The following is a 72,089-nucleotide window of genomic DNA, read 5'->3' as shown; positions in this document are numbered from 1 at the left end:
GAAATGAATTAACAGTAGTTTGGATTCTGCTGAATGGGTACGGTTAAACAGAACTAGTAAAGAGGAGATTTGGTAGAAATATTCAAAATTAGGGATGGAGTTTGATAAGATAAATTTCACAAATCTATTACACTGGTCAGCAAAGTAGAAACTAAATGGGATATGTTTACCATAACAAAACATAGAGGGGAAATAAGTCTGAACAAATTGTGGGGCACTTCCGCTTCAAACAGAAAAACACGGCCATAAATTGAAAAACAAAACAAATATGGATGTTTGGAATCTAAAATAAAAAACAGAGAACGCTCAGAGTACTCAGTGGGTTAGGAAGTGTCAATGGAATGAGAAACAGTCAACATATCAGGTCAATGACATTCCACCACAACTGATATCTGAAGAAAGGTCACCAAAGTGAAATGTTAACCCTATTTCATGATTGCTGCCTGACCTGCTGAGTGTTTCCAGAATCTTCTGTTTTTTTTAAAAATATTCTCCTACCACCTCTTTACTCACATTTTTAAGGTAAAAATTATTGGTGGAGATAAATATGTTATCTGTTATCCTGTTTGATCATTTCAGATTTTTTTTTGTTTTCTTGTAATGCAATAAAAACCTATCCAAGCTCCTCTTTTGTGGAACTAGCCAAATCATAAGAATCAATTATGCAATGTTTGATTGTTCTAGCCTCTTCTGGTAACTGCTGTAAAATTTCAATCAGTGACACATCCCTTGTGTTCCAGCTCCAATTGAATCCTGGGTAATTTGTCTTGGATACTTTCTTCTCCAATTAATAAGGACATGGTTCAGAGAGCAATTGCAGCAATATTTAAGGTCAATATTTTTAATGCTTCATTAGATCTGGGGCCCAGATGGTTCAGGGCTTGACAGTAATTAACTTTGCAATTGCAGAATGTGTAACTAATTGTGAATCATAATCTTCCTCGCAAATCCTTTCATCCCCCTATAACCATGAAGTATGTGACAATTAGTGTTTTGTTTAAGAATATGATTTATTTTATGTTACAGTGTTAATTAGTAAACTTAATTATGAGTGTTTGTGTGTCGGGGTGTGTGTTTGTGGTTTGTGTGTGTGTGGGTTGGTGTGTGTGTGTGTGTGTGTGTGTGTGTGTGTGTTTAGTGTGTATTTTTGTGCATCTGTTTGCATTTGATTTTCTGTGACGGGAGTTGAGTTCTTTAATTATTTTACTTTATTCAACATTCCCAGCACCCACAACCAGAGTTTCTCCCTCTAATTTTTCTCAAAGATATTCCCTTCTGCTAATTACAGTTCCAGTCACTTTGACCCTTTAGGAACCTTAACAGTTCTTCATATACTGTATATCCTCCAGTAAAAAGTGTGGGCAGGAGACGTGAGTATCTGAGACTGAGGTCGGTGACGGAGCTGAGATTGAGCAAAGCTCAACAAGTCACAATATCCACCAGGGTCATTGATCAGTGATCAGGAATGGGATCATTTAAACTAAAGAGGAAAAGCTGTGAGTAAATGATTGTTAGGTTGATTATCACCTTTACAAAGTGGTCTGAAGAACTTGAGTATACTTTTAAAATGTCATTATTCCTTTCCTCTCACCCTCAACAAGGTCTTTATTTGTGGTGACAAGGCTCTGCAGATTTTCTGGTCCACAGCAACCTCCACTTCAGGTTCTGGCTCAGATGAGATAATCACCATGGTTCAAAGTTCAAAGTTCAAAATAAACTTATTATCAAAGTGCATATATATGTCTCTATATACAATCTTGAGATTCATTGTCTTGTGGGCATACTCAATAATTCTATAGAATAATAACCATAACAGAATCAATGAAAGACCACACCAACTTGGGTGTTCAACCAGCATGCAGAAGACAACAGACTGAGTAAATACAAAAAGGAACAAAAATAATAATGATGATAATAATAATAAATAAACAAGAAGTATCAAGAACATGAGATGAAGAGTCCTTGAAACTGAGTCCATTGTTTGTGGGCTCATTGATGGGGCAAGTGAAGTTATTCCCTTTGGTTCAAAAGCCTGATGGTTTCTTATACTGGTGGTGTGAGTCCTAAGGCTCCTGTACCCTTTTTCTGATGGCAACAGTGAGAAGAGAGCATATCCTGGGTGGTGGTGGTCCCTGCTGATAGATGCTGCTTTTCTGTGACAGCATTTAACGGAGATGTGCTCAATGGTGGGGAGGGCTTTACCTGCGATGGACTGGGCCATATCCACTACTTTTTGCAGGAGTTTCCATTCAAGAGCACTCGTGCTTCCATACCAGGCTGTGATGCAGCCAGTCAATATACTCTCCATCACACATCTACAAAAGCTTGTCGAAGTTTCAGATGTCATGCTGAATCTTCGCAGACTCCTACGGAAGTAGAGGCACTTCTGTGTTTTAGTCATAATTGCACATGTGCTGGGCCCAGGGTAGATACTCTGAAATAATAATACCAAAGAATTTAAAGTCGCTAACCCTCTCCACATCAGATCCTCCAATGAAGGCTGGCTCACAGACCCTGGTTTCCTTCTCCTGAAGTCAATAATCAGCTCCTTGGTCTTGATGACATTGAGTAAGAGGTTGTTGTTATGGTACCATTCAGACAGATTTTCAATCTCCCTCCAGTATGCTGATTCATCACCACCTTTGAGTCGTCCCACAACAGTGGGATAATCAACAAACTTGAGTAAGGCATCAGAGCTATGCTTTGCCACACAGTCCTAAGTGTAAAGTGTGTAGAGCAGGGGCTAAGCACACAGACTTGAGGTGTACCTGTGCTGATTGAGATTGTGGAGGAGATGTCGCCAATCCTAACTGACTGGGGGCTCTGCTAGTGAGGAAATCAAAGATTCAATTGCAGAAGGAGGTATTGAGGCCAAGGTCTTGGTTCTGAATGCTGAGCTGTAGTCGATAAAGAGCATCCTGATGTATACATTTTTGATGTCCGCATGTTCCAAGTTTAAGTGAAAAGCCAGTGAAATAGCATCTTCTGTGGACCTGTTGCTCCGGTAGGCAAATTGGAACAGATCTAAGTTGCTTCTCAGGCAGAAGATGCAATGTTTCATCACCAACCTTTCAAAACAATTCATCATTGTGTATATTCAAACTTCAAAGTAAAATTTATTATCAGAGTACATACATGCCACCTCATACAACCCTGAGATTCCTTTTCCTGTGGGCATACTCAGCAAATCTATTGAATAGTAACTGTAAACAGGATCAGTGAACAACAAACTGTGCACGTGCAAATGGAAACAAATAGAAGTAAATAACACGAGCATGAAATAGCAAGATAAAGAATCCTTAAAGAATGATCATTGGTTGTGGGAACACCAGAAATAGAATGAGTGTAGTTATCCCCTTTTTGTTCACAGCCCTGATGGTTGAGTGGTAGTAACTGTTCTTGAACCTGGTGGTGTGAGTCCTGAGCCATTGGCACCTTCTACCTGATGGCAGCAGTGAGAAAAGAGCATGGCCTGGGTGGTCGGGATCTTTGATGATGGATGCTGATTTTCAGTGGCAATGTTTCATGTAGATGTGCTCACTGGTTGGGAGGGCTTTACCCATGATGTACTGGGCTGAATCCACTACTTTTTGTCGGAATTTCTGCTTAAAGGCATTGGTGTTCCTATGCCAGGCCGCAATGCAGCCAATCAATACACTTTCTACGGCACATCTATGGATTTTTGTCAAGGATTTTGATGGCGTGCTGAATCCCCACTCTCTGCTGGGGAACTAGAAGGGCTGTTGTGTTTTTTTTGCAATTACCTTTATATGATGTGTCCAGAAGAGGTCCTTTGAGATGGTGACACCCAGGAATTTAAAGTTACTGACCCTCTCCACCTCTGCTCCTCTGATGAGTACTCTCTCATGGACCTCTGTTTTCCCTCTCCTGAAGTCTACAATCGGTCCTTTGGTTTTGTTGGCACTGAGTGAGAAGTTGTTGCTATTCTACTGTGATTATCATTGAGACATGTCACCACACTCTTCCTGAGCACTGGTATAATTGAAGCCTGCTTAAAACTGCTGAAGTGAGAGATTAAAGATCTCAGTGAACACTCCAGCCAGTTGATCAGCACAGGTCTGAATGACTTACCCAGCTACCTCTTCTGGAGATGGTATTAGAAATCACCTGCCTTATGAAATCCATCACAGATAATTTAACTTGCTATGATGTCACCATTTCAGAGAGGCTGGGATCCCAACCGACTCACACGTGCTCTAAAAGTTAAGAGATGTATTAACAAAGTATTTTTGAACAGTTAAAAAGATCATGGCATTTTCTACTATTAATGGTTTTTCTACTCTTGAATACCAGGTGTTTTAATTTGCAGATGATCTCCCACAGAAGATATTAACGTCCTCAATAATGATTATACCTTTTGTTTACTTGAGGAGTATAGTTGACCAGGTTGTTTTATACTCCAATCATGAGCAACTCATCCAAGTTCTGCTCAATAGTCGATGCTGCCCCCATGGATTTATTGTTAAATTTAGATAAAGGGTGCAACTTCAGAGGCAGAATGGGTAAACTATAGCACAGGGTATAACAACAGGCTACTCTGAGCAGAAATGTTCTGAATACAAGCTGTGATTAATGAAATGTTTATCAGTATTTGTGGCTACAACATCTTGTTGAAGATGTGTGGGTAAAATTTGGAAGGAGTTCCTATGGATTAAATAACTTAAAATGCAGTAGGAGAAGTATGATAATTACAGACATTTCTTTAGCCACAGATAAGTCAGACCAAAATTGTAATCAGTGCTGATCTGTAAAACGTTACGTGACCCCTGTGAGAGACATTGACATGGAATTGCTATCCAACATCTATACGGCTGTGTAAACATTGTTCAGATAACCATATTCAAGTTGCCAAGCAACTCTAAACCACCCTGCTAAATATTAGCACAGATCTGTACTTAATGCTGGTAACAATGTCAATAAACTTAGCTCATCTGAACAAGGATCAGAGATAACTGAAGAAAATGGTTAAACTAATTCATTATTTCTCACTCAATAACATCAAATTTTCAGGATGGAGAATATTTAATTGCTTGGAGCAAGGAAACTCCTGAACCATTGGTAGCATATAGTTATGTCAATACACCAGCAGTTTCATTGGCACCAACCTGCCTGCCAAGGCCCAAGGAAAAGCAAGGCACATTTCCTGAAGGAACGTACACTAACGAGGTTCGCTCACAAGTTTGAACCAGGGAAAAGGATTTCACACTGACAGTAATTAAGGAGGTTGCGTAGGATTTACAAATCAGATGCTATAGAGTGATACTTAATTTTTGAGTTATTTTCTCTTAGAGCTTATAGGTCTTCAGTTTCAAATATAATTGGGTGCAAAACAAAAGGTTCCTTTGCTTCTTTTAGGATGTTGTTTAGGCAGCACTGCCTATTGTTGGAAATATCACCATGCACCCCGATATTTATACAATCATCTCTTTTCAAACTGTGACATCTGATATTAGCGTCATCTCCCACTTTGCACTCCAGTGCACTGCTATCCCAAGACATGGAGTCTGCCTCACACAGGTATATGTCCTTCCAAGGTGATAGCGTAACATGACAAGTACTGTAAGCATTATGCTTTGCTTACTAAACAGCAGGGAGTTATTAGCTGTATGAACACAGTCTTGACCTAATGCTTACGTGGTTGTTGCCACAAGCAGTGCGCCATTAAGTTCTGAGCTCATTATTTTTGCCTTAGTTCATGTATTGGTTTTCTATGTGCATTTATCTCAGTTTATTCCATAATTACTGGAGAGGTGCAATCACATATTGTTTAAATATACCTGACTGATTCACTTGAAGTTGCCTGAGAGCAATGGATATGTTACTGATTGTGGCAACAAATTGACTGGAAACTTTGCTTCTTAGCTTAAAAAGAGTTTGGTTTTTTAGGTATTAGCGGAAGTTAAGTTTCTGCATCACCTTTTATCCACCCTGCAGAACATGCCCAAAGTTAATACCAGAGCCATGGCCTCTCCTGTCAGGAACTGAAGTGGGGTTCAAACCCACAAAACCAAATGTCACTAAGATGCAGGTTCTTAAAGAGATGAAGAGGGAAGTAAAAATAAATGGGAATCTGTAATGGAATCAGGGGATGGGATTAGATGGGGGTAGGGGTGATCCAAAGAGCTAGTTTGCCACCCAAGAAATAAAGGTGAAAATTCTCCAACTGGGTTTCTACATTTTCATTTGCTTATTTGTACTTCATCATGTTCTTCTAACCACATAATTTCAAGTCAGGGATCATCGAATAAAATAACATGCTGCTGGAAAGTCTTCCAAGCAGACGCAGGTTTATGAGGTTTTGCAAGGAGCAGAATTCACTCTAGCCATAGTTATGGTTTGTTTGACAACGTTGGCCATGATGGAGTGCAGGGAAGTTTAACTTTCCACTGAGCGCATGGATGAGATCGATGATTGAAGAGGGGAAGTGCTCGTACACTAAAAGATCATTTAACATCACACATGGCCCTCAGTTCATATTCACATGTACAAAATCAGAATCAGGATCAGTTTTATTATCACTGTGTTATGATGTGAACTTTGTTTCTTCTCGGCATCAGCTCAATAGAAAGCCGTAAAATCACTATAAATTGCAAAATAAATAATTAGTGCAAAAAAGGAATAACAATGTAGTGTTCATGGCTTCATAAACCATACAGAAATCCAATAGCTGAAGGGAAGAAGCCATGTCTGAATTGTTGAACGTGAGTTTTCTGGCTCCTGTACTGACTGCTTTGATAGCAGTAATGAGAAGAGGGCATGTTCCAGATGGTGAAGGTTTAGAGTGATGGATGGTGACCTCTTAAGGCACCAACCTCTTGAAGAATTTTTGGATGGTGGAGTAGACTGCGCCTAGGATGGAGCTGGCTGACTGTATAACCCTCTACAGCCTCCAGCGATCCTGCGCATTGGCGCCGCCATTCTAGGCTGTGAGTCAGTATGGGTAGAAGGGTGGGTTGGCAAGTTTACAGATGACACAAAGGTTGATGGTGTTGTGGATAGTGTAGATAATTGTCGAAGATTGCAGAGAGACATTGATGGGTTGCAGAAGTGGGCTGAAAAGTGGCAGATGGAGTTCAACCTGGAGAAGTGTGAGGTGGTACACTTTGGAAGGACAAACTCCAAGGCAGAGTACAAAGTAAACGGCAGGATACTTGGTAGTGTGGAGGAGCAGAGGGATCTCGGGGTACATGTCCACAGATCCCTGAAAGTTGCCTCACAGGTAGATAGGGTAGTTAAGAAAGCTTATGGGGTGTTAGCTTTCATAAGTTGAGGGATAGAGTTTAAGAGTCATGAGGTATTGATGCAGCTCTATAAAACTCTGGTTAGGCCACACTTGGAGTACTGTGTCCAGTTCTGGTCACCTCACTATAGGAAGGATGTGGAAGCATTGGAAAGGGTACAGAGGAGATTTACCAGGATGCTGCCTGGTTTAGAGAGTATGGATTATGGTCAGAGATTAAGGGAGCTAGGGCTTTACTCTTTGGAGAGAAGGAGGATGAGAGGAGACATGACAGAGGTATACAAGATATTAAGAGGAATAAATAGAGTGGATAGTCAGCACCCAGCACCTCTTCCCCAGGGCATCACTGCTCAATACAAGGGGACATGGCTTTAAGGTAAGGGGTGGGAAGTTCAAGGGGGATATTAGAGGAAGGTTTTTTACTCAGAGAGTGGTTGGTGCGTGGGATACCCTGCCTGAGTCAGTGGTGGAGGCAGATACACTAGTGAAATTTAAGAGACTACTAGACAGGTATATGGAGGAATTTAAGGTGGGGGGTTATATGGGAGGCAAGGTTTGAGGGCCAGCACAACAATGTGGGCTGAAGGGCCTGTACTGTGCTGTACTATTCTATGTTCTATGTTCTATGCTCTGCACTACACTATACATCTATAGCAAAATTCTTAGGTGATATACAAAAGCTACTCAAACTCCAAATAAATTTGAACTGCCAGCATGTGAATTGAACTGCATCAATGTGTTGGGCCTAAGATAGATACTCTGAGATGCCGACACCAAGGAAATTAAAGTTGGTCACCTTGACAGCTCTGATCCCTCAATGACAATTGGTGCAAGTTCTCCCTACTTTTTCTTCCAAAAGCTCACAACAAATTCCAGTAGGTTAGAATTCTCATAATTTCACCTGCAGAAGATCCACAAACAAAACTCAATTATTTTGCAATTTCACAAAATAAAATTAAACATATGGTATGGCAGTATATATTCATTGTACTCAACTTGAAATTTGCCTGCATACATTCCTTCAAACTAGATTTCAGGGGCAGAGTACAACATGCCTCACAACGATTAAATTCATGACAAGAGTTTTCAAAATAATTCTTGCTGCTGCTTGAATGCTGCCAATGGTTTTCCTTTGTTCAAGAAAGATAATAGGGATAACCCTGGAAATTATAGACCAGTAAGTATTATGTCAGTGGTGGGCAAACTATTGGAGAGGATTCTTAGGGACAGAAATTGCAAGCATTTGAAAAGCAGGGTCTGATTAGGGATAGCCAACATGGCTTTCTGAGGTGCAGGTCATGGGTCACAAGCCTGACTGAATTTTTTGAGGAAGCGACAAAACATATTGATGAAGACGGAGCAGTGGATGTGGTGTATATGGATTTTAGTAATGCAGCTGACAAGGTTTCCCTTGGTAGGCTAATTCAGACAGTGCAGAGAACTGTTATAAGTGAAGCTTATTGTAGTGAATTTTTATAAATGTACCTTATTATTTGTTAATTTAGTTAGAGTAATATTGCCTTTGTGTTGTGTGTGAGTTATACGTACTGTGTTGTGCAACTTGGTCCAGAGGAATATTGTTCCATTTCATGGTATCTATGTATATAGTTGAGTGACAATTAACTTGAACTTGAATTTTAAAGTTAGGAGGCATGGAGTCCAGGGACTCTTAACTGTGTGAATTCAGAATTGGTAGAGGATGGTAGTAGGTTAAGCGTATTCTGCTTGGAGATCAGTGACCAGTGGTGTTCTGCAGGGATCTGTTCTGGGATCCCTGCTTTTTTTGATTTTTATAAATGACTTGGTTGAAGAAATGGAAGGGTAAGTTAGTAAGGTTACAGATGACACAAAGCTCAGTAGTGTTGTGGATAGTGTAGAAGGTTGTCGTAGGTTACATTGAGTCATTGGTAGAATGTAGAGCTGGGCAGGTAAGTGGCAGATGCAGTTCAACCTAGTATTCACTTAGGAAGATCGTACTTGAAGGCAGACTCCAGGTTTAATGGCGGGAATCTTAGCAGTGAGGAGGAAAAGTGTCCTTGTCCATAAACTCCTCAAAGTCACAGAGCAATTTGATAGGGTGATTAAGAAGGCTTATGATGTGTTAGTCATCACTAGATGGGGTACTGAGTTCAAGAGCTGTGAGATACTGTTGCAGTTTTATAAATCAGGTGGTTCTATACTTGCAGTATTATGTTCAGTTCTAGTCGCCTCATTATTGGAAGGATATGGAAGCTTTAGAAAGGGTACAGAGTAGATTTACTAGGATGCTGCCTCAGACATGAACATGTTTTATGAGGATAGGATGAGCGAGTTAAGGTTTTTTTGAGCAAGTTAGAGTGAAGATAGATGAGAGGTGGCTCAATAGAAGTATACAAGATGATTAGAGGCATATATAGAGTGGATAGACTGCGACTATTTCGCAGTGCAGAAATGGCTAATATGAGGGGGCATGATTTTAAGGTGCTTGGAGGAAAGTATAGGGGGGAATGTCAGAGGTAGGTTTTTTACATAGTGAGTGGTAGGTGCATAGAATATGCTGCCAGGGATGGTGGTAGAAGCAGATACATTAGGGACATTTTGGGAAATTTTTAAACACATGGATAAAATAAAAATGGAGAGTTATGTGAGAGGGAATGGTTAGACTGATCTTGGTTAAAAGTTCAGCTAGAGAGTACCCCTGTGGCTGTCCCCCTTAACAGTAAGTACTCCTGTTTGAGTACTCTTGGGAGGGACGGCCTACCTGGGGGAAGCAACAGTGCCTCTGGCGCAGAGTCTGGCCCTGTGACTCAGAAGGGTAGGGAAAGCAAGAGGATGGCAGCAGTGATAGGGGACTCTATAGTTAAGGGGTCAGACAGGCGATTCTGTGGATGTAGGAAAGAAACGCGGATGGTAGTTTGCCTCCCAGGTGCCAGCATCTGGGATCTTTCTGATCGCGTCCACAATATCCTGAAGTGGGAAGGAGAACAGCCAGAGGTTGTGGTACATATTGGTACCAACAACATAGGTAAGAAAAGCAAGGAGGTCGTGAAAGCAGACTACAGAGAGTTAGGAAAGAAGTTGAGAAGCAGGACCACAAAGGTAGTAATCTCGGGATTACTGCCTGTGCCACGTGACAGTGAGTATAGGAATAGAATGAGGTGGAGGATAAATGCGTGGCTGAGAAATTGGAGCGGGGGCAGGGATTCAGATTTCTGGATCATTGGGACTCCTTTTGGGGCAGGTGTGACCTGTACAAAAAGGACGGGTTACACTTGAATCCCAAGGGGATCAATATCTTCGCGAAGAAGTTTGCTAAGGCTATTGGGGAGAGTTTAAACTAGAATTGCTGGGGGGTGGGAACCGAACTGAAGAGATGGAAGAAGAGGCAGTTGGCTCACAAATAGAGAAAGCTTGGAGACAGTGTGAGAGGGAGGGTAGGCAGGTGATAGAGAAGGGACGCACTCAGATCAATGGTTTGAGATGTGTCTATTTTAATGCAAATAGTATTATGAACAAAGTGGATGAGCTTAGAGCGTGGATCAGTTCTTGGAGCAATGATGTTGTGGCCATTACAGAGACTTGGATGGCTCAGAGTCAGGAATGGTTACTTCGTGTGCCAGGCTTTAGATGTTTCAGAAAGGACAGGGAGGGAGGCAAAAAAGGTGGGGGTGTGGCACTGCTGATCAGAGATAGAGTCATGGCTGCAGAAAAGGAGGAAGTCATGGAGAGATTGTCTATGGAGTCTCTGTGGGTGGAAGTTAGGAACAGGTAGGGGTCAATAACTCTGCTGGGTGTTTTTTATAGACCACCCAATTGTAACAGGGACGTCAAGGAGCAGATAGGGAGACAGATTCTGGAAAGGTGTAATAATAACAGGGTTGTCGTGGTGGGAGATTTAATATCCCAAATATCAATTGGCTTCTCCCTAGAGCAAGGGGTTTAGATGGGGTGGAGTTTGTTAGGTGTGTTCAGGAAGATTTCTTGACACAATATGTAGATAAGCTGACAAGAGGAGAGGCTGTACTTGATCTGGTATTGGGAGATGAACCTGGTCAGGTGTCAGATCTCTCAGTGGGAGAGCATGTTGGAGACTGTGATCACAATTTTAACTCCTTTACCATAGCATTGGAGAGGGATAGGAACAGATAGGTTAGGAGACCGTTTAATTCGAGTAAGCAGAAATATGAGGCTTTCAGGCAGGAACTTGGAAGCATAAAGTGGGAATAGATGTTCTCAGGGAAATGTACAGAAGAAATGTGGCAAATGTTCAGGCGATATTTGTGTGGAATTCTACAGAGGTACATTCCAATCAGACAGAGAAAGGATGGTAGGGTACAGGAACCATGGTGTACAAAGGCTGTTGTAAATCTAGTCAAGAAGAAAAGAAAAGCTTAAGAAAGGTTCAAAAAACTAGGTAATTATAGAGATCTAGAAGATTATAAGGCTAGCAGGAAGGAGCGGAAGAATGAAATTAGGAGAGCCAGAAGGGGCCACGAGAAGGCCTTGGCAGACAGGATTAAGGAAAACCCCAAGGCATTCTACAAGTATGTGAAGAGCAAGAGAATAAGACATGAGAGAATAGGACCAATCAAGTGTGATAGTGGAAAAGTGTGTATTGAACCAGAGGAGATAGCAGAGGTACTTAATGAATACTTTCCTTCAGTATTAACTACGGAAAAGAATCTTGGCGATTGTAGGGACGACTTTCAGCGGACTGAAAAGCCTGAGCATGTAGATATTAAGAAAGAGGATGTGCTGGAGCTTTTGGAAAGCATCAAGTTGGATAAGTCACCGGGACTGGACGAGATGTACCCCAGGCTACTGTGGGAGGCGAGGGAAGAGATTGCTGAGCCTATGGCAATGATCTTTGCATCATCAATGAGGCCGGGAGAGGTTCAGGAGGATTGGAGGGTTGTGGATGTTGTTCCCTTATTCAAGAAAGGGAGTAGAGATAGCCCAGGAAATTATAGGCAAGTGAGTCTTACTTCAGTAGTTGGTAAGTTGAAGGAGAAGATCCTGAAAGGCAGGATTTATGAACATTTGGAGAGGCATAATATGATTAGGAATAGTCAGCATAGCTTTGCCGAAGGCAGGTTGTGCCTTACAAGCATGATTGAATTTTTTGAGGATGTGACTAAACACATTGATAAAGGTAGAGCAGTAGATGTAGTGTATATGGATTTCAGCAAGGCATTTGATAAGGTTCCCCCTGCAAAACTTATTGAGAAAGTAAGGAGGCATGGGATCCTACGGGACATTGCTTTGTGGATCCAGAACTGGCTTGCCCACAGAGGGCAAAGAGTGGTTGTAGATGAGACATATTCTGCATGGAGGTCGGTGACTAGTGGTGTGCCTCAGGGATCTGTTCTGGGACCTCTATTCTTTGTGATTTTTATAACTGACCTGGATGAGGAAGTGGAAGGATAGGTTAGTAAATTTGTTGATGACACAAAGGTTGGGGGTGTTGTGGATAGTGTGGAGGCCTGTCAGAGGTTACAGCAGGACATTGATAGGATGCAAAACTAGGCTGAGAAGTGGCAAATGGAGCTCAACCCAGATAAGTGTGAAATGGTTCATTTTGGTAGGTCAAATATGATGGCAGAATATAGTATTAATGGTAAGACTCTTGGCAGTGTGAAGGATCAGAGGGATCTTAGGACACTCAAAGCTGCTGTGCAGGTTGACTCTGTGGTTAAGAAAGCTTACGGTTTAGGGGAGTTTAGGAGCAGAGAGGTAATGATGCGGCTATATAGTACCCCGGTCAGACCCCACTTGGGGTACTGTGCTCAGTTCTGGTCGGCTCACTACAGGAAGGATGTGGAACCAATAGAAATGGTGCAGAGGAGAATTACAAGGATGTTGCCTGGATTGGGGAGCATTCCATATTAGAATAGGTTGAGTGAAATCGACCTTTCTCCTTGGAGAGACAGAGGTGAGAGGTGACCTGATAGAGGTGTATGAGATAATGAGAGGCATTGATCGTGTGGATAGTCAGAGGCTTTTTCCCAGGGCTGAAATGGCTAGCGCGAGAGTGTATAGTTTTAAGATGCTTGGGAGTAGGTACAGAGGAGATGTCAGCAGTAAGTTATTTATGCAGAGAGTGGTGAGTGCGTGGAATGGGCTGCCGGCGACAGTGGTGGAGGCAGATACGATAGGGTCATTTAACAGACTCCTGGATAGGTACCTGGAGTTTAGAGAAATAGAGGACTATGGGTAACCCTAGGTAATTTCTAAGGTAAGGACATATTCGGCACAGCTTTGTGGGCCCAAGGGCCTGTATTGTGCTGTAGGTTTTCTATGTTTTCTATATTTTTTTCTAACATCGTGGGCTGAAGGGCCTGTATTGGCTGTTCTATGTTCTGTGCTTTCTTTAAAAATTGTTTAGCTTCAGTTCCCATTTGCCCAGTTTGATACTTTTCCTCCTCTTTTGTTTTTGTTTTTTCTCTTAGCTATGTCCCATCCATCAAGCACAATTGCTCTTGTAGAGGACAGAGTATAAGTCTGCTCCTTTAAAAATGAAATCCAAGTGAGAGTAATGTCCAGCAATTCTGTCCAAGGTGATTTTCTTAATCTATTCGAGAGAATGTTTCCGAATACTGTAAATGGATGTGAATGGGTGGAATTGAAATAAAGGTGTAGAATTGAAGATTCAAACTGTTGTAGATCTCCACGTTTGGATTTTAGAAGGTAAAAGAAAAGTCTGAAGGCTGCAGATGGAACCTGGAAAGGGGGGAAATCAAAAATTGGACCTACTTGCATATGATTCTTCTGCAAAAATGACTAACAAAACTGTTTCATTTACTTTTGGAATGTTCTGGTGATCATTTCCAAGCCTATCAGCATCCACTGGGGAATTGCATGCAAGGCAGAGGTTTGCCTGTTAGCATTTGAACAGTTTGTTGCATGTTTCCTCCAGTGCCAACTGACACTGGTGCTTTTGGGTGAAACATCTGCAGTCCACTCAGAAAAACACTAGAAGCACACTGGAAAGGGTTTTGGGGAAAAAAAGAAGCCATTAAAAGGTTTGCACGAATACATTGGTGTTTTGCACATGGCATCTCCAAACCTTGCTGTCAGATGGTTAGCTTAGTGGACGTTTAATCAGAAGCACTCTCTTCACAGATCATGACCTCTTGATAAAGATGCATCGTGAGCAGCACACGGAAATCGCTGACCTGCAAATTAGTCAAAAATACAGATCTCACAAATTTTGCCCACCAATCAATGTGCAAAAATTAGACTTGCATGTTCGTCGTCAAGAGCTGGATGCAGAGCTCAAATTCTTCACATGGAGAAATAGTACTGACATGGTGGTGAGCAGCAAGTCTTCCTCCCTCCCAGTAGGTTTATAACAGGCCCTTCCAGCCCTTTGAGCTGTGCTACCCAGCAATCTCCAGATTTATTCCTAGCCTAATCACGGGACAATGTACAATGACCAATCAACCTACCATACAGTATGTCTTTGGACTGTGGGAGGAAACCGGAGCACCCAGAGGAATATCATACAGATATGGGTAGCAGCGGGATTGTGGAGCAGATAATGTGGCAACTATGAGCACATCATCTAAGCCAGGGGTTCCCAACCTAGGATTCATGGACTCCTTGGTCCATGGCGTAAAAAAGGTTGGGAACCACTGATCTAGGTGTTTCAGGGTGCATGTGTAATTCAATAATGCTGATTTTAGCATACTTTTTCTTAATCTTCAGGAGATTAGAATAGATGTCAGTGGTTTCCAAAAAAAATGTCAAACTCTAACCTCTAGGCAATGAAGTCATCCTACCCAACATCTGGCTAATAGAATCCTCAAAGCTGGCAAGCCTTGGCAAGAGTTAGAGAATGATACATATATATATTATTTCAAATATAATGGGCTGAGGAGGGAAGGGCTTAAAAGACTTAAGGGAACAAAAACTGAAAGGTGTTACTAATTTTTAAAAGCTTGTAGATTGCAGGAGCGACAAAAAATGAAGTAATCTGCAGACACTAATCCAGGAAAGACTACTTTGGAACAGGAAGATGCAAATGAAATAAGAATATGAATATGACAGATATCTACTAAAAATTTTTGCGGAATAAGAGAAATTTATGAATATACTTAAATTACAGGAGTTAGTTGCAATCCAGAATTCTGTCCTATTGTCCTCCTTTCCTGAAAGGTAAAAAAGACAAAGAAAGTAATTGCAACTTACAAAGACCATTTCAAATAATGAGCCTACAAGAACCTCAGATCACGTGTGTGTTGCGCAGCTGCTAAAATGAAATGTCAGCACACCAAGGATATCATACAGTCACAAGGAGACATGAAGGAGAATTCAAAATGCCACAGTACACAGTGAGAGTTAGACTCAAGCCCAGAAGGAGAAACTGGAAGTTATTTTGCATTTATTAATCAAGGAAGTATAAAGCAAAACACTGGAAATATGAAGCAAGATAGAACAGGCCAAAAATACAGATTGCAAAGTCAAAGAACAGGAAGTTGCAGAAGAGGAGGAAGGACTCTACAAAATTCATGGCAGAAGACTTCAGTGTTGCTCTACGGTCCACAGATTCTCACTAATCCACATCATACTTCTGCCCTTAAAACTTTAGTTTTATGTGGGTGAAGTTAGAGAAGTGAGGTACATAATCTAATAAGTTTGGATTATAATATTTATGATATCATCGCACTAGAAATGTTATAGACTGGAATCTGTATCTGAAAGATGGTTTCAATATGGAGTAACAGATCTGGGGAATGGACTAACTAAAAGAGAAACATGTGGGATATTTAATAACATTAAGAAAGCTTAATTATTTGGTTGTCCATGTTTCAGCAGAATTAGAAATAAAGGACTCAATGAATCCAAAAAAGGAAATGGGATAAAATAAACCAGTAAGGAAAAGAACTACAAATAAAAGTAGTGAAGTAGAGATACTGACAGTAATCTCATTTGTGTAAAGATATTAAATATCATTGTGATCTAGTTGAGGAGCTTAGATTATTTATTTATTGAAATAAAGTATATCCTCGAGAGGCTTACTGGCTGAAAATTCACTAAGAGGCTCAGGTAGGGTTTACAACTTAAAATAAATGTTGAAGTCCCAATGTCCTCTATTGCTCACAGTGTATATCAGGATGTAGAATCATATTATCTAATTTTATATCCAGCAAATCAATCTTTTTAACAAGCCATTCCCACAACTCACTGCATGAACAAAAATAAAACCCTCACAAATGTTTCCTCTGAGAATACCAGATACCTGTGTGCTACAAAACTGAATCTAATCATTGGAATAAGATGTTTTTATATGGAATATTAGATATTTATGTGACCTTATAAATTGGAATTGAATCAATAGGTTTATAGTTCTGCAAATATATTTTCACCGACATGTTGGTCCTTTTAGGGTATAGTGGATGACTAATGGTACTAGATATTAAGGAAATCAAGATATATAAATGTTGTGCAGAACAATAGTACTAAGTTAAAAGATCAACTATGATCTTGATCTTGATGAAGAGTAGAGAATTTGTAGTGTTCTTATGTTATTAGATGTCACTAGTTTGCTATGCAATAATCAGGATGTATTTTCTATAGCAGGTGTATAATATTATGCAGAAATATAATCTGGGGAATTAAGTTCATATGCACAAATTATCAGAATAGGACTCTGTTTGAAATTTCTGACAATTTTTGTGCTTTGTGCTTCCCTGCCCATCTATCATTCTATATATAGCCTGCAAATAAAGCTGTTACTTTTCTGCACTGATTTTAGCCTACTTTTCCGTAATAGAGCCAGACAGTTATTAAGAGGGTGATTGCACAGGGTTAAAGAAACATTTTCTTACATCCGTGCACATGGAGTTCCTTTAAAAAAATTCAGATCAATCTGCCCTCAATTTTCAAATAATGATCGGTATTGATTCATACCCAAACCATATATGTGTTTCTGAATAGTCAGCCTACTGACGCTAAAACTCTGCTGCATCACATTCATGAGTAATTGACTCTGTGAGGCTATACAGCCAGAGGGTAACATATTCTAGTATTTGCTGCATATTTCAGAGCTAGCAAGCAAAAACTGTTTGTTCAAAATTATCACTGAGCTTTACAAGACTACACAATCTAGCTGCCAAGCTAGAAAATAATTTTATATCCTCTGGGGTTTGTCTGTACAACTCATTTTCTATATTGTGTATCAACTCAACTTTAAACAATGATAGCACCCATACAGACATAGCAGAATTTATTAATGAATGATAAGGAAGAGAAATTGTTCCCTTGAGAAAATATGTAAAAAAAAAACAGATTTGCAAACTTGCAAAGAAGGACTGGACCACCTCAGATAGGTATGATCTTGAAGCTTTTTTATGGGGTTGTCTAGGTACATGTTCTTACTGGAGTCAAAATTTTTAGGATCCTGAATTCCAAGGGCCTGGTTCCAGATATATTCCTATGTGACTGGTCTAGACTGCTATGGGTGTCTGCAAATATTTGGAGAGTGACAGGAAGGATAAAGGTGCCAAATCTCATTTGGTTCTTATTGAGGGAAGAATCCACAAGCTGATTTTTTAAAATTACAATACCAAGCAGGTGTCCGCTCAAATGGGTATTTGCATCCTTCATAACTTCAGCACTTGGAGTTTCTCCATCGGATTACAATGTAAATAAAATGAAGATGCATTTAAAACAAGAAATTAGTTATAGAACTTGTAAGATTTTTCAAGGACAAGCCAAAAAAACCCAGAAATTTGAGCTGGGACATTCTTAATCTGTTTCCCATGGGATTCAACAACTATACTGCCCAGAATAATTCTAGGCCTTTCAGATTACTAAGGATTATGTTAATTATTCTGCAAATTAAATTTTGTGCCCTTATTGATATTGTTCATTTCACTAAATATAAATTCAATAGACAATAGGTGCAGGAGTAGGCCATTCGGTCCTTCGACCCAGCACCGCCATTCACTGTGATCATGGCTGATCATCCACAATCAGTATCCAGTTCCTGCCTTATCCCTATAACCTTTGATTCTGCTATCTTTAAGAGCTCTATCCATCTCTTTCTTGAAAACATCCAGAGACTTGGCCTTCTGGGGCAGCACATTCCACCTATCCACCACTCTGTGGGTGAAAAAGTTTTTCCTCAGGTCCATTCTAAATGCCCTACCCCTTATTCTTAAACTGTGGCCTCTGGTTCTGGACTCACCCATCAGCGGGAATATGCTTCCTGCCTCCAGCGTGTCCAATCCCTTCATAGTCTTATATGTTTCAATCAGATCCCTTCTCATCCTTCTAAATTCCAGTGTATAAAAGTCCAGTAGCTCCAGTCTTTCAACATATGGCAGTCCCACCATCCCGGGAATTAACCTTGTGAACCTACACTGCACTCCCTCAATAGCAAGAATGTCCTTCCCCAAATTTGGAGACCAAACCTGCACACAATACTCCAGGTGTGGTCTCACCAGGGCTCTGTACAGCTGCAGAAGGACCTCTTTGTGTTATGAAGACCAGCATGCCATTAGCTTTCTTCACTGCCTGCTGTACCTGCATGCTTGCTTTCAGTGACTGGTGTACAAGAACACCTAGATCTCGTTGTACTTCCCCTTTTCCTAACTTGACTCCATTTAGATAATAATCTACCTTCCTATTCTTACCACCAAAATGGATAATCTCACATTTATCCACATTAAACTGCATCTGCCATGCATCTGCCCATAGAACCAGCCTGTCCAAGTCACCCTGCATTCTCATAACATTCTCCTCACATTTCACACTGCCACCCAGCTTTGTGTCATCTGCAAATTTGCTAATGTTACTTTTAATCCCTTCATCTAAATCATTAATGTATATTGTAAACAGCTGCAATCCCAGCACTGAACCCTGCGGTACCCCACTGGTCTCCGCCTGCCATTCCGAAAGGGACCTGTTAATCGCTACTCTTTGTTTCCTGTCAGCCAGCCAATTTTCAATCCATGTCAGTACTCTGCCCCCAATAACATGTGCCCTAATTTTGCCCACTAATCTCCTATGTGGGACTTTATCAAAGGCTTTCTGAAAGTCCAGGTACACTACATCCACTGGCTCTCCCTTGTCCATTTTCATAGTTACATCCTCAAAAAATTCCAGAAGATTAGTCAAGCACAATTTCCCCTTCGTAAATCCATGCTGACTCGGACCGATCCTGTTACTGCTATCCAGATGTGTCGTAATTTCATCTTTTATAATTGACTCCAGCATCTTTCCCACCACCGACGTCAGGCTAACCGGTCTATAATTCCCTGTTTTCTCTCTCCCTCCTTTCTTGAAAAGTGGGACAACATTAGCCACCCTCCAATCCACAGGAACTGATCCTGAATCTATAGAACATTGGAAAATGATTACCAATGCGTCCATGATTTCTAAAGCCACCTCCTTAAGTACCCTGGGATGCAGACCATCAGGTTCTGGGGACTTATCAGCCTTCAGACCCAACAGTCTATCCAACACTATTTCCTGCCTAATATAAATTTCCTTCAGTTCATCCATTACCCTGGGTCCTTTGGCCACTATTACATCTGGGAGATTGTTTGTGTCTTCCCTACTGAAGACAGATCCAAAGTGCTTATTCAACTTGTCTGCCATTTCCTTGTTCCCCATAATAAATTCACCCTTTTCTGTCTTCAAGGGCCCAATTTTGGTCTTAACTATTTTTTTCCTTTTCACATACCTAAAGAAGCTTTTACTATTCTCCTTTATATTCTTACCTTTGTACCACATTTTTTCTCCGCGTATTACCTTTTTAGTTATCTTCGTTTAATTCACTGGATAGTGGACAACAAAGGGAATGCCAATAATTTAATAAAATTCAACAGTGGTTAAATGAAGAGGTCAGCACATAAGCAAACATCTATTAGTTGTTTTCTATTGTTCAATGAAGCTCAGAGTGCAAATACTGATTATTGGCACTTAATCTGACGTTGTGGTATATAATATACACTCAGTGGCCACATTAGTAAGTACATCATTACATGTACTTGTTAATGTAAATATCTAATCATCCAATCATGTGGCAGCAACTGAATGCATAAAAGTATGCAGACATAGTCATGAGGTTCAGTTGTTGTCTAGACAAAACATCAGAATGGGGAAGAAATGTGATTTAAGGAACATTGACTGTAGAATGATTGTTGGTGCCAGATGGGGTGGTTTGAGTATCTCAGAAACTCTTGGTCTCCTGGATTTTCACACACAACAGTCTCTAGAGTTTACAAAGAATGGAGGAAAAAACAAAAAATAACCAGTGAGCAGCAGTTCTGTGGGCAAAAAACACCTAGTTAATGAGAATTGTTAGAAGAATAGCCAGACTGGTTCAAGCTGAGAGGATGGCAATAGCAACTCAAGTAAGCACACGTTATAACAGTAGCGGGCAGAACGGAATCTCTGAATGCACAACACAAACATTGAAGTGGAAGGGCTACAGCAGCAGAATACCATGAACATACACTCCATGGCCACTTTAATAGATACAGACAGTGCCCAATAAAGTGGCCACTGAGTGTATGGTGTTCATGAATTGGATTCTAGGTCATAGTATTCAGATCTCATATCTATTGCACCATGATGTGTCTTGGAGCATCCTTGCCAATACTTAGCTGCCCTGAACACATTTGCTCCTGGGCTGACACCTTCAGAAAGTCTAACTGGCAGCTGATAAAGAGGTTGCTGAAGGGTCCAGGAACCACCGTAAAGGCAAGGTTTTAAAATAATCTACCATTATGTCACAATGGAAGCAAGAATAATGTACTTTGTACCACATCTGTCCCAAAATAATCCTCAAAATTTGGAATCCAAGACTCTCTCCACAGCATGAAACATCCTCTCCTCATCCACTGTATCAAGATCTTTTTGTCATGGTCCGGTCTGTGAAGTCCGCATTCTGGTTCACGGTCCGGTCTATCGACCCTTGCTGCAGGTTTTCCTGTCTACCCTGTTTCTGTTCCTGTTGAGCACTACTTGAGGCAGCTGATTCTCGTTGGGGCTGGCTGCATAAATACTTCTAGAGACCAGGGCGTGGCTGCTGGATTGTTCTTGTCCTTACTCCTTGCATCCCTTCCTATGCCTTCTGTTTCCTCGCCTGAAGCCCTGCCTTGTCTTGCCGGTAACTCTCGCCTCGCTTGAAGTTCTTGTCTCGCCTTGCATTGCCTGAAGCCTTGCCTTGTCTTGCTGGTAACTCTCGCCTCGTCTTGCCCGCAGTTTTGTCCTGGAGCAACCCTGTACCTAGCTCCCTTCCTGTCCCTTGCCTCTGTCGGGTAAGCCAGGCCCCATTGCTGTTACCCTGCGGTGGGTCCTATCCCTTCCTGTCCCTTGCCTCCATCGGGTAAGCCAGGCCAGATTGCCATTACCCTGCAGTGGATCCTCTCCCTTCCTGTCCCTTGCCTCCATCGGGTAAGCCAGGCCAGATTGCCGTTACCCTGCGGTTGGTTCTGTCCCTTCCTGTCCCTTGCCTTCTTTGGGTGGAGATCTGCGCCCTGTCCAGGAGGAGCTTCAAGACCCCAAGCCTCTAGCCAAGCCTTGCCTCAAGTCTCTAGCCAAGCCTCGGCTCGAGTCTCTAGCCGAGCCGAGCCTTGAGTCTCTAGCGGAGCCTCGACTCGAGTCTTTAGCTGTGCCTCGCCTCAAGTCTCTAGCTGAGCCTTGCCCCAAGCTTCAAGCCTCTAGTCTAGCCTCGCTTCAAGTCTCTAGTCTCAAGCCTCGCCTCAAGTCTCTAGACTCGTCTCTAGTCTCTAGTTTCAAGTCTCTGGTCTCCAGCCTTGCCTCAAGTCTCTGGTCTCCAGTCTTGCCTCAAGTCTCTGGTCTCCAGCCTTGCCTCAAGTCTCTGGTCTCCAGCCTCGCCTCAAGTCTCTGGTCTCTAGCGTCGCCTCAAGTCTCAAGCCTGAAGACTCCATCCTTGTCCTGCCTGCAAGTCATGTCCTTGCCTAGTTCTGGGATCCGAGCCAGAGGAAAGACCCAGGTTCTGGGTCCTTGTCCAGTCTCTGGCTCGGACTCCAGGCCCTGGCTCCTAGCTCTCTTGTCCTGCCCTGTTCCAGGTTCTCGGTTTTCGTGTCCATGTCCTAGCCATCTCCGTGTATCCTAGTCCTGTCCCTAGTACTTCAGTGTCTGACAATATTCTTGTGGACCAGCCGATGTGTGTGTGTGGGGGGGGAGGTGTTCAAGTTCAACAGTGCATGACAGGGAATGAGGAAAGGTGCAGCTGACTCATGTCGTTTCATATCGCCAAATCATATTGTTTCCTCACGGCCTGGTAGCACATGCTTTGCAGCCCAGTGGTTGGGGACCACTGCTTTAGTCCTTCTCCAATGCCAACACATCCCAAAATTTCTCACAACACTCCAATGTAGTCTGACCAATCCCTTATGAAGTCTCAGCATTGCATCCTTTCTTTTATATTCTAATCATCTCAAAATGAATGCTAACTTTGCCTTTGCCTTCTTTACCACCAGCTCAACCTGCAAGTTAATCTTAAAGGAATCCTGCACGAGACATCTCAAGTTCCTTTGCATCTCTGATTTTTGAATTTTCTCTCTATTTAGAAAATAGTCTATTCCCTTATTCCTTCTACCCAAGTACATGACCATACACTACACTGTCACTTCCTTTGCCCATGCTCTTAATCTGTCTAATTCCATCTGCAGGCTCCCTGTTCCCTCTACACTACCTGTCCCTGCACCTACCTTTGTATTATTGGCAACCTTGACTACAAAGCTGTGACTCAGTCATTCAAATTATTGACATATAACGTGAAATGTAGGACCGACTACTGTGGAATACCATTAGTCACCAGCAGCCAACCAGAAAAGGTCCCTTTCATTCCCACTCTTCCCCACCTGCCAATTAGCCAATCTTCCATCCATGCTAGTATCTTTCTTGTAATACAATGGGTTCTTACCTGTTTAGCAGACTCATATGCGTCACCTTGTCAAAAGCCTTCTGAAAGTTTAGGTAAACAACATCCACTGACTCTACTTTATCTATCCTGTCTGTCATTTTCTTAAAGACTTCCAACAAATTTGTCAGGCAAGATTTTCCCTTAAGGAAACCATGCTGACTTTGGCTGATTTTACTATGTGCTCCCAGGTACCATGAAACCTTATCTTTATTAATGGACCCCAACATCTTACCAATCTCTGAAGACAGGCTAACTAGCCTATAGTTTCCTGATTTTTACCTTCCTCCTTTCTTAAAGAGCGGAGCATTTGCAATTTTCCAATCCTCAGGAACAATTCCAGAACTGAGTGATTTTGGAAGGTCACTTGTAATGCCTCCATAATCTCTTCAGTTACCTTTTTCAGAACCCTAGAGTGTAGTCCAGCTGATCTATGAGACTGATCTACCTTCAGGCTTTTCAGCTTCCTATGCACATTCTCCTTAGTAATCGTAACTACACTCATTTGTATCCCCAGAACTCTTGAATTTCTGGCATACCGCTGGTGTCTTGAATAGTGAAGATGAGCACAAAAAATTTATTGAGTTCATTCACCATTCTTATTCCCCAATTGCTACTTCTCCAGCTTCATTTCCCAGTGGTCCAATATCCACTCTCACCTCTTTTTTTAGTGTTAGTATTTTTGAAAAGTCTTTTGGTATCCTGTTTTATATTTTGTCTAGCCTTCCTTCATATTTCATATTTTCTCTCACTTTTGCCTTCTGTTGATTTTTAAAAGCTTCCCAACCCTTCAACTTTCACTACTTTTTGCTATATTATATGCTCTCTCTTTTGCTTTTTCACTGTCTTTGACTTCCCAGAATGTAAGACAAGCTTTTCATTGTACCTCGGTACACATAACAATAATAAAACAATTCCAACTTGAATTCCATTCGAAAATGGAGAAGAGTCAGACAGAATTGAGACCCAAGATATCATGAAGCATTCTCTCTGGACTACATATATTAGAAGTCAAAGGTCCTCTGAAGAATGGAGGTGCTGATTTGTTAAGTGCTCTTTGAGAAGTTTGTCTCTGAGAGCTGGCAGTAAAATGTCTCTGAGCCTTGTTTCCTTATAATCATCCTCCTTTTCCTTTTGCAGTCGTCACTGCTGAGGTGATGGCTACAGTTCTGTCTTCTTGATGATGATGTTGTGGAATATACTGTGGAGTGACATGTCTGGATTTAAAAATAACCCTTGCATCTACACAATGCCATTCACTACCCCAGTATGTATATAGCAAAGGAACACAGAATGTCCTCTCTTCTCAGGCTGTTGCCATTTATATTCACCTGAGAAAGCAAGCAGGATGTCACTTTAAATATCTCAGCCAAAAACTGGAACCTGCAAAATGCAACCTCTCATTCTAAGTCATAGCTGAATAAAGAAACCAATTTACAAAGAACAAGCTCCCATAAAATCCAGTGCTATCGTCAGAGGGGTGAGCTAAAGTGTAACGCGAGGCCAAAATCAAAAAATGTAATGAACACAGGACTGAAGGAGTCATATTTGAATGTAGACAGTATACAGAATGAAGTAGGTGATCTTGTAATGCAGTTAGAGATTGGCAGGTCTGATGTTGTGGGCATCTCTAAGTCATGGCTGACAGAAGATCATAGTTGGGAGTTTAACATCCAAGGATGCACATTGCATTAAAAGTACAGGAAGGGAGGCAGAGGGGGTGGGGTGACTCTGTTGGTAAAAAATGAAATCAAATCCTTAGAAAGAGATGACATAGAAGATGTAGATGCTTTCTGGGTAGAGTTAAGACAATGCAAGTGTGAAAAGAATCTGATGGGAGTTTTACACAGGTCCCCAAACAATAATCAGGATGTGGGCTAGCAATTTCAATGGGAGATAGAAAATGCATGTAAAAAGAGCTATGTTGTGATAATCATGGGGGATTTGAATAGGTTGGTGCTGGATCACAAAGAGGGAGTTTGTAGAGTGCCTATGAGAAGGCTTTCCAGAGCAGCTTGTGGTTGAGCTCACTAATGGAAATGGCATTTCTGGATTTGGTGTATGTAATGGTGCTTGATTAGTGAGCTGGAAGTTCTGAACTTAGGTAAGTCACTTGGACCGGATGGATTACAACCCGGGTTATGAAAGAAGTAGCTGAAGAGATTGAGAAGGCATTAGGAATGAACTTTCAAGAATCACTAGATTCTGAAATGGTTTCAGAGGACTGGAAAATAGAAAAAGTCATTCCACTCTTTAAGAAGGGAGGGAGGTGGAAGAAACAAATTATAGGCTAGCTAGCCTGACTTCAGTGGTTGGGAAGTTGTTGGAGTCTATTAGTAAAGATGTGGTTTTGGGATATTTGGAGGTACATCATAAAATAGCTGAAGTCAACATGGATCTCTTATGAGGAAATCTTACCTGACAAATCCATTGAAATTCTTTGAGGAAATAACAAGCAGGATAGAAAAAGGACAAACAGTGGACATTGTATACTTGATTTTCCAGAAAGCCTTTGCCAAGGTACTGCATATGAGTTTGCTCAAAAAGATAAGACCATAAGAAGATAAAATATAAGATCAGAATTAGGCTATTTGGCCCATTGAGTCTGCTCCACCATTTCATCATGGCTGATCCAATTTTCCTCTTGGCCCCAATCTTTTGCCTTCTCCCTATATCCCTTCATTCCCTGACCAATCAAGAAGCCATCAACTTCTGCCTTAAATATACATAAAGACTTGGCCTCCACAGCTGCCTGTGGCAATGAATTCCATAGATTCACCACTCTCTGGCTAAAGAAATTCCTCCACATCTCCATTCTAAAAGGACCCCCCCTCTATTTGGAGGCTTTGTCCTCTGGTCTTAGACTTTCTCACCATAGGAAACATCCTTTCCACATCCACTCTATCAGGACATTTCACCATTTGATAGTTTTCAGTGAGGTCACCCCTCATTCTTATGAATTCTAGTGAATACAGGCTCAGAGCCATCAAATGCTCTTCATGTGACAAGCCATTCAATCCTGGAATCATTTTTGTGAACCTCCTTTGAGCCCTCTCCAGTTTCAGCACATCCTTTCTAAGATAAGGGGACCAAGACTGCTTACAATACTCCAAGTGAGGCCTCACCAGTGCTTTATAAAGTCTCAACTTAACATCTTTGAGCCCATGATATTGCAGGAAAGATCCTAGCATGGATAGAAGATTGGAGAAGATTGGCAGATTGGCTGAATAGAAGGAGTCATAGAGTGGGAAATAATGGGACCTTTTGTCATTGGCTGCTGGTGAATATATGAAATTATAAGCCAGTTAGCCTGAATTCAGTGGTTGGAAAGATGTTGGACTCTATTATTAAGGATATTGTATCAAGGTACCTGGAGGCACACGATAAAATAGGTCAATGTCAGCATGATTTTCTCAATGAGAATTTTTTCTGACAAATTTATTGGCATTCTTTGAGGAAATAACAACAGGCTAGACAAATGAGAGTCTGTGGATGTTGTATATTTGGATTTTCAGTTGTTTATTTTGGACAGGGAGGCAGACATGAGGCGCCTTAACATGAGAAGAGTCCATGATAATACCGGAAAGGTACTAGTATGGATAGGGGATTGGCTGACTGGCAGAAAACTAAGAGTGGTAATAAAGGGGGCTTTTCTGGTTGGCTGCTGGTGACTAGTGGTTTACTACAGTGGCTTCTGTTGGGACTGCTTCATTTCACTTTATATGTCAGTGATTTGGATGAAGACATTGATAGCTTTGTGGTCAGGTTTGCAGATGATACAGAGATAGATTAGATTCAACTTTATTGTCATTGTGCCGAGTACAGATACAAAGCCAATGAAATACAATTAGCATCTAACCAGAAGTGCAAAAGAATAGTATTATTTACAAAATAACTGCGAATAAAAAGTAAGTGCTACAGCACACAAATATAAAAGTACTGAGACAGTACAATACGGATGCAATACTACTTAGTGCTGTGATGTGAGGTTCAGCAGGGTCACAGCCTCAGAGAAGAACCTCGTCCTGAGCCTGCTGGTGTGGGAGCGGAGGCTCCTGTAGTGCCTACCGGATGGGAGGAGAGTAAAGAGTCCATGGTTAGGGTGAGATGCATCCTTGATAATGCTTTTCACCCTGCCCAGGCAGCGTTTATGGTAGATGTTCTCAATGGTGGGCAACTGGATGCCGATAATCCGCTGGGCAGTTTTCACCACACGCTGGAGTGCTTTGTGGTCCAATACAGGAGAATTGCCATACCACACTGAGATGCAGTTGGTGAGTATGCTCTCAATGGTACAACGGTAAAAGTCCATCAGTATCCTGGGACAGAGGAGAGCTGTCTTGATGCTTTGCAGGAAATAAAGGCACTGTTGTGCCTTTTTGATCAAGATGGAGGAATTCAGGGACCAGGTGAAATAATCAGAAATGTGGACACCAAGGAATTTCAAGCTTGATACATGCTCCACTACAGCTCCATTGATGTAAATGGGGAAAGGAGTGTGGCTCCTAGCATGCCTGAAGTCCACAATGATCTCCTTGGTCTTCTGGGTGTTAAGAGCCAGGTTGTTATCAGCACACCACGTGGCCAGGTGCTGGACCTCATCCCTGTAGGCCGTGAGGGGGCAGGCAGTGTTGAGGAAGCAGGATGTCTGCAGAAAGACTATAACAGATTGAAGGAATGGGCAAAGAAGTAGCAGATAGAACATAGCATAGGGAAGTGTATGGCCATGCACTTTGACAGAAGGAATAAAGGTGTGGACTATTTTCTAAACGAGGAGAAGATTTCAAAAATCAGAGATGCAAGGGGACTTGGGAATATTTGTGCAGGATTTCCTGAAGGTTAACTTGCTGGTTGAGTTGGTAGTTAGGAAGGTAAATGCAATGTTAGCATTCATTTTGAGAGGACTAGAATACAAAAGCTTTAAAGGCATTTGTCAGACCACACTTGGAGTATTGTGAGCAGATTTGGGCCCCTTATCTAAGAAAAAAGATGTTGGCATTGGAGAGGATCCAGAGAAGGTTCACTGGGATGGTTCCAGAAATGAGAGGGTCAACATATAAGGAGTATTTGGTGGCTCTGGGACTGTACCCACTGGAGTTTAGAAGAATAAGTGCATATCTCATGGGTGAGGTGCCAGAGGATTGGAGAATAGCCGATATCGTTCTGTTGTTCAAGAAGGCTCTAGGAGTAAGCCAGTGAGCCTGACATCAGTAGTGGGCAAGTTATTCTAAGGGACTGGATATTTAAGCATTTGGATGAACAGGACCTGATTAGGGATAGTCAACTTTGTTCGTGGGAGGCCGTATCTAACTAATCTTAGAATTTTTCGAAGAGGTTACCCAGAAAGCTAATGAAAGAAATACAGTGGATGTTGTCTATATGAACCTTTGACAAAGTCATGAATGTGAGCTGGTCAAGAAGGTTCAGTCACTTTGCATTCAGGGTGAGGTAGTAAACTGGATTTGACCGCTTTGTGTATTGGTTGGTGCAATGCTATTACAACTTGGGTTGTTCTGGAGTTTGGAGTTCAGTTCTGGCACCATCTGTAAGGAGTTCACCACATGAACCATGTATGTGTCCCCTGGGCGCTCTGGTTTTCACCCATAGTCCAAAGACAAACCAGCAGGTAGGTTAATTGATGATTGTCCTGCGATTAGTCTAGTATTAAATAGATGGGTTACTCTATAGTGCAGCTTGTTGAGCTGGAAGGCCCGGAAATGTGTTTTATCTTTAAATAAAATATAAACATCGGTTTTGCGGGAGAAATCAGAGAGTGGTAGCAGATGGCTGCCTGTCTGACTGGAGGGCTGCGATTAGAGGAGTGTGCAGGGATCTGTGTGGCTCCTTTGTTTGTTATCATCTATATCAACGATCCAGCTGATAATGTAGTAAACTGCGTCAGTAGATTTGTGGATGACACCAAGACTGGGAGCATAGTGGACAGCATGGAAGTCTGTCAAAGCGTGCAGCAAGATCTGGACCAGCCGGGAAAAAACAGGTGAAAAATGGCAAATGGAATTTAATGCTGACAAGTGTGAGATTCTACCCTTCCTCTAGTTATCCTCCAATTCTTCATGCATGTATAGAATGCCATTAGACCATAAGACCATAAGACATAGGAGCAGAATTAGGCCATCTGGCCCATCAAGTCTGCTCCACCATTCAATCATGGTTGATTCTTTATTTCTATCTCCTCCTCAATGCCATTTCCCAGCCTTCTCCCCGTAACTTTTGATGCCATGTCCAATCAAGAACCTATCGATCTCTGCCTTAAATACACCCAATGAGCTGGACTCCACAGCTGCATGTGGCAACAAGTTTCACAAATTCAACACACTTTGGCTAAGTAAATTTCTCTGCATCTCCGTTTTGAAAGGGCACCTCTCTATCCTGAGGCTGGGCCCTCGTCCTAGACTCTCCAACCATGGGAAACATCCTTTCCACACCTACTCTGTCTAGGCCTTTCAACATTCGAAAGGCTTCAATGAGATTCAGCCCTCATCCTTCTGAAATCCACTGAGTACTGACCCAGAACCATCAAACATTCCTCGTATGATAACCCTTTAATTGCTGGAATCATCCTTCTGAACCTCCTCTGGACCCTCTCCAATGCCAGCACATCTTTTCTAAGAAAAGGGGCCCAAAACTGTTCACAATACTCAGGATGAGGCCTCACCAGTGCCTTATTAAGCATCAGCAGCACATCCTTGCTCTTGTATTCTAGACCTCTTGAAACGAATGCTAACATGGCATTTGCCTTCCTCACCACCAACTCAACCTGCAAGTTAACCTTCAAGGTGTTCTGCATAAGGACTTCCAAGTCCCTCTGCTTCTCAGATTCCTGCATTTTCTCCCTATTTAGAAAATAGTCTTCACATTTATTTCTACTACCAAAGTGCATGACCATGCATTTTTCAACATAGTATTTTATTTGCCACTTTCTTTCCCATTCTCCCCCATTCTCCCCATCTGACTAAGCCCTTCTACATCCTACCTGTTTTCTCAACACTACCTGCCCTTCCACCAATCCTTGTATCATCTGCAAACTTGGCAACAAAGCCACCTATACCATCAGCTAAATCATTTATATACAGCATATAAAGAACACCACTAGTCACTGGCAGCCAACCAGAAAAGGATCCTCTTATTCCCACACACTACCTCCTACCAATCAGCCAATGCTCTAACCATGTTAGTAATGTTCCTGTAATACCATAGGCTCTTAACTTGGTAAGCAGCCTTGTGTGTGGCACCTTGTCAAAGGTCTTCTGAAAGTCCAAATATAAAACATCCACTGCATCCCCTTTATTTATCCTACTTATATTCTCCTCAAAGGATTCCAACAGCTTCATCAGAGAGGATTTTCCACAAATGAAACCATGCTATCTTGTACTAATCTATCCTATCCAAGTACTCCATCACCTCATCCTTAACAATTGACTCTAACATCTTCCCAACCACTGAGGTCAGGCTAACGGGTTTATAATTTCCTTTCTGCTGCCTTCCTCCTTTCTTAAAGAGTGGACTAACATTTGCAATTTTCCAGTCCTCGGCACCATGCCAGAGTCCAATGATTTTTGAAAGATAGTTTCTAATGCCACTACAATCTCTAACACTACCACTTTCAGAGCCCTTGGTTGTAGTTCCTCTGGTCCGGGTGACTTAAGTACCTTTGGTCCTTTCAGCTTTTTTGATTACCTTCTCTCTCACAACAGTAACTGCACTCACTTCTCTTCCTTCACACGCTACAACATCAAGCATACTGCTAGTGTCTTCCACAGTGAAACTGACGCAAAATACTCATTTAGTTCATCAGCCATCGCCTTGTCCCCTGTTATTATTTCTCCTGCCTCACTTTCTAGTGATCCTATATCCACTCTCATTTCTCCTTTATTTTTAACATGCTTGAAAAAACTTTTACTATCCACTGATATTATTTGCTAGCTTGCTTTCATATTTCATCTTTTCCTTTCTAATGGTCTTTTTAACTACTCTCTGTAGGTTTTTTAAAAACTTCCCAATCCTCTAACTTCCCACTAATTTTTGCTTTGTTGTATCCCCTTTCTTTTGCTTTTACAATAGCTTTGACTTCCCTTGTCAGCCACAGTTGTACTATTTAACCCTTTGATTATTTCTTCATTTTTGAGATGCATTTTGTAATGCCTGGGGGTTTTCTGTAATCCAAGGCTTTCTCATGTACATTTATAACTTCCCTAGGTTCCTTTTAGATTCCTTCCTGGCTTATGATTCTCAAGAGCTCTGTCTGATCCTTGTTTCCCAAACCTTAAGTAAGCTTCATTCTTCCTCTTGACTAGATATCCCCTCTCTTTTCAACCATAATCCCTCCATCCATACCAACCTTTCCTTACCTTGATATAACAAACCTCTCCTGAAACCCACGCAAGTTCTTTCTAAGCAACATAACATCATCATAATTCACACTTCTCCAATTAAATATTTTCCCTTACTGTCTGCTCTTATTCCTATCCAAGGTGATGCTAAAGCTAAAAGATTTGTGGTCAGTGGCTCCAAAATGAAGCCAACTCTGTCACCTCAGCCTTTTCCTGCCATTATTGTCTGGTCGATGCAGTGGAAGTTGAAGTCCTCAAGCTGGAGTTCTTTGTCTGAAGTGATGGGTGGGAGCCATGTCTCTGTGAAGCAGAGTACACAACAGTCCCTGATGTCATTCTGGTACTGCAGTCTTGCTCTGAGCTCTTCAAGTTTATTTTCCAGAGACTGCATACTAACCAGGAGAATGCTAGTGAGTGGGGAGTCACAGGGCTTTGCTTCAGTTTTATCTGCAGCCCAGCCCAGGATTCTGAATGGAGACATTCCTTAATATTCCAGCGGCTACACTCGGCCCCTGGGATAATCTGAAGATAAGGCAACATGGATAACTGGTATATGGACTGATGTAAGCATATTGAGATCAGACCTTTATGATGTACTGCTTGTGGTCAACAACTAGCTAAGCACTAGGGAGAGACAGTTTTCATACCACCTATAACACCCTGCTGTTTTGCAGGCAAAACATAAAATTCACTTGCCCTGCTGCACGTATAATTGTTTCTGTCAAAGGCAAACATGGTGATTTCTCTAAGATATCAGTGTAGTGCAGATTGGGAGATAAAGCCAGTGTAAAATGTTTTAGCTTGAAAGGGGATGGTTGCATAAATACTGAGGTACATAGTGATTTCTCCAGCAACAGGGGCTGTGCCAATGCCTTAGCTTGAAAATGGAACAGTGACAACATCCTTAGAAAAAAAGTTGCCCCTTACATTACTTTGTATTATTGTTGCAACACCAAAATGAAAAGACACAAGCATTATGAAGCAGCTTCCTGCAATTAACTCATAATTCTTGTATAAATTTATTGTTGGTCCTTCCAAACAATTGGCCATGTTCTACCATGTTAACAAAGCACATGCAACTGAGATGCTGAGTTCTTTAAGACTCTACATGAAGTACTTCAAGAAGCATTATATAAATAATTTTCTGATAAGTGTAAACACATCATACTTTTGAATTAATTTAACTTTAAAACATCAACACTAAAATTAGTTCTAAAAAGCCAAGAATAATTGTATCTCTAATATGATGATTTTGTTCCATTTCACATCAAAAGGAATGGAAGACCTGCACCAATCTGCCTGAAGAAGAATACTGAGGGAAAAAAACATATGATAACATGAAATAAAAGGAGAAAGATGTCCAAGCGGACTATTAACTAGGCATTGGGTGATAGAATGGATGAATGAGTGGCTGAGGGGATGGTGCAGGGGACGGTGTAGGGGACAAGGTTTCAAGTTCTTGGATCTTTGGAACATTTTCTGGGGAATGGATGATTGGTACAAGGGGGACGGGTTGCATTTGAACTGGAGGGGAGCCAACTGGAGCTTTGCTAATACTACTTGGAAGAGTTTAAACTAGTTTCACAGGGTGCTGGGAACCGAAGCACCAGGTCAGTAAGGGAAGGATCAGACCACAAAGTAGATTCAGGAGAAGGGTCAGAAGGCAAAATCGAAATAATAGGTATGATGGGTCAGGTAGTTGAAGTGTGTATATTCTAATGCCTGGAGTATGAACTCAGAGCACGGATCAATATATGGAACTATAATGTTGTGGTTGAGAAAGGGACAGGAATGGGTGAGTAATGTACCAGGTTATCGAGGTTTTATGAAAGATAGGGAAGGAGGTAAATGGATGGGGGTTGGGTTGCACGACTAATCAGAGACAATATCACAGCTGCACTCAGGGGAGACATAATGGCGGGGAGGGTCAGACACTGGATCCATTTGGGTAGAACTCAGGAATAGGAAGGCAGCATTCAAGCTGATGTAATTGTAGACCCCCCAATATCCACTGGGAAATTGATGAACAGATATGCAATTCAATTCAAATTTAATTGTCCTCCAACCATACATGAAAACTCACAAATATAGCCAAATGAAACTGTGTTACTCTGCTGTCAAGATGAAAAACACAGTGCCAACAGTCACACATAGCACAAAGCACACACAAGATAGCCAGCACAAGTGGTATCACAATCACACAATAAAAGAGTTCAAAACTCACGCCACCAATCCACAGTTGACCACAACAGAGCAGATCTCATGCCGAGCCAACACTAGGGGGCAGCACCAACTCCAGTCTGGACACCATGCCTCACCACCCCCATAATCAGATTCATGAAATGTGTAACAATAATAGGGTTGATGTCATGGGAGATTTCAACTTCCCTAATATAAAATGGAATCTTCTTAGTGAAAGGGGTTTAGATGGGACAGAATTTAAGTATATCCAGGAAAGTTTCTTCAATCAATATATGAATAGTCCAATGAAAGGAGGGGCTGTACTGGACCTGGTGTTGGGTAATGAGCCTGGTCAGGTGACTGACCTTTCAGTGGGTAAACAGCTGGAGAACAGTGACCACAACTCCTTAACTTTCAGGATAGCTATATATAAGGATAGGTCCTTGCAGGAGAATTTTAAACTGGAGTATGGCAAATTATGAGGGCACGAACTAAGAAGTATTAAATGAACTAAGGAAGGGAATTAGGAAAGCCAGGAGAGGCCATGAAAAGTCCTTGGCAAGTAGGATTAAGATAAATCCCAAGGCCTTCGATACATACATCAAGAGTATAAGGATAACTAAGGAGAGGGTGGGACAGCTCAAGGATAAAGAAGGAACATTTTCTTGAATGCAGAGAATATAAGTGAAGTAATTAATGAGTTCTTTGCTTCATTATTTACCAAGGAAAAGGATATGGAGGACCAGAAGATCAGTGCGGAGTGTATAAGTATGCTAGGGCATTCAGAAGTCAAGGAGGAGGAAGTGTTGGGCCTCCCAGAATCAGAATCAGAATCAGGTTTACTATCACCGACATGTAACGTGAAATTTATTAACTTAGCAGCATTAGTTCAATGCAATACATAATCTAGCAGAGAAAATAATAATAATAATAATAATAAATAAAGAAGTAAATCAATTATGTATATTGAATAAACTAAAATGTGCAAAAACAGAAATGCTGCATATTTTAAAAAATGAGTATTAAGATGAATCAGACCCCAGGGCATGATTGGATTTACCCCAGATTACTGAAGGAGGCAAGAGATGAGATTTCTGGGGCCTTGAACAGTATCTTCGTTTCCTCTCCAGGCACAGGTGAGGTTCCAGAGGACTGCCCAGCAGTTAATGTTCTACCTCTATTTAAGAGGGGAACAAGGGAAAATCCCGGGAACTATAGACTGGTGAATCTTACGTCAGATGTAGGGAAATTGCTGGAGTAGGGATAGGATATATGAGGGTTTGGAATCCCATGGCCTAATTAGGGAGAGTCAGCATGGCTTTGTGCGGGACGGGTCGTGTCTTACCATTTTGACTGAGTTTTTGACAAGGTGATGAGAGATACTGATGAGGATGTTGTATGCATGGATTTCAGTAAGGTGTTTGATAAAGTTGTTCATGGGAAGCTAATACAGAAGATGCATGGGGAATTGGCTGTTTGGGTTTAGAACTGGCTTGTGCATAGAAGACAGAGGGTAGTGTTTGAAGGGATTTACTTGAATTGGAGGTATGTAATTCATGGTATTATGCACACATCTGTGCTGGGAACTCTGCTGCATGTAGATGGGTGTGTTCGTAAATTTGTTGATGATACCAAGATCAGTGGAGTTATTGGCAGTGTAGAAGACTAGTAAAGAATACAGCACGATATAGATCAGTTGCAGATATGGGCAGAGAAATGGCAAATGGAGTTTAACCCAGATAAATGTGAGGTGGTATGGCAAATGCAAGGAGACAGTACACTGTTAAGGGCAAGTTCATAGCACTTTGAAAATGGCTACATAGGTCAATAAGGTGATTAAGAAGGCTTGTAAAATGCTTGCTTTTATTAGTCGAGGCACTGAGTTCAAAAATCAAGAGGTTAATGTTGCAACTTTATAAAACTCTGGTTAGACCATATCTGGAGTATTGCATACAGCCCTGGTTGCCCCACTATAGGAAGGATGTTGAGGCTTTAGAGAGGGTGCAGAAGAGGTTTACCAGGATGCGGCCTAGTTTAGAGGACATGTCCTATCATAAGAGGCTGAACAAATTTGGGTTATTTTCTCTGGAGCAGTGGAGGCTGAGGGGAGATCTGATAGAGGTTTATAAGATTATGAGAGGCATAGATAGAGAGGACAGAGTGTATCTGTTTCCTAGGGCTGAAATGTCTAATACCAGAGGGCAAGCAATGAAGGTGAGAGGGGGCAGGTTCAAAGGAGATGTGAGGGTAAGTTTTTTACTCAGCAAGTGGTGTATGCCTGGTGGTGTGCTGCCTGGTATAGTGGTGGAGGCAGATACATTAGAGGCTTTTACGATAGGCACATAGATGTAAGGAAGTTGGAGGGATATAGACCTGGTACAGGTAGAAAGGGTTGGTGTTTTTGGTTCACTTTTTAGCTGGTTCGGCACAACATTGTGGGCCAGAGAGCCTGTTCCTGTGCAATTCGGTTCTGAGTTCTATGTTTTATAAAATTAAGTTTCATTAAACTAAACTTTTGGATCAAGACTTCCACCATCAGTTTAGTTCCAGAAATGTGTTAAGCATCATTTTCCATCTGAAAAGCAGAGAAATTGTTCACCTCTCTGCACAAATTACAATGCAGCTGTGTACCGTATGTTCAAAAGGCAGCCAATGAAAATATATAATTAAGATTTTTCATTTACTCAAAATATCTATTTTGCACTTATTAGTTTTTGCTAAAAATCATTTCAAGGTTGATTAGCAACCATTGGGAAATTTGAACATTTCCAGACACAATGTACCTCTCCATCTCTTTCAACAGTTCAGTTGGTCCTCACTATTAAGATGTCTGTCGACAAGATCTTCTAAATTCCTCAAAAAGATAGGCAATTCATGTAAAGACAGAGTATAGTGGCAAAGTGACATTGAAATTCTGAATACCATCCTAAATATTGTTTCTGCAATTTAAATGATTCCTAGGTGTTGGCAATATGTAACACTTTGACGGGGAAGCTTTGAGCACATCTTTGAGTCTTTTTCTCTATTCTGGTATTCTCCCACCACAGAATTCATGCAAGTGAACAACATGGTTGATTAAAAACGAAACAGGCCTCATTGATTGTGATGCTGGTGTGGAAGAAGACTCTAGTGATGCTTCATTTATCTTTCAGGGGAATTTGGAAGATACGCGAGGACAGCATTAATAAAAATTTACCAATGCCTGAAGATGCCTGCTATCACTGTAGGAAGTACAGTTCTCAGCAGAATATAGGAAGATAGAGATCACTGCTGCTCAGTGACCTTTTTTTGTCAGATCTGAAGTTTTCATCTTCAAATACTCTTTTCTTCAATTGTCCAAAGATTTGCTTTCCACTCATAATTAAGTACTTGCTGACAAATAAGATAGATGGCCCATGAACGAATCCTCATAGGCATCAGTTAAACTAAAAGCCTGCTACCTGTAAAGAGGTTTGCTAAGACCATGTATGTTGGCTGGAAATGATGTGTTGCCTCAGTTATCTGTAAGCATAAGAGATGAGACAATAAGTAAACCAGCCTCCAGGCTTATCAGTGTAGGTGGCCACTATCTCAATGGCAACTAGATTATCTTTTACCTCAAGGCTTCACTAAAGAACCTGGCACAAAAGTAATGATTGAACAAAAGTCCTCATTCAACAGCCCTTTCAGATAAGAAAGCAGCATAGATAAATTGGAGAAATTGAAATTACACTAACCAGCACATTTTAAATTGCTTGCACGTGAATGTAGTTTTGTGGCTCTTTTTGTACCCATAGCAACACATTCCCCCTTACAATGCTGCCAAAGCAACAAGTATACAGAACATATCAGAGCTGTGGAAAATTCAGAAATGCTTTTTAAAATTCAATTTGAAATCCTGGATAATATGAAAGTTAAAATGACATTTTGCTGTTTTAGAGATGATACACTTCTATTACACCAGTCATAACCTTGAGTGGAGCCATTAAGTCTATGATTCTGCATTCCCAGCAGGCAGCAGGATTTACTGAGGATGCAGGTCAGAGACTTGGAAGTACTATAGCATAGCTCTGTCTCTGACCCATACTTCTCACCAGTGCAATCTCCCCACTGAGACTCTAGACTGTTGGAATTAACACTTAAATTCCAACCCATGGCTCTCCCCTGACATCTGGTATCCTATGTATACTCAGAAGCCCTGTTGTACTATTTCAGTCATAACTCATTTATTGCATTCCACAACAGTGATGGGATAGACTATTTTTAAAGTGACTGAGAATGCCATGGGTAGTCCTATCAACAACATCATCCAAATGAATTCATTTGATGGAGGGCTGGTGAAGTTAAGTCATGGAGGGATACTCAGGAAAGGGTAAAGAACTGCTGGGAAATTCAGAGGTGTGAAACAAAAAGTTTCAAACAGATTCCGATTGTGAGATGCATTCTGAGACAGTATCCTGTTTGCAACCATTTATAATGATACTGGATAAGAAAACTGATGATCCGCAAAAGCTGTATGAAAAATAATCCATGTCCAAGGGAAAACTGGGACAGAAGATTATTGATTTAGAAAATAGAAGTAGGAGAAACAACTTACAAATCTTGGGACTTAAAGAGCTAACAGAAGGAGATAATCCTAAGGAATTCTTTGCAAACCTTCTGATGGAATTATTCCTTGATATTATACAGTCTTTACCTTTGATTGATAGTGTTCACAGATCGCCTATTTATAGATTGACTTCAGAATCAAGACCAAGATCGGTCATTATATGCTTTCATGAATTTCAAACAAAGGACCTTTTGATTCGTGAATCCCGTCGGAAAGGTATGATTGACTACAAGGGTCAGAAGATTCGTATTGTTGAAGATTTCTCATCGGAAGTTATGGAAGAACGTGCTAAGTTTTAAAAAGTTATGGTGGAACTTTATAGCAAATCTGGCTCGGCTGAAAACAATGCAAGATGGCTTAAAGAAATGGTTTCTTACGAATGAAGAAGCTCAGAAATTTTCAGACTTAGAAATATAACGGTTTAATATTTTTCAGTATGAATAATTGCTTCTTTAGTTTGGTAAAACTGTGTAAGCTTATTCTTTACTGCATTTTGCTTTGTCTTGGTTGGAACAGTAATCAACCTTGAATTCTATGGAGCGGTTCCAGCAGGCTTTTCTGGGGGGATGATATTAGTGGGGGTAGGCGTCGGTTGCCTTTTGGCCGATTTTCTCTCTTTGGGAGGAGGGAGGGGGATGGGGAGTTCTTTTTTTTTGAATCTGATTTGGAAGTTTAGTCAACTCTGTTGCCTAGTTACCATATCTCAAGGTTTATTGTTTGGGTTTAATACACATTCTTCTGATTGTTACTTTAACCTTTCTTATAAATAGTTTTAAAATGGATCAAAGTATTAATTTCCTTAGTTTTAACGTGAAAGGGATAAATCACCCTGTGAAAAGAAATAAGATTTTTGCCTATATTAAAAAACTTAAGGTACCAATTGTTTTTCTTCAAGAAACTCATGTACGTAAATGTGACAATTCACGCCTTTTTATTCGATGGAGAGGGTCTCTCCATTCCATTCTTCACTTCAGGCCAAAGCCAGAGGCGTTTCGATCCTTATCGATAATAAAGTTTCCTTTGTTCAACATAAAGTAATTTCTGATACTAATGGACGTTTTGTTATAGTATCAGGGAAGCTAGATAACAAATTAATGCTATTTGCCAATGTGTATGTGCCGAATATAGATGATCCAGGATTCTTTGCGGGCTGGGGAAGTCAAGTCATGGAGGAATATTCAGGAGAGGGTAAAGAACAGCTGAGAAATTCAGAGGTGTGAAACAAAAATTTTCAAATGTGCTCGTGAGATGCATTCTGAGACATTATTCTATTTGCAACCATTTATCATATGGGACCTAGGGTGAAGGAGGCTAAATATGAGAGCACTGTAAAACTGGCATTGGAATTGTAATGGGTGCCTGTTTGATCAGGTATACATTGCATGCAGTATTCTCAACTTCACTTTCAATATAACTTCAAAGATTGAAAATAACTAACTGTGATTTTGCTGGCATAAAAACACTTTGCTATAGAGGTAATGGAAATCACTTCACAGATATCTGGTGTTTTCTTGAGGACATGGCTAATCACAGATAAGAGTGGGCACCAAAGCAATATGTCTGGGTAGGCATGGTGGAGAGAATGAAAGAGGTCCTTTTCCCAGAGAAAATCCTATGTTTAGTCCAATGATGTACACAGGGATTAGCGACATCTCCAGGGATGCAGTATAAAATAAATGTAATAACCTCACACATATGCCAAGGACAATAAAAATATCATCGGATCCATCTTTAGTAGCATTACATGCTGCAATCCCATCAGTTGCTTCTGATAAGTTTTATCTCTTAGGAGTCAAAACAATCATTTAAATTCCCCACACTCTCTTCCATTTTTACCACCATTTCATGTCCCACACAAACGTCTCTTAGCTTCTACATTGCTTTGTTCTCCTCAACAGCACATCACCCAGATACTATTGATTGTTGAAGTTTCTCTAACACTCTTCCCATTCTTTTGCAATAAAGAAGAGCACCATCAGTATCAAAACCAGTTGAATACAAGGCTGCAGCAGCTCAAGAGATCATTGAAAGTGAGGGTATACTTATAGCTAATCCCCTTGTTCATGTCATCCTTATTCTACAGTCTCTAGGAAGTGTGGGCATGAAATTCTTGATTATACCTTCCTCTCACTGTAATCCTAACCTTATGCTTTTTGCCTTTACATGCAAAATCCCCCTTCTGGACAGCTAATTGCAGTGGAACAGCAAGGATAGATGAAGGGAGCACCTCATCATTCACTCTGAGAATCCATGTCACAAGCAACTAGGACAAGGCAAAGAACCAGTGATCCTGACTACAGAATCAAACAGGGACATTTCAGGAATTTAGTCAACCACAATAAAAAAACTGCTGAGTAACACACTGCCTCAAATTGAATTTCATTTTATTAATCACATCCACCTGTTCTGAAACCTTGTAGTTCCATTGCCACTTGCCAAAATTGTGGTGGAACTTAAGTGATATTCCCAGAGGCTGCCATAAATTGTTGCTTCCAGTATAAGGAAGCAGTTGAACACTTGCCTGGAAACTGGAGTCAAACATTTTTTGGTGCATTATACATATACTTGTACTGATGTCGGATACGGATCAGTAAGTATAGTATTGATCACAAGTGGTGAAAAATAGTGCAGTGTATTTAATATTTCAGTGATATTTGAATAATCTTGTAAATATGTTACTTGATTAAACATTCTTTGTTGTTTGCATAATTCATTACAGATTATATGTATAACTATGTCAGTCATACATCATTGTGCCACCGTGTCATATCTGAATGCCTCACTAGAAAAAAAAACAAAGCACATGAGCATCCCTGGCTCCTGTATTTTTCTTTTCATTAGTTTCTAGAGTTACAAAACATAACAGCATTGTTAAATAAGTTTTACAACAAACCTGAGACGACTACCTACCTGTTGAAGCATAGCATGTTTTTCTTTGAAAGGGGAGAGTGAGAGAGAGACACACATTCAAGTTAAAAATAACATAGCACATGTTTCTTCAGATGGGGACAGAAATGGATGAGGTAAAAATGGTAGAAAATGGACAAAATTCATGGGACCATAGACACTAAGTACCAGATGATAATAATCATAAAGAAAAAAAACAGAAATGGCTGGCTACTCATAAATATAGATGTAGTTGATTGCACAATTGATTATTGGATGATGTATACTGAAGAAATTGAGTAGTACTCTGAAGCAAATGAAATAGCCAATGAAAAGCAAGTGCCAGTTTTATTGTGTGCAGTAGATGGAAAAACATAGAGTTTGCCTAGAAGTTTAACTGCTCCAATCAAACCAGCTGAAATGAGTTTTGCTGATATCATGAACATAATGCAGGAACATTTAGAACCAAAACCATTGCAGAACACTTTAGATTTCATAAGCGGAATCAAAAGGTAAGAGAGCCCATTTTGGCGTTCATGGTTAAATTGGAGAAATTCTCTGAGCATCGTGGGTTTGGTGATTGGCTTAATGATGTAATGAGAGATCATTTGGTTTGTGGAATCTTACAAGAAACCTTTCAAAAACAGCTCCTAACAGAAGTACAACACACAGTTAAAAGAACAGTTGAATTCACTATATCAATAGAAATAGCAGCCAGAAACACAATTAAGTTGCAATCAGGAATGAAAATGGGCATAAACAAAATTGCAGTGGTTAAACAGAAACCTGCCTGGCTGAACAAATTCTGCTACCGTTGTGGCAAAAGCTCACACACATCAGACCAATGCAGATTTGAGAGGAAAACATGCCGAAAATGCAACAATGTATGTCAGGCAGAAAAAAAATAAATGCACTTCACAAGGAAGAGAAAAAGATAGCAAGTTGTTGTAATTTCAAAAAGAGCATTAGTCTGCATGCTTTTGATGAAAATTCAGATAACGGTGAGAGTGACTCAGGACAGTAGTTTTGAGATTTACAATGTGAAAACTAACTTGAGACAAGCAGAAACAAGAGAAAATCTGCAGGTGCTGGAAATCCAAGCAATACACACAAAATGCTAGAGGAACTTCACCAGTCCTGCTGAAGAGTTTCGGTCTGAAACGTCGACTGTACACTTTTCCATAGATGCTGCCTGCCCTGATGAGTTCCTCCAGTATTTTGTGTGTGTTGCGTTAGATAAGTAATATTACTTACACCAGAAGCAAACAGCAAATGAATTAAAATGGAATTGGACACTGGCTCAGCTGTTTCAGTCATTCTACAAAATGTATTTGAGTGGCAATTCAAAGATATTGAACTATAGCCTGCAGATATGCAATTAAGAACTTAAGCTGGAGAAAAGATAACTGCTCTGGGAATGACATTTGTAAAATAAAATACTACACCAACAAGCCACTTTGGGCTTGTATACAGTAAAAATAGGAGGACCAGCATTGTGAGATCATGATTGGCTGAAACAACTGCAACTAGATCGAAGATCCCTCCACTATTGCGTACCACAACAACTTCAATAGAATCAATTGAAAATGAATTAAGTAAGGTACGAGATTTTACCACAGCAGTGTTCATAGAACATAGAACATAGAACATAGAAATCTACAACATATTACAGGCCCTTCGGCCCACAATGTTGTGCCGATCATGTAACCTACTCTAGAATCTGACAGTGCATTCCATGCACCCACCATTCACTGTGTGAAAAACCTACACCTGACATCCCCTCTGTACCTATTTCCAAGCACTTTAAAACTATGCCCTCTCGTGTTAGCCATTTCAGCCCTGGGAAAAAGCCTCTGGCTATCTACACAAACAATGCCTCTCATCACCTTATACACCTCTATCGACAGCTCTCATCCTCTGTTGCTCCAAGGAGAAAAGGCTGTTCACTCAACCTGTTCTCATATGGCAGGCTCTCCAATCCAGGCAACATCCTTGTAAATCTCCTCTGCACCTTTTCTATAGTTTTCACGTCCTTCCTGTAATGAGGTGACCAGAACATAAGTGGGGTTCAATACTCCACGTAGTGTCTGACCAACGTCTTATATAGCTGTAACATTACCTCACAGCTTTTGAACATAATTCCCTAGTTGATGAATGCCAACACACCATACGCCTTCTTGACAACTCTGTCAGCCTGCACAGCAGCTTTGAGTGTCATATGTGATTCTTCAATTTCAACCTATCGAAATGAATCACTTCACACTTATCCGGGTTGAACTCCATCTGCCACTTCTCAGCCCGGTTCCGCATCTGATCGATGTCCTGCTGTAAATTCTGGCAACCCTCCGGACTATCCACAACACGCCCAACTTTTCTGTCATCAGCAAACTTACTAACCCACTTTTCTACATGCTCATCCAGGTTATTCTTAAAAATCACTACATAACACCACTGGTCATCAACCTCCTTTCAAAATACAAAACATCTACAATGGCCCTTTGCCTTCTGTTGAGAAAGTAAGTTCTGGATCCACAAAGCAAGGTCTTCTTGGAATGCCATACAAATGTTTCCTGAGCATTTACCACATTTCTGCCATGCATTTCCTTGAGAACATCTGCTCCCAAGTTCCTGCCTAATAGTATCATATTTCTCCCAACCCCAATTAAATGTTTCCCCAAATTGTCTGCTCCTATCCCTTTCCAGCGCTATGGTAAATGAGATAGTGATCACTACCTCCAAAATGCTCTCCCACCAAGAGATCTGACACCTGACCAGGTTCATTTCCAAAAACTAGATCAAGTACAGCCTCTCCTCTGGTTGGCTTATCTACATATTGTGTCAGGAAACCTTCCTGAACACATCTAACAAACTCCACCCCATCTAAACCCTTTGCTCTAAGGAGATGCCAGTCAATATTAGGAAAGTTAAAATCACCCATCACAACAGCCCTATTATTATTGCACTTTTCCAGAATCTGCCTCCCTATCTACTCCCTGAAGTCCCTGTTACTTTTGGGGGGTCTATAAAAAACACCCAGTAGAGTTATTGCCCCCTTCCACCCATACTGTCTCAGTAGATAATTCTTTCCTCCTTTTCTGCAGCAATATGCAACACCAAGCCCCCACCTCTTTTGTCTCCCTCCTTGTCCTTTTTGAAACATCTAAAGCCTGGCACACTCAGTCGCCATTCCTGCCTCTGAGACACAACCGTACTTGTAATGGCAACAATGTCATAGTTCCACGTATTGATCCATGCTCTTAAGTTCATCTGTCTTATTTATGATACTCCTTGCATCAAAATAGCCACATCTCAAACCATCAGGCTGAGTGCATCTTTGCTCTAACATCTGACTATCCTTCCTCACAAACTCCCTACAAGCTATCTCTACTTGTACGCTAACCATCCCATCCACTGCCTCTTCACTTCGTTTCCCACCCCCATGCAAATCTAGTGTAAACCCTCCTCAATAGTATTTAGCAAATATCCATGCCAGGATATTGATCTCCCTCAGGTTCAAGGGCAACCCGTTCTTCTTGTACAGATCATACCTGCCCCAGAAAAGGTCCCAATGATCCAGAAATCTGAATCCCTGCCCCTTGCTCCAATTCTTCAGCCGCACATTTATTCTCCTCCTCATTCTATTCCTATACTCAATGGCTTGTGGCATAGGTAGCAATCCTGAGATTACTACCCTTGAGGTCCTGCATCTTAGCTTCCTTCCTAACTCCCTTATTCTGCTTTCAGGACCTCCTCCTTTTTCTACCTATGTTATTGGTACCAATATGTACCATGACTTCTGGCTGCCCACGCTGCCATTTCAGAATATTGTGGACATGTTCAGAAACACAATGAACCCTAGCACTTGAGAGGCAAACTATCATCCATGTTTCTTTTTCGCATCCACAGAATCGCCAGTCTGTCCCCCTAACTATAGAGTCTCCTATTACTGCTGCTATCCTCTTCCATTCCCTACCCTTCTGAGCCACAGGGCCAGACTCAGTGCCAAAGGACTTAACAGTACTCAGAATGGAGTACTTTTTAAGGGCGACGGCCACAGGGATGCTCTCCACTACCTGACAGTCTACTTTTTGTGACTCTCCTGAAAGTCACCCACTTATCTGTCTCCTGTGGCCCCGAGGTGACTACCTGCCTGTAGTTCCTATCTATGACCTCCTCACTTTCCCAAACAAGCCGAAGGTCATTGAGCTACAGCTCCAGGTTCCTAACTCAGTCTCTAAGGATCTGCAGCTCAATGCACCTGGCACAGCTGTGGCCATCAGAGAGGCTGGAAGTCTCCCGAATATCCCACATCTGACACCCGGAGCTGAAAACTGGCCTTGCAGTCATACCCACTATTCTCAAGTTAGAGGGAAAAAGAGATATGGAAGTAACTTACCTCCTTACCTCGCAAAAGCCCGGATGAGCCAAAGCCCTATTACTCTGACTCACGCTCCTTCGACAACTGCTCCACTAGGCAGTGTCTCCCTTTTACACTGGAACCTTCTCAGCGGCCTCACATGATGACAAGCTCCTGTGTCAGTGCACTTCTCCCAATCAAATCTCCTGCTGAAAGAACCTCCTCACTTTTTAAATCTTCCCAGCGGCCTTGCACGATGACAAGCTCCTGTGTCCATTCAAAGATGGCATTGCAAAGCTCAAACATATCAAGGGTAAAATAGTGTTAAATCAAAAGCCTGTCCAGTTCCTTATAAGGTAGCCAGTGAGATAGGTTGCATGGAGGCTGAAGAAACTTTTTCCAAGTTTGAATGGAGCCCATGGGCAACACCAGTTGTCACAATGGCCAAGAAGGATGGGTCTGACAGGGTCTGTGGTGATTTTAAGGTCAGCATCAACCCAGTAGTGAAAGTAAATCAGTACTCTCTGCCTAGGATAGAGGCTATCTTTACAAACCTTTCTGGAGGGAAACAATTCAGCAAATTGGTTTAGCTGAGGCTTACCTACAGATGGAGATGGAAGAAAAGTCCATTAACACTCACAAAGGGCTTTATTGCAATAATAGGCTTATTTTTGGAGTAGCATCTGAAACTGCACTGTGGTTGAAAGCTTGGACCAGGTGCTGCAAGGCTGTCCGGGCGCTCAGTGTTACCTGGATAACATCATTGCTAATGGTGAGGATGATAAGGAACATCTGCAAAATCTCAAGACTGTGTTAAAAGATTAGAAGATTATGGACTCAGAGCATGATGCAACAAGTGTGAATTCTTTAAACCAGGCATCACTTACTGCAGTCACACCATTGATGCACAACAATGACACAGGTGTGCTGAGAAAATTCAAGCAGTGTGAATGCCCCAAAGCCAAAGGATGTGTCACAGTTGTGGTCCTTTTTAGGATTTGTCAATTACTATAACAGGTTCCCACCAAACCTGGTTACTGTGCTCCATCTCTTGAACTCATTACTACAGATCAGGATGAAATGGCATTAAACAAACCAGTGTGAGGTGACTTTCCAATAGGCAAAGAAAATAGTGACATCACACACTGTACTCACACATTATGATCCATATTGCCCAGACTATTTCTGTTTTTGCACGATATTTAATCTATTCAATAGATGCATACAGTAATGCATTTATTTATTATGTAGTTACTTTTTTTCTTCTTCTATATTATGTATTGCATTGAACTGCTGCTGCTCAATTAACAAATTTCACGACACATGCTTGTGAGAATAAACCTGATTCTGATTCTGATTCAGAAGCTTGCCTGTGACACCTCGCCTTATGGTATAGGTTCAGTAATGTCACGTTATGAGTGATGGAAATGTTACAGAGAAAAATTATGCAGTTTGACAGAGAGGCCTTGAATCTGGTTTGTGTGTAAATCATTTCAACCAGTACCTGTATAGGAGAGAGTTTACCCTCATTGCTGATTATCAACCACTAGTGTCTATTTTCAATCCACAGAAGGGCATTCCATTAGCAATAGCAGCATGAAGACAGACATAGGCTTTGATATTTGGAGGACACAATTACAAGATTGAAATTAGGAGTACGACTAATCATGGAAATATTGATGGATAGCCCCATTTACCCATGGAAAAGTAAATACCTGAAAAACTTACAAAAGATGACAATCCTCTTGACGTATTCTCCGTAACGCAGATCAAAATTCTCCTTATTACGGCAGAGGAGGTCCAAAGGGAAACTACAAAAGACCCCACATTGCCTAAGGTCTACATGGCCACTCAAACTGGCTGGAATGTGCAGAAGAAATACCAGCTCCCGCATTTTTACCAGAGCCAGGATGAACTGGCCCTTGACAGCATTTGTCTTATGTAGGGATTGAGAGTTGTTGTATCATCCAAGATGAGAACTAGAATGTCAGAGGAGCTGCATGCTTGTCATCTAGGTGTGATATAAATGAAAGTGTTGGCTCAAAGGTTTGTCTGGTGGCCTGGGGTAGATCAGTAGATCACACACTGATCAGGATGCCAACATATCCAGAAGCTGCAAAGAGCAACACCTCTCCATCCCTGCGAATGGCATGCATAGACCTGCTGAAGGATTTGTGTGGATTTTTCTGGACTATCATGGGCACAAATTTCTTGGTAGTAGTGGATGCAGCTACAAAGTGGCCAGAAGAGTTCCCAATAGCCTCCACTACAGCCTCACACATAGATGATGTGTTGAAAAGCTTTCTCTCAAGGACTCGTGTTCAAGAACACTTAGTGAGTGTCAACAGACCACAGTCTACTGCAGATATTACTGAAACTGAATGGATTAAGACATATTACTTCTGCACCATACCTCTCAGCTGCAAATGGTTTGGAGGAAAAGTTTGTCCAGGTTCTAAAGAAGGCTCTGCAAGCATTATTAACAGAACACACTACACTGACACGGAGTCAGAAGCTTGCCAATTTCCTCCTTGTATATCGCATTTCAGCACACTCCACAACCAGCACCTCACCAACTATGCTGCTGCTGGGTTGTTCCTTGCGCTCACGCTTGGATCTCCTTAAACCCAACCTCAAAAGGAGTATGCAGGAACAACAGGTGAGACAAGATGAGAGCTCCTCAATCAAGGATGTTCGATGTTTCACTCCTGGACAAGCAGTCCTGGCGGGGGGACTATAGAGATGATCAAAAAGTGGGTACTAGGGAAGTTAAAGGACAGAACTGGATCACTCTCCTCCACAGTGGAGATTGAGTCTGATGTCATCTGGAGATGACGTATCGATCAGTTGAGGGTAGTATTCAATTTTTAGAGAAGAGGAGTGGCTAGAGCTGTCAGAACTATTTCCTGCTGTCTCAGAATCAACTCTTGTTACCACCACGGAGAAGATCTCAGAACCTGAGATTGTTCACAGCCCCAAGTCTCACCTGCCAAGCGGAGTGACCCTCCCCGGTCAGGATAGGCATTAGTTTACAAGAGTAAGAAAGCCTCCACAGCAATTAAATCTTTAGGTTTGAATGGGACAATTTAAAATTTACTACACAGTGGAATACACTCAAAAACTTCTACAGATGTATTGTGGAAAGCATTCTGACAGGACGCATCACTGTCTGGTATGGGGTGGGGGGGCTAATGCACGGGACCAAAAGAAGCTGCAAGGGGTTGTAAATCTAGTCAGCTCCATCTTGAGTACTAGCCTACAAAGTACCCAGGACATCTTCAGGGAGCAGTGTCTCAAAGGCAGCATCCATTATTAAGGACCTCCGGCACCCAGGGCATGCCCTTTTCTCACTGTTACCATGAGGTAGGAGGTACAGAAGCCTGAAGGCACACAAGCAGTGATTCAGGAACAGCTTCTTCCCCTTGGCCATCCGATTCCTAGATGGACATTGAACCCTTGGACACTACCTCACTATGTTTAATATACAATATTTCTGTTTGTTTTGCACATTTTTAATCTATTCAATATATGTATACTGTAATTTATTTATCTGTATATTTATTTATTTATTTATTTATTATTTTTATCTTACCTATTATTTTTTTCTCTTCTATATTATGTATTGTCTTGAACTGCTGCTGCTGTTAACAAATTTCATGTCACATGCCAATGATAATAGACCTGATTCTGATGTATGTAAAGTAGTTGTAAAGCATAACGTACTGAGTAAATATACATATACAGAGAGAAATATGTTACAGATTTGTGTTGAGATGCCTTCTATATTGATTTGGAGTTTATATCGTTATGCAGGGAGAAGTGTAGCGTATTTAATATTTCAGTAATACTTGAGTACTATTGTAAATATATTGCTTGATTAAGCATTCTTTGTTGTTTACATAATTCATTATGGGTTATATGTGAAATTAGGTGAATAGCATGCTCATGTCATAATGCTACGTCATATATGAGTGCTGCACCAGAAGAAAACTAAGTTCACAGGTATCCTCGCTCCAGTATTTTTCTTCTGATTAGTTTCTGAATTTACAAAACATAGAAATAGCACATGACATTTTGCAGAAAGATTCATGCATTAAAATCACACCTCACTAGTTTCTGTTGGGAGCTTTATTCTTGGTGTGCTGACTATGGGCTTCAGCCTTCCCCTAATACAATGAACTGATCTGATTAAAAACCAGTGCAGCAAATAGCCCAAAGCCACTGCAAGCCATAGGCTGATCAAGTGGTCAATAATCAAGCACACCAGTCATAAGTGATGGTAAAAAATTGTAATCAATGAAGGAAAGTCTTGTGAATTATTTAGGGTTATACCTAGCTATTGAAAAAAGTGCTGTGTGGAAGATTCCAATGTGCTAGTATTCAATCCTTCCCCTCCCCTCAAACACTGTTCCTTGTGAGTTAATAATGAAGCTTGCAGGTGTTCCCCAAATGGCCCGTTTCTGGTGGTACTGAAGGAAATGTGCTCTGCATGACCTGTGACATCATTAGCTGTGTAACAAATAGCAAGCAAATGCCAGCAGTGCTGAGACAGACAGTGTCAGGAAGTGCCCAGACAACTTTCCCAATGGCTGGTAATTAACCTGGAAATGATTATTAGCAGAATCTAACATGTACAAAATGTGCTTTTGGGTAAATGAGAAATCTTGATTGCTCTATATGTTTTCATTGGTTACCCTTTGTACTTAAATACAGGTGCATGTTTAGTTATGCAGAAAGGTTAGCATCCAGAACGAGGGGCCACAGTTTGAGGATAGAGGGGAAGCCTTTTAGGACCAAGATTAGGAAAAACTTCTTCACACAGAGAGTGGTGAATCTGTGGAATTCTCTGCCACAGGAAACAGTTGAGGCCAGTTCATTGGCTATATTTAAGAGGGAGTTAGATATGGCCCTTGTGGCTACGGGGGTCAGGGGGTATGGAGGGAAGGCTGGGGCGGGGTTCTGAGTTGGAGGATCAGCCATGATCATAATAAATGGCGGTGCAGGCTCGAAGGGCCAAATGGCCTACTCCTGCACCTATTTTCTATGTTTCTATGTTTCTATGATAAAGATTACCTCTGCCTTTCCAAGGGAAAATTGTGTGATACATTTCTGTAGCAAACTGGGAGATAGAGGTCTTGATCCTTCAGTCCATTTTAACTTATATTAATTTCAGAGCAAGATTATAGTCTATCTGGAAATCTTCCTCTTTAGTTTACACTGTCATCTTTCCCCTCCGTATTCTTGCTCAGTGTGGCACATGGCTAAGTGGTTAGAGCGTTGGACTAGTGATCTGAAGGTTGTGGGTTCGAGCCTCGGCCGAGGCAGTGTGTGCATCCTTGAGCAAGGCACTTAACCACACAATGCTCCAGTCTATCTACCCAGTTGAAAATGGGTACCGGCAAAAATGCTGGGGGTTAACCTCGTGATAGACTGGCGTCCTATCCGGGAATGGGAGGGGGCGGGTCTCGTACTCTCAGTTGCGTCACGCCACGGAAACTGGCATAAGCACTGGCCTGATAGGCCACAAGGCTTGTGACAGACTTTAATCTTTAATCTTAATTCTTCTTCAGGCAGACAGAAACAGCTCTTCTATCCCTTTGGTGTGCCTGATGTGGTGCAAGGGAAAATTATCAATCTGGAGATAAAATTATCCTTGCTTTACTTAAGACTTTTTTTAAATGTTGATTTTAATGTTGTAAAAGTTAAATTAATCACAAGCATGGGCTGTTTTTACACTTAACATAATTTTATGTATCGATCATTTGGGAAACTAATATGAACTCAAAATTTTCAAAATGTGTTTTTGAATATTTCTGCTCTGTCACCACTCTGGTTTCTAGAGGTGCATGTGATTTGTGTGCTCAGGTTAAGTTAGCCAAATGCTACTAAAGGATAGAAAATATAATCACATCCTTGCTTGTGTTTTTTTGTTGCCCTGTTATTACTTCAGCCCTACTACTAGATAAGACAGAGCTCGAGCTGGGAACTGGTGACTAAACACCAAATACAATCCTTTGGAAAGAATAGGCTAATAGCTTGTATCCAGTTCCTACAGTTTCTTTTCTCCCAGAAGAAACTCACCTCCCGTCACCTGTCAGGTTTCCCGAGACAAGGGACACCTGGCTAACGTGAATTCACCCAATGGTTAGATTAGGTACGGATAAGACTTGAAATTTGTCACTTTTTTAAAATTATGGTTCAGTATTGGTGTACTTTTACTGTTTCATTAGTGTTTCAAAAGTTGTTTGCTTATTGAAGAGAATTCATTCAAGAGATCCATCAACTATCTGTTGGGCACAAATAAATCAAGAGTTGCAGAGGTAAAAATAACAGATTATGCCAGATTTTATCTTAGCTATTTCTTTGACAATTTCTATAACTGGAAATACCTTTCTATGAGAGCTGTTCCACATGCCCACCATTTTTACCACCATCACTCCACTAAACATGAGATTGGCCAGCCGGTTCTGAGCACAATTTGAATGTCATTTGTAGCATTGTTAAAGCATGATACATTAAAATGAAAATTTAGAACAATGGATATTCATTGCCAACAGAAGAGTTTTATCAATGAAAATAACCCAAATTAGATAGGTCCTCTGGAAAAGTTTCAATTCTGAGGAACTAAAGCCTTTAATATAAGACAGGCAGCCTCTTTGTGATATTCAATGGCCCGGCCACCTCCAGGGAGAAATTGATCACTCCAGCTCCAATAATACTGCAAGATGCCAATTCAAAGTATATTGGGCTGTGTTTGAGATTCTTAAAATTGTAGAATTCCAGCTGACCCCAATTTCTGTGGTTACAATTTCTCCCACTATGTCCAGCACATAAAACTGAACAGTGAAAGATCCTGTTCACAGTACCATTTCTTATTTTACAAGTGTGACATTTCTGTCTCACATTTACAAGGAGACTGGTAAATCAGTGATGAATTGTAATAAAGAGATTTATTTTTGTAATGTGCAGAATTCTGCCAAAATCTGCATATTGTACTTATACAGATCATTTTGACTCTTCCTGTTTTAGAACTGTATGTAAACACTGAGCCAAAAATCTTGTGCAATAATAAGAAATGTAGAATCATTTGATCATGTTCTGACTAATCTTCAGGTTTTTAATCCAGCATTTTTTTTTTTGGAAAGATTGGGGTGATTTTGCTCACTGAGCACCATTCTTGTCAGCTTACTCTTCATCACCAAACAGAACTTTACTTCTGTTTTCTAAGGATATCAAGGGCTTCCTGTGATTGATGAACATGTGCAGCAGTCTCAAACCAGCCACTTCCCATATTTTAGCTGTTAGACACATGCCACGACAGCTGTGGAAATAAGAGCTGACACAAAATGCCTCTCAGCTCAAAGTGCCTAAGATTGCAAACCTTCTTAATACTGCTGTGTACAGGGGCTGGAATGGCAGGCATTAGTGAGTACATGGTGATAAGAAAATAAGCATGTTGTGTGATTTTTAAATAGAGGCAGCCCTAACTATGCATTAGTCATGATCATACTGTGATTTTTGAAGGTGATTTAATATAATTTAATCTGTTGGTGAAGCAGCAAATTTGAAGTGATGAGGGTGAAGTATTTTGGAAAGTGCTACAACTTGAAGACCGAGGAGACTGAGAGTAGCAGGGAAGAACTAGAGGATAATAGCAAAGTATTTAATATGACTGAATAATTGAATTGACTTTATTACTTACATCCTTCATATACATGAGGAGTATAAATCTTTGTTACGTCTCCTTTTAAATGTGCAATGTGCAATTTATAGTAATTTATAATAAATAGTATGTACAACAGGACAGCCAATATAACACAGAAATATAATTGTATCAGCATGAATTAATCAGTCTGATTGCCTGGTGGAAGAAGATGTCCTGATCGTCCTGGCTTTTATGCTGTGCTACTCTTTCCTGGATTGTAGCAGTTGGATCCTTCGGGTCCTTTTTACACACCTGTCTTTATAAATGGCCTGAATAGTGGGAAGTTCACATCTACAGATGTGCTGGGCTGTCCGCACCACTCTCTGCATTGTCTTGCGATTGAGGGAAGTACAGTTCCCATACCAGGCAGTGATGCAGCCAGTCAGGATGCTTTCAATTGTGCCCCTATAGAAAGTTCTTAGGATTTGGGGGCCCATACCAAACTTCTCCAACCATCTGAGGTGAAAGAGTATATTATAATAAAGGACATGGAATGTGTCAAACTTTTTTTTCCAACTTAGACAGCTGCTCGGGATCAAGGATAGTGTTCTTCCACTCTGGTTTTGTGAGTTCTCAAGTGGGCGATCAGAGCAATGTGGAACCGCAGGCCGGGGCAGAAGCTGGCCAATAGTGCAGGTGAGTGGATAGTTTGTAAATTGGTACACTGCTTCTGCCACCTATAGGGGGCATATGTGTGCTTCTGGAGCATGGCATTGAGGTTCTCAGTACCATCATGTATACTCATTCTCTTCGAATGGTCACTGGCCAGGGGTTCAAGGATTTAGTGAGGATGTTACAGTTCTTTGAGGTTTATTATTATTGACATATGTTGTGAAATTAGTTGTTTTGCAGCAGTAATACTATAGATTACAATAAGAAATAAGAAATATTAATATAAAAACTAAAATTAAGTAGGTAGTGCAAATAGAGAGCAAAAATAGTGCTGTTGGAAGGGAAGAAACTACTCCTAAAATAATGAGTTTGTTTCTTTGAACTCCAGTAGCTTCCCGCTGATGAGGAAGCATGAATATATTAAACAATTAAAGCCATGGTCACCTGTGTATATCATAAAGTATGATGGATTAAAGTTTGCTGTTGGACGACTACATGAAGGGAATGTCAAATAACAGCGTATATGTGGATGAGGAAAATGGCTGGTGTGGATGTTGTTTTGACTGAATGATCCACATGGAGACTGAAGCAGTCGGTGGAAATTCAGCACAAGTAGCCTTTCTCTGGGAGATGCTCTAGAAACTCGCGGACAAAAAGTACACTGAGGTTTTACACTTTTGATGCACAAAGATAACAGCGAGTATGTAAATACAGTTTCAATAGTCACAATCATAGTTTACTTCAACATTTTAGGTTTTGACAGGTGATTCGTAGAAACTGCATATTTCCATTGGGAGCTCATCTTAAGTGACAAGTATAGCACTGTTAAGTCAAATACCTTTGCTGGGAATCCACAATGCTAACACTAACACTGCATCAAGGGTTAGCTCTCTGCAGACAATGGTGTGAATTTGTCCAATTTCTTGGATTAGATTGTGGAATGGTTTGTGTGTGAATTAACTGGTTGCTAATTCTACCCCATACCTCCTGAAAGATGTCCTAAGTAATTTCTGGTGCACCCTACTGTTGGCCTCCTGGATGGAAATCTGTCCCAGGGAATCTAACTTCTAAGTAGTTCTAATTAAGTAAGGCAGCAAAAGACCCTTTATTAAATATCCCCTCCCCAATTACCAGCCTACCACATTTCATGTACACTTACATTTCCACTATCAGTCACCCCTAATTGGCTACCTACAAGAATCTGAAGTGATTGCAGTAAAACTTTGTGTCAGGTATTTGATCAGTTCTTCTTGGATATATTTTATCCTCTTGAGAATTTCAGCCAGAGTTTGCAGGCAGTGGTTTTGTTATACGTGGCCTTTGCCTTTTACTCTGCTGCTGTGCTATTGTGGGGCATATTGTATCTTTGCTTATTTGGTCACTGTAAAACTTTAAGACTATCAGCCATGGCTGTCTCTAGTTACAGTGAGGGCAAGGTCACCAGCTGGGTAACAATTTATTTCACGTTGTGCATTCCAGGGAACAAGTTCATGTTCTAAGCCATGAAAGAGGATTGTTCAGGTGAGAATAATCATGCCTTCTGGTAGGTTCCTTTTATTTTCTGAAGGCTTTGAGTGGCTTAGTTTTTAATGGATCTCACTTGGCACCCCCTTCTAGTATAGCCTGCCATTAACTGGCTCTATCACTAAAAGGGACCCAGCATACTTGATGTCCACACCCATCCAGGCTTTCTGACATTCTGTGATGGATTGCAATATAGGTACGTGTGGTAAACCATATATATATATGTTGAAACTGGGTTACCTGTCTGGACATGCCTGACACGCCCCTCTGCTGACTGCTCCTGTGGCTCCTCTTACAGACCCCTGAATAAAGGCGATTGTGCCACTGCTCCTCCCTCAGTCAGGGGCAGATACTCAGCAGGGACATGGACCATTTACTGTTAATAAAAGCCTTTCTGTACTTACCCTACTTTCAGTCTTTTGGTGTAATTGATAGTGCATCAATACGTCAGAGCTGTTCTCAAGTGCATGTCCCTTCAAGTTCATTTCACCCTTTAGGCCAACATGATGTTACATTTTCTTTTCAATCTTGGTTCAGTCTGCCTCACTTTCAAGCTTGGAACCTTGGGGTCTTTTTCCATAACTTGGACCCTGTTTTCTAGCTGCTTGCTATGCTACTCTATTTCACTAAACATCTAACATCCAAATCAAGCCTTCATTACGAAGTATAGTTACTGATCCATTTTATCAATTCCTCTGTGGTTGCTAACATACTTTCTCTGGGTCCTCCACGTAACCATTCCCATCTTCCTTCACTTATAGGCCTGCTCCATTGGGTCAGGTGGGAAGCAGGGGGTGGCCCTTCTTTATTAATGAAATTGAGAGAGGACTGTCTCTCACTTGGTCTGCCTTCTCTCTCCAATTTTCTATGGTCAGCAAAAAATTGCTCCTGTTTGGTTCAGTCCTGATCTAAGGCAAATATTCACTTACATTTTGCTAGACACGTACTAAATTTCAAGCACATTTATACCTACAGCCACCTACAAATTTCTTGCTGGATAAATGCAGAAATGATTTTCCCTAGTTCCAGTATCTTGAACCGGGAATCATAAACTCAAAACAAGGAATTGACCACTTGGGCCAGAGAAGAGAGCCAATATCAATATCTGAGAGTAGTGAACCTTTGGAATGTTTTATTGAAGTCACCTGCAGATGCTCAGTTAATGAATGCATTTAAGTTGAATAGATTTTTGATATTAAAATCAGGGGCTATAGATGAGGACAAAAATGATGTTAACTTAAATGGTCAGTTATGATCTGATTCAAAGATGTGATAAATGCAAGGAGTTGAATGTCTTTTACCTTCTTCTGTTCTGCATGTTCTAATTATCTTGGGTGTCATGGGGCAAATGAGAAAGCATTATCATAACAGATATAGTGCATCAGCAAACACGTATCAATTATGGGAGATATTAGATGATATTACACAAAGGGGAAGGTTTAAAGCTTCCTACAGATTCCATTTGCCTCATCTTAATTGACCACTTTTATGCATCTGTCTAATCACAAGAATTTAGTCCTTTAACATCTGCCAGACGATGCTGAGGGTGTTCTAAGAGTCTGTGGTGGCCAGTGCGATCATGTTTGCTGTTGTGTGCTGGGGCAGCAGACTGAGGGTAGCAGACACCAACAGAATCAACAAACTCATTCGTAAGGCCAGTGATGTTGTGGGGATGGAACTGGACTCTCTGACGGTGGTGTCTGAAAAGAGGATGCTGTCTCAGTTGCATGCCATCTTGGACAATGTCTCCCATCCACTACATAACGTACTGGTTGGGCACAGGAGTACATTCAGCCAGAGACTCATTCCACGGAGATGCAACACTGAGCGTCATAGGAAGTCATTCCTGCCTGTGGCCATCAAACTTTACAACTCCTCCCTTGGAGGGTCAGACACCCTGAGCCAATAGGCTGGTCCTGGACTTATTTCCTGGCATAATTTACATATTATGATTTAACTATTTATGGTTTTATTACTATTTAATTATTTATGGTGCAACTGTAACGAAAACCAATTTTCCCCGGGATCGATAAAGTATGACTATGACTATGACCATGACTATGACTATGAGATCCACACTGACCACTTGCTCCTGTGGTGTGATTGAGACTCACACTCTTCCTTCTCCAAAGTTCCCTTTATTGCCATTCTTCATGAGTGTCTCAGCACTAGTATTGAGAGAAATTTAGTATTGCAGTCAGGGATAATCTCAAATGTTTTTGAAGAGAACGATTGAGGTGTCTTAGTACCAGCTTTGGGAGCCAAAGCAGTTAAAAATATTGTCTGATTTTTATCCGGGAAAAGGTTTTTTTGGTTTAGTTCATCAAGATTCAAGGTTGTTAATGTCATTTCCAATACACAAGTGTAAAGGAGAATGAAATAATTGTTAGTCCAGATCTGATGCATCGTAAAAAAGCTTAATAAACTAAAGAAGACAGTATTACAAAAACACAAAACTAAAAATACCTGGGATAGTTTACACATATAGACTGATTTATCCATAAAATAACAGAGGAGTGTCTGTACCTAAAGTGACTCTGATAGGAAATTATAAAGTAGTGGTGTTGGAGGTGTGGAGTGGTGGATTAGTGGGTGGAAGTGTTGATCAGCCTTATTGCTTGGAGAAAGTAACTGTTTTTGAATCTGGAGGTCCTGGTGTGGGTGCTATGTAGCCTCCTCCCCGATGGGAGTAAGAAATATAGTCCATGAACAGAGTGGGTAGGATCATTCATGATGATACTCGCCCTTTTCCATCATCTCTCTGTACCATAAAACCAGGGCGATCCAAAAGGGTCAGACCAGTTACACTCACAGATCTCGATTTTGCAGATGACGTAGTCTTGCTCTCTGACCAGATGGAGGAAGCACAGCAGCTACTGACAAAAGTGGAAATTGAGTGCAATAAAGTTGGACTTCACCTAAACACTAAAAGGACAGAGTACATGGTGTTTAACTGCAACGAAGGTACTCTCAAGACCGTAGAGAATGATACCATTAAGAAAGTCTTTGATTACAAGTACCTCGGGTCAAGAATGATGAGTTCAGAGAAGGACATAAAGATACGGAAGGTGCTGACATGGAGGGCTATGAATGACATGAAGGAAATCTGGAAGTCGAACCTGACCAGATGACTTAAAAAGAGGATATTCATAGCAGTCATAGAGTCCATTCACATGTACGGATGTGAGACATGGACACTCACCAAGACGATGCAAAAGTCTCCAGATGGTTGCTATACATGAACGCTCCAGATGGCTCTTGACGTGAGTTGGCAAAAGCACATGACGAACGTCGAGCTCTATAATGACCTACCAATGCTCACCACTAAAATTGAGGTGAGAGGACTGCAGCTAACGGGGCACTGTCTACGCCACCCCAAGCTACCTGCCAGCCTAGTCATCATATGGGAGCTCAGACATGGGAGGATGAACCCTGGGCACCCTCCCGAGACTATGGTCAACACGCTCCTAGAAGACAGCGGCGTGGCTAATGTAGATGAACTGAACACACTGATGAGGGAGAGGGAGAAGTGGAGAGTCCGTCATCGTGCCCGACGCCGGCCCTCTAGGCCTGAGTCGACGTAGTAGTAGTAGTCTCTGTATATATGTGCTTGATGGCAGATAGGCTGGTGCCAGTGATGCACTGGGCAGTCTTGACGACCCATTGTAGAACCTTCCTTTCTGCCACAGTGCAGTTTTCATACTGTGCAGTGGTGCAGCATATTAGGATGCTCTCTACCACACATCTGTAAAATGACATGTTTAGATTGCAAAGTCCAGCTCTCTTCAGCCTCCTAAGAAAGTAGAAGCATTGGTAAGCTTCGCTGTTTGTATAGGATGTGTTCAGAGTTGTGTGAGGTATGTACTCCCAGGAATTTGAAACTGCTCGCAGTTTCCACTGCTGTGTCGTCGATGTAAAAAGGGGTGTTTTCTGACATTGAAAACCATCTCTTTTGTCTTACCGACGTTGAGGAAGAGATTATTTGCCTGTCACCAGGCCTTGAGCTCTTCTACCTCTTCTCTGTAGGCCATCTCCTCACTGTCTCATCCGACGCTGCCATTACAACATTGGATCCCGAAGAATGACCAACAGATTTCTTCAGCCCTCAGGTGCTTTTCAAAGGTGTCAGAGAAATCTATTTTGCAAGCATTGGGGTCTCAACAGTGATGCACCATTTTTTAAATTCAAAACGAGTCTGCAAATATAAGTGGTGCCTGCCTCAGGTGATGCTACTATATTTCAAGGACAGTTCATTTCAATGAAACAAGGCACTTCCATCTCTCATCAGCATGAGATGCAGTTCCTCATAAGGGCAAAATAGGTCTGTGACTCACAAGCCATTAACATTATCTTCTTCCCACCCATCAGGCGCAAAGACAGGAGAGGCTGCGAGACCCAGCAAGGTGCAAGTGAAGATCAATGAAAACTCAGAAAATTTATTGTGGGTCATATCCAGATTTAGTTATTTCCCAAAGCAATGCAAAGATATTAGATTCTGTTGCTGTTTCTTCAAGGATGAATGTCAATAGGTGAGCAGCTAAATAAGCTGCATTGTTTTTCACATCTGAGAGACTGCTCTTCAGGAAGAGGTCAGACACTCTGATAATGACTTGTGGGCCTCATTATATCTGTTGCCTTCCTGTCTGCAGAAGCCCTACTAGAATCTTAAGTCATGACATCTGGGGATAGCCGGGATCAACAGACAACATCTGATACACGCGTCTGAGTCACAAAGGCCAGTTTGTGGATTGTCATATGATGAGAGTATCAGGCCAGCAGGCACTTACATATGTGCAAGGAAAGATGATTAGATTTTTACCAGAGTTGTACTTTAATGAAACGAAAGGCTTTCCAGCACATGAAATTGAACAGGGTTTGCTCTATGGCTGCTTTTGTATCAGTAGCAACTTTGCCCTTGTCTGGAATAACGCAGTTCTCAGTCTTTATGTTCTCATACCACTGAGAAGTAAATCTAGTTGTACAAGCCTCAAAAACATGTCAGTTAACCTCTTTACATAACAGTAGACTGTTGCTCGCTTAATCTAGGCAAGATTTTTCAATAATATCCTCAGTCACGCTTTGACAAAGATATTCAAGGTAATGCTGGCTTTTGGCAGTAATGGAAGAGCCATTCTTTCCTGTTGGGAATGGGGTTTCCAGCCTTCACTCAACAGGTAACACATTCTCCACTAGTCTCTGAACAGGGTCAAGGAGGAAGCATGCCCCCTTGAGACACTGAATCATGGATAACTTTGTAAAAGAGAAAGACACCATTCAGTTCTTTCAGCCCATGCTGGGTAAATGCATTTGTCTGGTTAATCCCACTTTCCAACTCTTGGACCATTGCCTCATAGAATATTAGTGCTCATCAATTCAAACTTCAATGTGATGTGGGTTTCTACCTCTCAGGCAGTGAGTGTTGGAATCTCAGTATATTTCATGTCTAGTCATATTTAACCCCTCTAATTTTTCTACCACTTACCTTGAATTTATGCCTCCTGGTTATTGACCTCCCTTTAGGGAAATGGATCTTTCTTATCAAGTAGATCTTGATCACTCAATGTTATATATCACAATAAAATCTCCTCCCCATTTCTTTGTTCAGAAGTAAATAACACCAGCTGAGCTAATCTTTCTTCAGAGCTATAGTACTCTATCCCTGGCAGTGTTCTCATAAATTTTTTGTACCCTCTCTGGTCCTGTCATATGCTTCCTGTAATGTAATGATCAGTACACTAACTATCTACAGATTAGTTCATAGACTTCCAGTGCGACCATTTTTCTCTTGTATTTAATACCTTTACTACAAAGGAAAGCACTCTAATATCCCTCTTCTCTTTTGCAGTTTTTAATATTTTATCACATATTGTGTATTTTTTTTTGCTTTGTTCTTCCCAAATGTATCACTGTTTTCTTCTCTGGATTAAATTTTGTTCCCCTTGCTTTTGTCCAATCAACCAGATTTCTACAGTAGTTAACTTCATTGTTGTTGTCTGTCTCATTTTGTATCATTTGCAAACCTCTCATTACTGATTCCTGCTTTTACTTGAGTCATGGACAGAAAACAAAAAAAAACTCATTAATGAGCCCTGTGTAATCCAAGCATAAGCAGTTTCCCTGTCACTTATACTTTTTTCTTGAGCTTGAAATCAAATTGCTTCTTTCCCATTAATCCCATGGGCTTTTGCTTTACTGACTTTGTTAAAAGCCCTTCTGAAATTTATGTGGAGTATTGACACATCAACCATCCTCCTTGCTTCCTAACAATACCTAAAAATGTTGTGATCTGTAAACAATATGAAGGAATAAAACAGCTTCTCTGATGCTCTAATATGTTGTCTAATATAGTTTCTTCCATTCTCTTATCCTCACTATTATATTGAATTATATTTGATGCCGCTTTACAAGCAGACTTGTACAGCAAAATAATCCAAACATAACCTCTACAATGTTAAGAAGATCAGTAAACAGACAAAGTAACCTCGGTCTTCAGTTGTAATTCCAGAGAATATGAACAGCATCAAATGCAATCATTCTCAGGGCACTCTGTATGGTGCCCTGTCACCCAAGCACATTATGAAAGTATGAGTCCAATGTGAGCCAAAAGATGACCTGCAAGTGTTGAAGAGATTAATTATATCAATTTCATTCCATTAGAAAGCTGTGGTTTGGCTCTTGGTCTGACATAAAGGTGAGAAAGTTTTACTGTTGGATTAGGCTGGATATTTTGATGTGATAGGCACAACCATCCAATTTACTCTAATTACAAATGCTCTAAAATGGCTAAAAAAAAATCTGGAATAAAATGTCTGTATCATTTCTGATAACAATGAAACTACCAGATTGTCTGATGAATCTAAAAGTTTTGTTGACGATCTGTCTGTTGAACCTGTGCTATGTTAACAAGACCTCACAAAAATGGTTGTGGGTAAAATGGTCGGTACAGATTAATTTCCATTTTATTTCCTTTAATTTGACTTAGGTTTTTTAGCTGCTATTAAATTAGTTTTAAATTAGTTTTAATATTAATTATTATACTAAATAATTATACTAGTTTTATGAAAGGATAATTTCATTTTTTAATATATTAATTATATTTGAGTGGTTTTGCGTGTTTGTGGATGGTAAGGACAATTTTAACAGCTGGTGTGCCTGGGGGCAAAGATTCATTGATTGTCAAGATGATTCAGGCATGGAGTATATCAGTTATACTTATAAAATTCCTGTGCTATTCTGGGCCGTTCTAATCAAATAGAAGTTGGCTTCTCTTCAAAGAACTGTGCCAGAGGCCTCTTGGAATAAAGCACTTGTGTGCCTTGCCAATCAGTGAAAGATTTCTCCTACCAAAGGATGTTGAAGTTATCACAATATGGTGTCCTCTTCAGTGGACATACCAAATTCAGCTTTGTTGACCACTTTGCTGAGGATTTTTGTTCAGTCTCAGTAATGACTCTGAGCTTCCTGTTGTCTGATGCGTTATTTTTCCATCTTGCTCCTACTCTGACTTATCCATCTATGTCCTCCAGTATAGTTATTATGAAAAACAAACAAGTGCGAAGAAAAGCATTTAATTTTCCATCTGCACCCTTTACAGCTTTTCAGACTCAATAATAAATTCAATAATTCTAGGTAATATGTTTTCCTTACTTGTATCAGAACTGACCACTTCTGTCATAGGTTATCCTTCCATAATATTAACTCTTCTTTTCTCTCTCTACTAACCCAGTCTGAACTCCTGAGCATACCCAAAGCTCAACGTTTCACAGCTTTTACATAATCCTTTGGCTGTATTCTCTCTTTCTCACTAACCTCTCTTATTAACCTATCAATCAGCTGGCTTCAACAATCAGTCTGGTCCCACCTTATCAGAGATATTCCCTCTGTCCTGTGCATCGCTGCACCACACTTTGAGTTTTAAAATTAACTCGTTCTTTCATTTCCAGTTCTGACAAAGGGTTTTTCTCTTCTGTCACTTACTCTATTACAAGAGGGACAGGTTACACTTGAACCCAAGGGGAATCGATATCCTTAAAGGCAGGTTTGCCTGAGCTGTTCGGGAGGGTTTAAACTCATTTGGTATAGGGATGGGAACCGGGGTGAGAGCACAGAAGATGGAGTAGTTGGCTTCTAAGTAGAGGCAGTGGGTCAGGCAGCTAACAAGGAGAGGCTGATGATAATCAGCAGGATGGGATGCAATGTAAAAGGGTTACAAAATCAAGAAGAGTGATGAATAAAGGACTGAAGGTGTTATATTTGAATACAGTATAAGGTAGATGAACTTGTAGTGCAGTTATATATTGGCATGTGTAATGTTCTGGGCATGACTGAGTCATGGTTGAAAGAAGCTTATAGCAGGGAGCTTAACGTGCAAAGATATACATTGTGTTATAAGAACAGAGAGGTAGGCAGAAGGGGTGCAGTGGCTCTGTTGCTAAAAAATGAAATCAAATCATTAAAAAGTGGTAATATAGGATTGGATGGTGTAGAATCTTCTTGAGAAGAGCTAAGAAAAAGGGTAAAAAAGGCCCTGATAAAAGTTGTGTACAGACCTCCAAACAGTAGCAATGATGAGGTCTACAAATTACAATGGGAGAAGGGGTTGGGGTGTATGGGGTGTCATGGAGGGGTAGCACCTCTGGTGGGGGAACATGTCACGTCCTTTTCAGGGCGGTTAGTCCACCTTTGGTCCCCACCTGGCACTCAGCTCTCACCTGTGGCTCCCCGTAGCTATTTGCATGCGACAGTGGCCACACCCCGGGCAATGGCTTCGACAAGCCAGCTAAACCAGGTGAGGGTAGCCGACGGGTCTCAAACCCTTGGTGAGATAGGGAGTTGTCTATCTCAGCATGTGAAGACAGACTCCGGTGGATTGAGTGGACGAGACCAATGGAAGGTCCAACGGTCAAGAAGGCGGTCTCTGCAAGCATTGTGGAACGTGTAGAGCAGGAAAAGACACAGAAGATGGCCTGGTCATCCACTGCTCCTAGTCCCATCTCCAGCCATCTTGACTCTGTCTTGCCACTGGATCCAGATGGGAATTGGGAAGAGAGAGTGAGTCTGATGCTGCGCAACTCTCCCTCACTTAAATCCAAATCACGCGCTAGTCTCGACACCATCATAATGGTGTCGAGGTCCTCATCGACGTCGACGATGGATGAACACCACAATGGGAGATAAAAATGCACATCAAAAGGGCAGTGTTACAATAGTCATGGGGGATTTCAATATTCAGATAGATTGGGAAAATCAAGTTGGTGCTGAATCGCAAGAGGGGATATTTGTAGAATGCTTATCAGATGGCTTTTTAGAGCAGCTTGTGGTTGAGCCCACTAGGCGATCGGCTATTCTGGATTGGGTGTTGTGCAATGAACCAGAGTTAATTAGAGAGCTGAAGACAAAGGAACACTTAGGAGAGTGTAATGATAATATTGCAATTTAAGAAGGAGAAGCTAAAGTCAGATGTATCAGTATTATAGAAGCATGAGAGAGGAGCTGGCCAAAATTGACTTGAAGACAACACTAACAGGGATGATGGCTGAACACTAATGGCTGGAGTTTCTGGGAGCAATTCAGAAGGAGCAGGATAGATTCATCTCAAAGAAAAAGAAGTATTCTAAAAGCAGGATGATGCTATTGTGGCTCACCAGAGAAGTCAAAGCCAACATAAAATCCAAACATGTGGCATATTGTAAAGCAAAAATTAATGGGAATTTAGGGGTTTGGGAAACTTCTAAAAACCGATAGAAAGCAGCTAAAGAAGTCATAAAGAGGGAAAAGATGAAATACGAAAATAAACTAGCAAATAATATTAGAGGATACCAAAAGTATCTTCAGATATCTGAAATGTAAAAGAGAGGTGAGAGTAGATATTGGACTGCTGTAAAATGATGTTGGAGAGGAAACAATGGTGTACAAGGAAATGGTGAACGAATTGAATAAGTAAACACGAGGAATTCTGCAGATGCTGGAAATTCAAGCAACACACATCAAAGCTGCTGGTGACCGCAGCAGGCCAGGCAGCATCTCTAGGAAGAGGTACAGTCGATGTTTAAAATGTGTGGGTTACAGTAGAGGAGGTTTAATTCCACATCCCATTCCCATTCTGATATGTCAATCCACAGCCTCCTCTACTGTAAAGATGAAGCCACACTCAGGTTGGAAGAACAACACCTTATATTCCGTCTGGGTAGCCTCCAACCTGATGGCATGAACATTGACTTCTCTAACTTCCGCTAATGCCCCACTTTCCCCTCGTACCCATCCGTTATTTATTTATATACACACATTCTTTCTCTCTCTCTCTCCTTTTTCTCTCTCTGTCCCTCTGACTATACCCCTTGCCCATCCTCTGGGTTATTCCCCCCCCCTGCCTTTTCCTTCTCCCTGGGCCGCCTGTCCCATGATCTTCTCATATCCCTTTTGCCAATCACTTGTTTGGCTCTTGGCTCCATCCCTCCGCCTCCTGTCTTCTCCCATCATTTTGGATCTCCCCCTCCTCCTCCCACTTTCAAATCTCTTACTAGCTCTTCCTTCAGTTAGTCCTGACAAAGGGTCTTGGCCCGAAACGTTGACTGTACCTCTTCCTAGCACTGCTGCCTGGCCTGCTGCATTCACCAGCAACTTTGAGGTGAATTGAATAAGTACTTTACTTTAATCTTCATTGTGGAAGACACCAGCAGTAGTGGTAGTTTGAAAGTGTCAGGGAGCAGAAGTGAGTGAAGTTGCCATTACTAGGGCGAAGGTGCTTGGGAAACTGAAAGGATTGAAGATAGGCAAGTCACCTGAGCCAGAAAGTGTACACCCCAGGGTTCTAAAAGACGTGGCTGAAGAGATTGTGGAAGCATTAGTAATGATCTTTCAAGAATCAGTAGATTCTGGAATGGTTCCCAATGACTGGAAAATTGCAAATGCCATTCCACTCTTTAAGAAAGGCGAGAGGCAGAGGAAAGAAAATTATAGGCCAGTTAGTCTGACCTCACTGGTTGGAAAGATGTTAAAGTCTGTTGTTAAGAATGTGCTTTTGAGGCATATGATAAAATATGCTGGTCAGCATGGTTTCCTTAAGGGAAAATCTTGCTTGACATATCTGTTGGATTTCTTTGAAGAAATAACAAGCAGGATAGACAAAAGGGAATCAGAGGATGTTGTGTACTTGGATTTTCAGAAGGCCTTTGACAAAGTGCCACAAATTAAGAGCCCATGGTATAACAGAAATCATACTAGCATGGAGAGAGCAATGGCTTATTGGTAAAGGCAAAGAGCGGAAATAAAGTGAACTTTTTCTGGTTGGCTGCGTTGACCAGTAGTGTTTCATAGAGGTCTGTGTTGGGACCGATCCTTTTTATGTCATATGTTAATGATTTGGATGACAGAATTGATGGCTTTGTGGCCAATATTGAGGATGATACACAGATAGGTGGAGGGGAAGGTAGTTTTGAGAAAGCCTGAGAGGCTGCAGAAGGAATTAGACAGTTTAGTAGAATGGCCAAAGAAATGGCAGATGGAATACAGTGTGGGGAAGTATATGGTCATGCACTTTGGTAGAAGAAATAAAAGCAAAGACCATTTTCTAAATGGAAAGAAAAATTTAAAAAATCTGAGGTGCAAACTGACTTGGGAGTCCTCATGCAGGACTCCCTAAAGGCTAATTTATAGGTTGAATCAGGTGTGGAAGGTAAATGCAATGTTGGCATTCATTTTGAGAGGACTAGAATATAAAAACATGTTGAGGCTTTGTAAGGCAATGGTGAGGCCTCACTTGGAGTATTGTAAGCATTTTTGGGCCTCTTATCTAAGAAAGGACGTGCTGGCATTGGAGAGGGTTCAAAGGAAATTCACAAAAATGATTCTAGGATTGAAAGGATTATCATATGAAGAGCGTTCAATGGCCCTGAGCCTTTACTCATTGTAGTTCAGAAGTACAAGGGGGGGATCTCATTGAACCGATCAAATGCTGAAACCCATCTATAGAGTGGATGTGGAGAAGATATTTCCCCTTGTAGGAGAGTCTAAGTCCAGAGGACACAGCTTCAGAATAGAGGGCCATCCATTTAGAATGGGGATGAGGAGGAAATTTTTTAGCCAGAGAATGGTGAATCTGTGTGATTTGTTGCCGCAGACAGATGTGAAGACCAGGTCATTGGGTATATTTAAGGCAGAGGTTGATTGATTGTTGGTTAGTCAGGGCATGAAGGAATTCAAGGACAAGGCCGGACATTGGGACTGAGAAATGGATTAACAATGTGGAAATGGCCGACCAGATACAATGGGCCAAATGAGTAATTCTGCTCTTATATCTTACCGTCTATTTTTCTGCCTATTTTCTGCTTTTATTTCAGATATCCAACATCTGCAGTTTTACTGATTTTTATATCTTTCTGATAGTATGGATGCAGGACTTCAGCCAACCAAATTTGTGCCAATCATCAGGCATCTATTTTACTCCAACTCTACATCAATCTCACATTATTCTCCCACATTCTCATCAAGTTCCCATTCATTCTGCTACTCATTTGCATACCTAAGGACTGTTCTCTGTGGACAATTAACCAACTAACCCACAACCTGCTGTCTTTGCTACATGGGAACAAAAAAGCAAAGGACCCATTGAAAACCCACACACTCACACGGGGAACGTGCACATAGATTGATAACCGAGGTCATGACTGAACAGTGCGAGGTAGCAGCTTTCTAACTTGTGACCCTAAAACAACCCACCCTGTGTTATCAACATTTTTCACAGTTGTTTAACCAATTTGCTCCTAGACTTCAAAGTTTGAATGTTCAAAATAAGTTTCAAAGTAAATTTATGTATACCATATACAACCTTGCTAAAAAAAAACACAATAGAATCTGCGGAAACCTCACACAACCAAGATCAACAAGCATCCAATGTGTGAAAAAAGAACGTATCAGGTAAACATTAAAAAGGTACCCAACTAATACACGGCATGCACCATAGAGTGAGTTCTCAGACACAGAAACAGTTCAGCTTTGAGGCGTGTGTAGCCGGCCCTGGAGTGTATTGGCTGCGGGCCACAGCTGTGGAATCGGTTTGGTGATGAGCTGCGGAACTGGCCCAGGAGCCTGACAGATGCAGGGCAACAATTACTTCTGAACCTGGCGGTATGGACTCTTGCCCCACCTGTCTGATGGTAGCAGTGAGAAGAGAGGGAGTCAGGTCAAGCCCAGGTAGATAAGACAGTCTCAGGTAAGGGACCTTAGCTGACATGGTGAAGTGAGCTGAACACCAGTTCACCCCCTGGCCTCAGCCTTGAAGCCTTAATCATCTTACTCTGGCTCTGCATTTCATTTTTCGTTCTCAGGTCCAGGCCACTGAGCTACAATCTGGCCCAAAGTCTGCTCTAACAATGGCTTCTATACCTGCGTTCTCGAGACTTCAGTCTGCTGAATCCTTCAGGTGACCACAAAACTGCTAGATTGTTTTGTCTGATACATTCTGTTGCTGATACTCTTTACCATACTATCCACATCCTCTCCATAGAAATATTCCTGAATGTTGATTGCAGCCATACTTCATTAAAGTTTAAAGTTCAAAGTAAATTTTATTATCAAAGTACAAACTTGTCACCTGATACAACCCTGAGATTCATTTTCTTGTGGGCATACTCAACAAATCTATAGATTAGCAAATGTAAATTAATCAAAGATTCAATCAGAGTGCAAAAGACAACAAGCTGTGCAAATGTAAATATAAATAAATAGCATTGATTATCAACAACATGAGATGAAGAGTCCTTGAAAGTGAATCCACTGGTTAGAACCATAGAACCATAAAACATTACAGCACAGAAAAAGGCCGTTTGGCCCTTCTTGGATGCGCTGAACCATTTTTCTGCATAGTCCCACTGACCTGCACCTGGACCATATCCCTCCATAGACCTCTCATCCATGTACCCATCCAAGTTTTTCTTAAGTGCCAAAAAAAACCCACATTTACCACCTCATCTGGCAGCTCATTCCACACTCCCACCACTCTCTGTGTGAAGAAGCCCCCCCACATGTTCCCTTTAAACTTTTCCCCCTTCATCCTTAACCCATTTCCTCTATTTTTTTTTTCTCCCCTAGTCTCAGTGGAAAAAGCCTGCTTGCATTCACTCTATCTATACCCATCATAATTTTATATACCTCTATCAAATCTCCTCTCATTCTTCTACGCTCCTGGGAATAAAGTCCTAACCTATTCAACCTTTCTCTGTAACTGAGTTTCTCAAGTCCCGGCAAGATCCTTGTAAACCTTCTCTGCATTCTTTCAACCTTATTTATATCCTTCCTGTAATTTGGTGACCAAAACTGAACACAATACTCCAGATTCGGCCTCACCAATGCCTTATACAACCTCATCATAACATTCCTACTCTTATACTCAGTACTTTGATTTATAAAGGCCAATGTACCAAAAGCTCTCTTTATGACCCTATCTACCTGTGACACCACTTTTAGGGAATTTTGTATCTGTATTCCCAGATCCCTCTGTTCTACTGCACTCCTCAGTGCCCTATGTTTGTGGGAATATTTTAATGATGGGACAAATGGAGTTGAGTGAAGATATCCCCTTTTGTTCAAGAGCTTGATGGTGGAGCGTTAGTAACTGTTCCTGAACCTGGTGGTGTAAGTCCTCAGGATCTTGACCTTCTTCCTGATGGCAGTAGTGAGAAGAGAGCTTGATCTGGATGGTGGGGATCCCAGATGATGGATGCTGCTTTGCTAAGACAGTGTTTCACGTAGATATGCTCAATGTTTGGGAGGATTTTACCCATGATGGAATGGGTTATATCCACTACTTTTTGCAATATTTTCTGTTCAAGAGCATTGGTGTTTCCATACCAGGCCGTGATGCAGTCAGTCAATATACTCTTCACTATGCATCTCCTCAAGTTTGTCAATGTCTTAGATGTCATGCTGATTCATTGCAGACTCCTAAGGAAGTAGAGTCATTGCTGTACTTGTTTTGTAGCTGCACTTATGTGCTGGGACAATGACAGGCCCTCTGAAATAGTAACATCTAGGAATTTAAAGTTGCTGACCCTCTCCACCTTGATGAGGACTGACTCATAGACCTCAGGTTTCCCTCTCCTGAAGTCTATAATCAGTTCCCTGGTTTTGCTGACATTGAATGAGAGGTTGTTGTTTGACACCACTTAGCCAGATTTTCAATCTTCTTCCTATATGCTGATTCAACACCACCTTTGATTCGGCCTATGACAGTGGCGTAATCAGCAAGCTTGAATATGGAATTGGATCTGCACTGAGTCACACAGTCATAAATGTAATGTGAGTAAAGCAGGGGACTTAGCACACAGCCCTGTGGTGCAGCTGTGCTGATGGAAATCATGGAGGAGATGTTGATGCCTATCCAAACTGATTGGTGTCTGCAAGTCAGGAAATCCAGGATCCAGTTACACAAGGAGGTATCGAGGCCAAGGTCTTGGAGCTTATTGATTAGTTTTGAGGGGATGATGGTATTGAACGCTGAGCTGTAGTCGATAAAGAGCATCCTGATGTATGTATCTTTGCTGTCCAGATGATCCAGGGTTGAGTGAAGAGCCAATGAGGTGGCATCAGCTGTGGACCTATTGCTCTGGTAGGCAAAATGGAGTGGATCTAATTCGCTTCTCAGGCAGCAGTTGATATGTTTCATCACCAGCCTCTCAAAACACTTCATCATTGTGGTTGCAAGTGCAACTGGGCAATTGTCATTGATCACTAGTGCCATCTTGAGAAACCGGCAATATTGCAGGAAAAGGAATAATAAGTATTCCTTTTTCTTTAGTTATTCCCTTTGTTTGTGCTTCAAGATCAAACACTCGTAATACTTGGACCACATGCATAACTTGACTAAATATATCTCAACACAAGTTGACTGAGCAGCTGCACCCATATCCCTATTTCTTAGTGATCACCTACTACTCCTCAAATGATCAGTTTACAGTTCCTTCCTATATTAGATTGGAGACAAGCCTGGCACATAAAAATGAGCCCCGGGAATAAAGTCAAGGCAGCATTGGAATGAATATGACATCAAAAAGTCCTGTCAGAACTGGAGTCAGTGGGAATCAGTAGGAAAACCTTCCGGTGGTTGGAAGCATACTTTGCACAAACAAAGATGGCTGTGGTGGTTGGAAGTCAATCACCTCAACTCACCGAAAGAGCTTCTCGGGGTAGTTGTTGCAGGAAAAACCATTTTCAACTGTTTCATCACTGACCTTCTTTCAACCATAAGATCAGAGGTAGATTTGTTCGCTGATCACTGTGCAATGTTCAGCACCATTTGTAACTCCTTTGATAATGAAGCAGCCCACATCCAAGCACAGCAAGGCATGGACAGTATCCAGGCCTGACCTAATAGTTGGCAAGTAACGTTCATACCAGACAAGTACCAAGCAATGATGATAGCCAATTCAGCTCTCAACCTTTGGCATTCAAAGGCACTACCATCACTGAATCCCCCACTATCAATATTCTAGAAGTTACCAATAACAAGAACCTGAACTGAAGTAGCCATGCACATAATATGGCTATACAAGACCTGGTCAGATGCTAGCAACCTTGTGGGGAATAATTCACCTCCTTACTTCCCAAAGCCTATCTTCCATCCATATGGTTCAAATCAGAAGTGCGATGGAATACTCTCCATTTGCCTGGATGAGTGCAGCTTCAGCAACACTAAAGAGTCTTGTCACCATGCTGTACTTAGAATTCCACTTACTAGGCACCCCAT

This window comes from Mobula hypostoma, chromosome 10 (assembly GCF_963921235.1).
Source record: "Mobula hypostoma chromosome 10, sMobHyp1.1, whole genome shotgun sequence".
NCBI classification, from domain to species: domain Eukaryota; kingdom Metazoa; phylum Chordata; class Chondrichthyes; order Myliobatiformes; family Myliobatidae; genus Mobula; species Mobula hypostoma.
This window is presented reverse-complemented; position numbering follows the sequence as displayed.